General features: G+C 36.0%; 1 non-coding gene across 1 annotated transcript; it reads right to left on the reverse strand.

Moving 5' to 3' along the window:
• Positions 1-34,499: 34,499 nt before the first annotated feature.
• LOC150015044 (U6 spliceosomal RNA) lies at positions 34,500-34,607 on the reverse strand. Its single transcript, XR_016510134.1, has one exon. It is a non-coding gene; the product is annotated as a U6 spliceosomal RNA (small nuclear RNA).
• Between the last annotated feature and the right edge of the window lie 37,482 nt (positions 34,608-72,089).

The raw sequence follows: 72,089 nt of genomic DNA on the forward strand, positions 1-72,089 counted from the left end.
GTTTACACTGTGGGTAACTATAACTAATTGCTAAAAATATAAAATAAATTGAAATCATAATTTTTTTTCCAAAAAATAAAATGCTCTGTAATATCAAGTGTGTTTAGAATTGAAGCCAAGGAAGGCGCCTGCTGCTGCTGAAAATATTTGTTCTTTTAATGAGGTGCCAGATAACTCATCATTTGACTGTGAGTTGGCAGAGGGGAGACAGGGACAATCTTCCTAGTCCATTCTGGCAGGCCTCACTTTGTGGCTGCTGCTTTAGTGAGGGCACCCTAGGATAGACACATTGATTAACATTATGGACTACAGTGTTAATTTCTTTAGAAGTTTCCTTTGATTTGGGGTCATGATGTTCAGTAGACGTCCTCATGGAAAAGCTACAATTATGTGCTACAGAGTACAAAGCTACCTCTATGAACAATAAATGTAGTATACATTCCTTCCTATTGTAAGCCTCCAGTGGGTTCATAATCTTACCAAGGTTAATCATACCCCTAAACTGAATCATGTCAAGGTTGAATAGCTATTAATTTGGCAGGCTCAATAGTTTTAAAGTTTAGCTTTCTCCAACTTAAACAGCTAACCCATTAAAAAAATCCTATTTGTACTATTGAGAATATGAAGAATTTAGAATTGCTGGAAATGCAAATCTTATAATGACATGGGGAATTCTGTAATTTAAAGCTTGACGAATTTGTTTTCTTATTGTTTGGCAAAACCCAGTATCATCTTTGCTTTTTTTTTTCAAATTCAGGTTCAGTTCTTCACTTCAATAAAGCTGAAAAATTTAAAGTTAATTAATTTGCCTTATGTTGGTTGGCATTTTTGTGCAAAGAGTATTTCTGTGTCTGTTCACATATGACTACATGTGTGAATATATGTGCTTTGGTACATCAAGTTATGTGTTCATTTTAATACAGTTTAAAATCTAAAATTTGAAGTTTAACCAGTAGATAAATTAGACACCATAGCAAATGCAAATATACTTGGTCTCAGTATTTGGTAACTTGATTATTCAAACCAAATGAATCAATTAACAAGCTAGACATTGTGATAGGTTGAAATATACATGTTTTCAGTCTCAATGTAATTTCACTCCAGTTTTGGAAACAAAATAAGATCAACCAATTAAAGAGTAATTGAAGACTGCTGTAATCAGAGTTGAGAGAGATGTAGAACCCCATGAGAGAGATGCGGTTTAAGGTGATTTTAAAGAATTTGGATACATGGAGCAGAATGGACAAGCAAAAGAGAGAAGTGGATGCAAACATCTTGAGGGGATATAGCATAAATATTTGCATATGTTTTACAAGTGAAGGCTACAGTCTGCATCTTCAATTGAAACACACATGCACACAAACACACGTTACAGATTTAACAACAACCAAGGGAGTGTGATGTAGTGGGTTATGTGGTGGTTAGGAGCCTTGACACTGGAGTCAGGCAGCCAGGATTTGTGTTCCAATTTTTATTAGCTCTGTGACCTGGGACAAGTCATCTGTAAAAATAGGATGATTACAGTACTACTTGATGGAAATGTGAAAATTGAAAGAGATAAGTACTTAGAATAATAGTGTCTAGAATGTTGTTAGATATCAGTAAATGCTTATTACTATCATTTGACACTATTTGTGAAAGATGTTTATAATTTTGTTACCTTTAATATATTGCTAAAGGCTCCTTGACACTAGACCCCATCTTGTTTTTAATTAATTCATTCATTTAACTTTCAAATTTTGAGCATCCTTATCTATACCATGCGCTAAAGATGAGAGGTTATCTAATGAATATCCAATCTTTTTACATTTTGAATAATCAATATTTGTTAAATTAAGGTAAATAATTATCAGCTGATGAAAGTATATATTGTCTTAAGGGTTAGCCACTCTTTCTTCTTTGGTAGTTATACTTATTACAGACCTTATAAGGATGTAACATAATTTCACTTTTCTGATATATTATCTTCTGTGTATCTGTTTCAGGAAAGGAACCATGCTGTCATATCTGGTGGTCAATGTCATTGTTACAAAACATGCCTTTCTAGTTTCAGTAATATGTGTGAATAGATTTACATCAATTTGATTAATTTTAGTTATTTCATTTGTTTGATATTTCAGTGTTTTAATGGATTTAAGACTGAAATGCTTTTTACTTAATGAAAATCATGGCTGAATTTCTAGGGTGAAGTGTACTAATAGTAGTTGGCACCTACGTAAATTGTTTTGATGTATTACATGGTTAATATTAAAAAGAACATATTATTTTCACTTGTCATTGTAGAAAAATGAAATGTTCCATTTAGAGGTCAAACAGTGGTTCTAGGAGCCACTAATAGAATTAGATACAGCCTCACATGACCCATGATGTCATCTGTAGTCTGATAATCTTCTTTATAACTGTCCTTTTCAGAAGTCAAACAGTATTGTTAAATCTAATCTGTAGGTGTGTTGTTTTTTATTTCAGTTCATCAATTTATAGTTTGATATGGAGAAGCTTTTATAATAGCAATTCCCTAAATTTGCTTCCTTGCCTTTTAAAACCTGGTAAATTCATAGAATCATAGAATTCCAGAGCTGGAAGGGAATAGAAGTTGTCTTCCACAATCTCTTTATTTTATTGGTGAGGAAGCTGAGGCTTGTGGAATTATCTAACTTTCTTAAGACCATAGTAATTAAAACAGACTGGAACTAAGGTCTTCTGTTTGTAACTTTCTACAAATCAGAGACACTCACAATATTCATAGTATATAATATAAGAGCATATGACTTAAACATTTTGACAGGGGCAACCATAAGTGGATTACTGTTTTTAGTTCAGTGACGTTGTTTAAATAGGTTAGGATGTTGTTTTACTGTTAAAGGGGATCACCAAACAAAACATATCCCAAAGCCTTTTTATGCCTTTTAATTAACTAGTAAGTCTGAAAAGTCATGATGCCTCTCGCTCCCTAAGATCAGTTTTTAAAAGGAAATTGTAGATATAGATAAAGACTCTGTTCACTTAAACTCTCTCTCCACTTAGAAATGTGTCTGCATCTGCACCCCTCCTAGTCCTAGTCCATGCTTCTGTCTAAAAGCTATTGTTTATCTGTGCTATAGATCTCAGCCCCTTGCAGTCCATCAGTTATCTTATTGCCTCCAACCTCTCCCTCTATATCAGTTCCTTCCTCTTAACAGATTTATCAAGTCTACTCTTACCCAAAACAACAACAAAATCTTTTATTCATTGTCTGTCACTTTTTCTTCTCTAGATATAGCCCATTGTCTCTTTTCCTACAGAGCTAAATTTCATGATGACCTTGCTAACCTAGGCTACCTCCATTTCATTAGTTCAAATGTACCCCACAGATGGTACTGTGGAATGAAATTATAGTTAGTGGAATAAACACTATAGTGTTGAAAAGTAAATCATATTTTCTGCAACAAACAACTATAAAAAAAAAAAAAAAACTCCTCTTAAGAAATATATAAAATTAGTAGCTTAGACTAGGAGTTAAGTTTCACACAATAATAAAACATTGTATTTAAAATAGACACATGCAGGAGAGCCATCCTACAAAATAAGCTACTTAATATTATTATGACAAAATACAGAATATACTGGTTGCTTAAGTAGCTTAATTTGTTCTATAAAATCCTGCTGATTAGTAAAAAGACCTTAAATAAAAAATATTTTCATTAGTTTCTATGGAGAAAATGTGATTTATGTCATCTTATCCCATGATACTCAAAACCATTTTCATAAATTAAAATGTATACATTGAAAATAAGCTTAGAAGTAGTAATTGGTAACATAATAAATAGTTTGTATATAAAATGTAATGTAATGAAAGCTTATTTACTGCCAAGAAGGAAGAGATGAATTAATGAGGGATGATGCTTGTGGAAGGGGTGTGTGTTCGAGTCATTCTTTGGGAGGACTATTCTTTCTGCGTTATTTTTTCCCCAACCAATCTTTGACCTTTTAGAGGTTCATGGCTATCTTCCACTCAAACTGTTCTTGAAAATAAAGCTGTAGTAGGATTTTAAGATATTTTTGAAATTTATATTGAAATAAAGTTCTTTGAATTGCTAAATAATTTTGAAAAAGAAAAATAGGGTTAGAGGACTTATGCTAACTGATTTCAAGATGGTGTGATATAGGGAAGGCCACTAAAGATCAGTGAAATATAACAGAATCCAAAAATAGTTAATGCATATATGATCAAGTAATTTTTAAACTACATTGCCTAAGTTATTCAGTGAAGGTAAAGGTAGTATTTTTGACTACTAGTACTGGATGTTTTAACATACACGTGGAAAAAGATAAATGAGTTATAACTCCTGTCATATATTTAAATAAAGTCAATATCTCCCTCCGAAAAATATGTTTGCTTTTCCAACTTCTTTTTGATGGCTAATGATAGGAACAGGCTCAAACTCTGGAGCTATCTTTTCAAACTCCTCTCATGCTATTGTCTGTACTATCAAATAGTATTTTATATCCAGGAAGTCCCTAGGTCATAACTCTCAAAATCATCATCATCATCACCAAAGTCGGCAGGGGGGGAGTGGCTCTCTTCACCCTTCACCTACCTCCTAATATGTCATGGAAACACTACTGCCATGATCTGGGGTTCCAGGAAAGTGGCAATGTCACTAACTGAAGCTGAGTACAAGAAAGAACAGAATACTGCTACTAGTGAAACGAGATAGAATGCAAATAAATAAAATAAATAAATAATAAATAAATAAATAAATGAAACCTGACAATACCAAATGATGGTGGGAATTTGCAACTACTGAAATTCTCATATATTGCTGGTTGACATATAAAATATTAAAATTGCTGTGGAAAACTGCTTGGCAGTCTTTAAAATTTTTTAACATACTCTTTGGGTGTATGCAGATATTATACTCTTAGGTAATTCCTAAGAGAAATAAACATGCATAAACACACAAAAACTTATACAAAATATATTTAGCAGTTGTATTCATAATGCCCCAAATGTTAACAACTTAATTGTCTTCATAATGCCCCAAAAGTTAAAAACTTAATTTTCTATCAGCAGGAAAAAGAATAAATAAATTATGATACATTTATAAAATGGAATAGTTATCAGCAATATAAAAAGATGAACTGCTGATAGGCATGACAAAACAGATGGGACTCAGTAATATTAACCTGAACAAAAGAAACTAGACACAAGAGAACATACTGTATGATTACATATATGTGAAGTTCAGAGATACATGTAGTGTTAGAATAGAATCTGAGGCACAGAAACAAGAAACAGACTGGCAGCTGTAAGAGAGGAAAGTGGAGGGTGGAACTTGTTGAGAGAAAGTGAAGGGATTAGACAAAGAACACATATGTATCACTCATAGGTATGAACAATGGTGTGGGGACCTATTGTGTAAAGGAGGACAAAGGCAGAAGTTGGGACAACTGTAATAGTATAAATCAAAAATTAAATTCTTTTTAAAAATTTATTGATTGATTTTAGAGAGAGAGGTAAGTACAGAGAAAGAGAGAGAGAGAGAGAGAGAGAGAGAGAGAGAGAGAGGAAGAGAGGGAGGGAGAGAGAAGAAATAAGAGACAGAGAGAAACACATCAATTTGGTGTTCCCCTTGTTGTTGCATTCATTGGTTGATTCTTGTATGTGCCCTGACCAGGGATTGAACCAGCAACCTTGGTGTAGCAGGATGATCTCTAACCAACTGAGCTATGCAGCCAGGGCAGAAATTCTTATTTAAAAATATTTTTTATTTGTGGCTTAATTGCTTTACTGGAATCTAGAAGGATTTTTTTTTTTTTCATTTTTGAATCTATTAACTTTACTAAGATATATTGTTATGGATCACTTTTCTGGACTGTACTATGTCTTTTCATTCTTCAATGTTCTTTTATTTCTGAAAAATTATTTTAAATTATACTTTTAGATATCTGCCTCTTAATATTAATACCTTTTCCTTTTTTTTTTTTTGGTTTCTTTTTCTAATTCTGTAAAACTCTTATTCCTTCATAATTTACTTTGCTTGCTTTATGTAAGTCTATGCCCTAATGTTTCCAGCATTGTCCTATCTCCTTCCCATTGCTTTCATTTTGGCCTTTACTTCTGTGTTAATTTTACTATGTGCTTTGAATTCTTCACTAAGCTCTGCCAATTTTGTATTCATATTTTATCTTCTTTTGTTGTTTTACAGTAGTCATTCATTTGACAGATATTTATTGTGTCTACTACCATGTATTAGGTACTGTTATCTCAATTGCTGTATCTCTTCTATGATCTTATTTTACAAAGTCACTTCTCTGTCTTCCCTCCACACACACACATACACATGTACACACACACGCGCACACGCGCACACACACACACACACACACACAAATTTAACAGCAATGTGCTTGGTTAAAATTATCTGGTCTCACAATAATATATTTTTAGTAGTGTTCTTTATTTTTCACTTATTTACCCCTCACTTTATCCCTCCCTCTTGGTCTGCCTTCCTTCCTTCCTTTCCTTCCTTCCTTCCTTTGACAGATCTTGTGCTCTTTCATTTTTGATTCTTGTTCATCTGTGAGTGAAATGAATTCTTCTAGGCCAGTTATTTATTGGAGGTTTGTATGAGGGTGGGATCAAGACTTTGTTCCAGGAATAAAAAGAAATTCTCTGTCATTGGGTTGGTTGTATGGATTTATTTTAGACTTTATTTCTCTTCATCTAACCTAAATTGGCTCTGCAGTGTTGTCTTTATTGAATCCCACATGGGATATACTCTATAATCTTTTTAGTATTTAAGGCCTCTACAGATGGCGATTTTGTCCTCTAGCCCCTCAAATCAAGCTTCTACCTCTATCACTTTCTGGAGTCTCTTCTTTTCAAAGCTAGCTAATGACCACCTAATTTCTCAGTCCTTAGCTTGCTTGACCTTTTTATGTTATAAGACCATGTTTATTATATCTTTTCCTTAAAGCTTCTTATACCCTTGGTTTCTATCTCTATTGTGTCCTTATTTTCTTCCTTTGTTTTTGGACAAATCCTTTTAGTCTTCTTATTATCCTTCTTTCAAGATTCTACTTTCTTCAAATCACCTTCTTTTTGCCACAAAAACATATTTTCTGGAGTGCAGAGCTATACATTTTGATCCCCTAATTACAATTCTACAAAAACATCTCCCTTTTCCATTATATATATAAAATAGTTTGTATCTCTTAGCATTACATTTTGGTGTCAAAATGTCCTGTCTCTTATAATCTAATTGTGTTTTCCACTGCTGTTCATCCTGCAGTAACAATTCTTTAGAGCCACACAGACTAGATATAATTCACAAAACATAATGTTGAATGTCTGTGATATTTCTTTCAACTGGATTATTTTTCCAATTATTTTTCCCTGATGAAGTCCATTCATCCTTCAAGACCATGCTCTGGTGTTAATTTATGATCCTCTTATTCATGCTAATCAATCCCTTCAATGTGTTTCTACTCTACATAATGCATAATGCTCATCACTGCCTATTCAACATTGAGTGTCCTAGACTGTGAGTTCTTTGGCAGGCAAACTGGGTGTCTTCTGTGGTTAGCAGTGCCTGGCAAATAGTAGATCTATGCTATTTGTTTTATTTGAGCAAATAAATGCATGTCTCATAACATTAGTCTTTAGTCCATTGCCCCATTTTCTATCTAGTTCTTCAAAACACAACCAGATGATAATGAAACAAAGCTCATTCATGGATAAAAATTGTGGACTATGAAGGTAGTTTTCTCCATATCCAATATTACTTAATATAGTATTAAGCTTAACATTTTTAACAAAGGTAATGGTAGTTGTTTTATTATAATCTAGGCAAAGATAAAAAATAAATTATATATATATTTTTCCCTACCTCACAGCTGTGTTCTTTAATCTGGATTGGCTGTTATTAGGACAGTGACCTATTTATAATGACAATCTGTAAAGACATTTTATTACTCAGATGATGTTGTTTAGCTTTGTGGTAAAAGAGCGAAATAGGTATTGCTTTTTTTTTTTTCATTAATTACTGTTTTATATTGTATCCATGGTTGGATAATAATTAATCAGTTTTTGTTATTTCCTGTAATCTTTCATGAATAGGCTGTAGTCTAAAGGATTTGGGATTAATATCATTTCAGACGTTTTATGATTTCCTCATCTCACGATTTGTGCTTTCGGGATTCTTGTAATGTTTACCTCGTCAGATTCATTTTGACCCCCTGCCCAGATCCCTGGAGAATGTCTTTCCCCAGGAAATCAGTTGTTATGTTCCCTTGGTAATAAGAATGTTCAGGAATAAATAGCTCTAAAGCAGAGTTACATAAGGTTGTGTTATTTCAGTTGTGTTTTTTAAAAGGAAGAAGGGCATCTTTGTGTTGAGGTGAAGAGATAAGACTTAACTGAAATGTTTTGACAGGGTTGTGATTACCAAATCATTTAATGAGAATCTGTTACATATATATAAGACTCTGCCAGGCACCACTCACTATTTTATTTAGTTCTCACAATAATCCTGTTAGATAAAAGGCACTGTGCCTGCTTTTATTAATAAGAGCACAGTCTCACAGAGGTCAAGTAAATTGCTAATGTACCACAATTAGTATGTCATGAGTTGGAATCTTAACCTAGGGTTTTCTGAATCCTCTTTTGGAGAGCTTTTCTTTATAGAACAATGGGCTTGCATTGAATATAGTTTACACTAGAGAATCTACAAATGCCTATGACTACCACATATATTACTGCCTCCTTCATCCTAAAAGCATGCAATGTTTTAGCATGTAAAAAATATTGATTATATATAATTGCAGCCTTATCAGGGATATATACACATACCAGTAATTATTTCTTACCAATAGAAGCACAGGATTATGAGGATCAAATACAGGTTTTTATTGGTAGCTAAAGGTCAGTGAGAGGTGAAGTTTAAGGCAGACTAATTAGGAAGTAGAAAAACAAAGAAAAAGAATGTGATAGTGGGAGTGGTAGAGCTGTTTGAAAAGAAAAGCAGGTAAGAAGATTAAGTACGATTGTGGAAAGCAGACATATTTAAAAAGTAGAATTCAATTAAAAGTAAAATAAAATGTAAATATGTAGATGAAAGTCACAAAGAAAGGACTTTAAAAGATGAAGCCATTTAAAAGCAGTACAGAAAAGAGATAGTTAGAGAACACAGAAGAGAGTTTATAAAGAGAAGCCAGGCTAAAAGAGTACAGGAAAAAGGAAAGGAAGGAAGGGAGGAAATTAGTTTATAAAGGATGAGAGAAAAAGAATTGCATAAACAAGAAAAGAGAATGAGAGAGTGAAAGAGGGAGGGATGAGGAAAGAACAGGAAAGAAAGGACAGAAAGAGGGAGGAATGGAGAGAGGGAGGGAAGACTAACTTTACATAGAAGTCAGTAAACTAGGCAGACTCAAAAGAAAGGGAGAATTATAAGAGAAAATTATATTTGTAATTATATTACAAAGCCAGTAAAGAAAAATAAAAAAAGAAATAGTGAAAGGAGGAAAGACAGAAGAAACAGGCAGAGAAAAAAAGAAATGTTTAAAAGGGATGAGGTTAGAAAAAGTACTAAAATGACAAAAGAAAGACAATGTGAGAGCGAGAAACAGAGGAATTTGAAAAGGAGAAGATGCTAAGAAAATTAAGTACAGTGTATAGGGCAGGAGGCTTAAGAGCAGTTTAAAAGTCAGTTTAAAAACGCATTATCCCTGACCAGTGTGGGTCATTTGGTTGAGCATCATCCTGTAAACCAAAAGACCATAGGTTTGGTTCCCCATCAACGCAGGTGCCTGGATTGTGGGTTCCGTCCATGGGTCCATGGTCAGGCCACGTAGGAGAGGCAACTAATCAATGTTTTTTTCTCACGTTAATGTTTCTCTCCCTTTCTTTCTCCCTCCCCTCATTTAAAATAAAATATATTTACTTACAAATCACTTAAAATAAACCAACTATATATTAACTCATTATATATTAAACCTGTTATATAGTAACATAAATAACAATTGTTAATGCAAAATAAATATATGTTCCAAAACAAGAGCAATAAAATATTTGAAGAGAGGAAAAAAAGAAGATTGGTGAGAGGAAGCTTTGGTTTTTTTGTTTTTGTTTTTGTTTTTGTTTTTTGATAAAAATTTTCAAAATTTTAGCAAAAATTCCTGATAAAATTTTACTTATAAGAGCATGGTTCATATTTATCCTCTCCAGGTAATCCTTTCCTAGTCCTCCCTGGCAGACTTATATAACCTTCCTGAATGCTACAACTGCACTTTGTAAGTGCCTCTATAATGTAACTTGTAGCAACTGTCAATTCCCATTCTACTCCTTAGGCTGTATAATCCCTGGGCTAGAAGGAGTCATGTCTTTTCATCTGTGTGTTCTTGGTGCCTGTGCAGTACATGGCCCTCTGTAGTGCTCAGTAAATGGTTGTACAAATGGATGCATAAATGAATGCTCGACAACATGAGTATATGAATTCACATACTCAATTGCTGGGTATTAAAGTTTTTTGTGTGTTTTATTATGTTCTCTAAATTATAAATAAGCCTTGCAAAAAACAAAACAAAGCAAAACCCTTCCATTTAGAGGCAATAAATGCAGGCACCGAAGTGGAACAAACTGAACCAAATACAGGTGTCTGGAGGTTTATCCCTAGTTATGCCACCTGTTAGGTGAATGACAAGTTGACTTTGTAGGGCTCTTTATTTCATCTGTAAAACAAGAAATTCACATATGGCAATGTTACAAAGATGGTACTTGAATACACTGCTCTGTGGCATTTTGTGGGGGGTAGTATAGGCAGTATTATGTGGTTTTCAAGCTTTTCTTTGTAAGTGGAAGTACCCCTTGTTAAATAAAATCTTTCACAGAACCTCAGAATGTAAAATAGATAAAAATCTAGATTTTTTGTGGCTCCCATGCCCATTTGTCCTCTAATACTTGTTCCTTCTGTTCTCTTACCCCTTATATATCCAGTATTTTAGGTGCTTGTCAACTTCATGTGTGAGTGCATCTTCAAAATATAAGCAAGGAAACAATAATTTCTAAATATAAAGATAATAACCAATAAAAAACATTTTTTCTATGTTCCTTTATGTCCTGTTAGAATGTTACACAGCATTCTGGGATTTACCACTTTAGGTTCAGCCTTCTGCTTTTGAGATTTCTTCTTTTTTATATTTCCATGTAAATATGAATCCCTGACCTTGTAGTAGGTCTGGAACAGACTGGCTCAAAATTCAGTGTCTGCTTCTAAACATACGGAAATCAGTGGCAGATGTAATATCCAGTTAATTCACTTAAACCAGCAAATGTCATGTAGTTAATTCATTTGAAGTCCTGGAAAGATTCCTCACATTTTGGGGTCTTCATCAGAGAAAGTCTATAATGATGTAGTATTATTGGGTTGGCCAGAAAGTTCATTTAGTTTTTTCCATACAATTGCTCTAGTAGTACTCAATTGCTTTTAGCTTCATTTGAAACAATTTTGTTAGATTGTATTGTGACAGCTGTCATGTCAGCATGCATTTAAAAAAACATCAAAATTGGTGAGTTTTTGTACAGTCATCTTAATACTGAAAATGAAAGAAAGATGTAACATTTTTAGCATATTATGCTTTATTATTTCAAAAAAGGTACAAATGCAACTGAAATACAAACAAAAGATTTGTTCAGTGCATGGAGAAGGTGCTGTGACTGATCGAACATGTCAAAAGTGGTTTGCGAAGTTTCTTAGTACTACTCGCATTTTGACCAAATAATTCTTTGCTGTGGGGCTGTCTTATGCATTGGAAGATGTTTAGCAGCACCCTGGCCTCTACCCACTAGAAGCCAATAGGGGGAGATAGCTGACATATTCAAAATATCCACATCAACAATTATTGGTGAAAACGAAAAATGTGTCTTTCATTTTATGGAAAAAATTAAACAGACTTTTTGGCCAAACCAACATTTATATTTCTGAGAAAGGAGCACACAGAAATTTTGTGTGCTTATTTGTTTAAAGCAATAATGAGCTATTATACTTTGTTATTTCAGTCTTCTTTTGAACACAGGGAAAAGTTTAAGTTGATGAGTGTCTGGGATCTTTGAGCCTAAAAAGAAGACTTCAACCAAAGTCTTATTTATCTCCCACATGTCCCGTGAAACATGTTTGAAAAGCATTATATTGGTGGCAATTTTTAAAAGTCTAGGGATATAACACTTATAAATGAATATCAAGGGCCTTTTGTATTAACTTAAAGTAATTTTAGATATTGAATCAAAGACCTAATTTAGAAGAAGAAAATACTTGTGAATTTTTGCTTGAGCATAAGAGGAAGTAATGGAAAATTATTATGCCTCTTTAGCTACATTTTAAATGTACAGTTTTATACTCATAGTCTAAGTTTCAAATTTAATGTAAATTTGTATGAGATCATATACAAGAGTAGCTTTTCATAGGCTCTATATGTTCTGTAAACAATAGAATCTCATCTCTTTTTTGACTTATTATTTAAAAAAACCTGATTCCTTTCTTATCTTGAAATCTCACTTTTATTCCCAATTATCCTCTGTAACTTAGCTCTAACCCATCTTCATTTGCTGCTTGTTGTTTGATAAATAATGCTCATTTGATGCTTCCAAGAAGCAATGAAGGATAATGATTAATAGCAAGAGCACATTGCCTGGGTGTGAATCCAGTTGCTGCCCTTTCCTAGAAGAATGAACTTGGAAGGGTTCTTTACTCTGTCCGTGCTTCAAAATTATCACTTGTAAAATAGAGACAAACTTAGTTTTGAGGATTACATAATATATATATTACAGAATAGTGCATGCCACTAAGCAATTATATCCTTCTATAAGAGTAAGAATATATATCTTGTCCATATTGGTTATTTGTGAGCTGAGCTGATATTCATAGTTTACCAGGCATTCTGGCTCTATATCTTTCCCCCTATTATCTCCTGCCTTTGGATTATCAAGTTTTTGAGTGCATCCAGGAGAGGCATAGAACATATCTATTCCAGTCATATTTATATTATTATTCAAACATTTTTCAATAAATATTTATTATTTGGCACAGAGAATCAAGTACTTTAACAATATTCATTTTGATCTTCTGAGAAGTTCAAAACTATGCATTCTTAGAAATAAATATAGCATTGTGATGTATACTGTGGATAAGAAAAAGTAATGATGTGATAAGACCTTGTGACAAATGCGGTAAGTCAGTAAAGGCTTTTCTGAAGAAATGACATGTAAGCTGAAGGCTGAGGAATGATTTAGCTAGGGAAAAGTGAGAAAGTATTACAGTGCAAGACAAGTCCTGAGGCAAGGAGGCTGTGGGATAAGCCCTAAATGCAGTTTGGCTAAAGATAAATGAGTTAAAGGGGACAGTGATGTGGGATAAGGTAGGGAGGCAGGTGGTAGCCAATATAGGAAGTTGAGACTGAAAGACATGAAAGGACCCTATCTGTAGGCACCTACATGTCATATTTAAGGTTTGGGATTATCCTAAATATAACAGGAAGCCATAAAGAATGAAAAGTAGGAAAGTTATGTAAGGAATTTTGTACTTTTCTAAAAAGATCACTCTGGAAAATAGATAGAGGTGGGAACAGAAGGGCTTTATCTGTTGTTCCTTAGTTATGGCACCTATAAAAGGACTGGAACCTCCTCTGTGAAGCTTCTTCATCATTTTCATCCATAAAGGTAGCCTTCACTCATTTAGTCACCTAATGAACTCATTGTCTATTCTTGTCATAACACTTACCACATGGCACAGTGAGCCTGACACATGCCAAGAGCACATTAAGTATTGTGGAATGAATAATCATTGACTCATCCCCACAAACACTAGATAGTGGGCTTTTTAAGGTCAAGAATTATGTTATATTCATCTTGTATTACCCATAGCATTCCCTGTCATACAGTGAGCTCTCAGTAGTTTTTGTTTCTATTGTTGAGGAACCAAAGAAAGAAGTGGTTAATATCCACAATGGATGGAAATGGGGGTCTTGGATCATGAATGCAATTTTTAATAATATTTATTGGAGTGACATTATTTAATAAGATTGGATAGGCCCAAGTGTACATTTCTATGATACATGTTCTATATATTGCATTGTGTGCCCATCAGTCAAAGTCAGATCATCTTCTGTCACCATATATTTGGCCCCCTTTACCTTTTACTACCCTTCTACCCACTTCCCTCTTATAACCACCATATTGTTGTCTGAGTCTATAGTTTTTGTTTTCTTGTTTGTTCATTTGTTACCCTCAGTTTTATATTCCACATATGAATGAAATCATATGGTTCTTAACTTTTCCTGTCTGACTTATTTTTCTTAGCATGATATTCTCAGGGTCAGTCCATGTTGCCACAAATGGCAGTATTTCATCTCCTTATGCTCACTGCAGCATTATTCATGGTGACCAAGACATGGGAACAACTAAAGTGTCCTTTGATAGATAATTGAATAAAGGAGATGTGCTACATATATCCAACGGATACCACTCAGCCATAAGAAAAGATAAAATAATTTTTGTACTCTCACTGAAAGTTAGCAATGTTAATTGAAATTCCAGAACACCTGTAATAGGTTTGTGACAGTTAATAATAGCTATGAGGGTGGAATTAGACTATCCCAATTTGAGCATGAGCAGATACCCATAAAATCTTAAGTGAATTGAATATCCTTCATCCACACCAACTGTTTATGTTTGTTTGTAGATCTTCTGTGGTTCATTTTAGGAGACAGTGAAAATTCCATTATACTTCCTAAGTCTCTCTTGATCACATTGCCATTTTGGTACAATGATAACTCAAAGATGGAAACCCTCAGAAGTTGAACAAGCTTATCATATCAAATTGTTCATTGGTTTGAATATAGAGCTTGAATATGCTACTGAATATAGAGCTTCTTTATCCTTTCCCAACACTTATGATGGAACCAAAAATGGCTGAAAGATAACATTTTTATGTCACCTTATGGCATTTTAAACTATAAAAGTTTAATCAGTAGTATGTAACATTAAAAAATATTTATTCTTACTGAGAGGGGGAGGGAAGGAGAAAGAGGGAGAGAGAAAGACATTGATGTGTGAGAATATTGATTTGTTCCCTCCCACAGGCACACTCTGACCAGGCACCCGACATGCAGCACAGGCATGTGCCCTGACTGGGAATTGAACTGGTGACCTTTTGCTTCACAGCACAGTGCCCAACCAATTGAACCACACTGGTCAGAGCACCACTAATATTTTAACTCAATTCTTTAAAAGTTTCTGATTTAGACAGTTTTTCCTGGAGAAAAACTCACTGATAAACTCATTAAGGCCTTATTGATTCTAGTAGAAACATGGGAATAGTTTGTCACTTCTTTTCTGTTCTGCTATTAACATTCATCCAAACAAATTGTATACTAATAATTCGTTCTTGTCAACATGTGAATTTATTTCAAGTTTGAAGCTTATTAGTAATTTAGAGGGAATGCATTTTATAGTAGCAATTGGTTTTAAGTGGTTGTTCAGGAGACATGCTTTACTCAGAGCAGCCTTTAACTTAGCCACTTTGCAGTCTGATGACTATTGAAAGAATGCCATTATCTCTTTGTTACTATCATTCTCTTGGGCTGTTGACAGCGCTGTTGTCTGTTGGTTCTTCAGCTCAACAAAGAATGGATTCAGAGCCAAGAACTCTAGAACAAGGGGATGTTTATTTAACATGCAAAGTGAAAATACACTTGAGGAGAAGATTTGAGTGGGCTGCTCAGGGAGCTGCCTTGGCTTTTTAGAAAGAAAGTCACAGAAGCAGAAGAAGTGAGCCATATACTCATTTTGATTAATTGGCATATTAAAGAACACACCTGGAAAGTTGATGAATACTCTATTGAGATTATCCCCTAGGACCTCTCCTAAAATTCCTGCCTATAGAAAACAGACAAAGACCCTTAAGACAAAGTACCCAGCATGTGCACATGCTCTCTGTCTAGAGCACACCACACCTTCTTTCTTCTGGTGTGTATCTTTGTTATTTTTCTCCTAAGCTGTAAGGGTCCCCACAGGGCTCGTAACCAAGGGAGCAGCAGGCAGTGGCAGCTCGTCCCAGGGTAAATGCCTGAACTGTCTCCAAAGGCCCTTCTTTTGCTTCTGTAACTTGTTTTCTGAGTCAACACAGCAGGAAGGGATGATGAGGCACCATAAAGCCAGCAAGAGTGGAAAGAGCTACCAACCCTATATCTGAAGGGTCAAGTGGAGACATTTATTAATGGAACCCAGGGAAACTTGTCACCTTAGAAGAGGGGTGCCTGCAGGGCTGTGACTTAAAAGTAGAGGATGTTAGCCACCGCTACACCATGGCCAGCAGGGAGGGACCATGCTTTCCTCCTGCTCTCTAATCTGTTGCCTTTGTTCCCCACTGGCTGAACACACTCAAGAGCCAAAGGGCTAGTGAGCCATGGGTGCAGTCCCTGGACCAGCTTCCAAGGGCATGGGCAGGATGGTGAAGTTAGAGGTGTGGATCTCAAGTGGCAAACAAGAAATATCCAAAATATAATCTCACCTTCTTTCTTTTTTTGTTTTATATAACAGATCTTAGGTTTTACTTCTGAATATAGAATAATATATTTTTAAATGTAGAACATTTGGAAAGTTGCCTTGTTACTTGAGATCCTGCTTTTCCCAGCCAGGGCATGCTCCCAGCTGAAGGGACATGAATTTGTCCAATGAGCTCTCACACTCAAAGTGTCATAAAACTTAAATTTATTTCCATGGCTAAGACCTCACAAAAATACTCTCTTACCAAAAGACCTCCAAATGTTACTCTAGAACATTTTATCTTGCTCTTTGTCATAAATTTCCTTAGGTTGGGATCTTCTTACATGTGTCGCATCCTTAGTCTATTAAATTTCTTTCCATATTTTTGTACACCATATTATTCTCCATTACCTCCACTAAACAAATTCTACTTATTATTTAAGACTACTTTTTCTTCATTGAGTTTATTGGGGTGGTGTTAGTTAATAAAATTATATAGGTTTCAGGTATACAATTCTATAATACATCATCTGTCTATTGTATTGTGTGTTCACCCTCTAAAGACTGACTGTAAATCTGTGATAAAATATCTGTTATTTGTCTACTTTTGTTAGGTTTCAAGCAGCCTTGAGTTAATGCCCTGAAATTTTGCCTTCTCCTGTCAGGACAGTTGTAGAAGGGCTCAGTAACTGTAAACATGTGTTAAACATTCTTTTCCTTGGCCTGCAGAATCAAAGTCCTGAAAAGCCTGTAGGGTTCTCTCCGTAGAACACTTAAAAGGCAAAGTGTCTCCCTCCCCCACTCTCTTATCTACTCTCAGTTTTGCTGCCAACTCCTGCATAATATAGTCAAATTATGTGGTAGAAATTCAACCCTGGTTTCCTGGGTGATGATACAATGCCACTACTTAGTATTCCTAGTCACATAGCTGCCATTTCATTTTGCTCTTAATCTATATATATCTTCATGTTCCAGAAACAGATTTTTCAAACCAGGCATCTATTAAGAGTTTAAATATACAGAGTGAGAAAACAGGAGCTTCTTGAGCTCAGCAACGATGCAGGACATTTTCTATACCAAGATCTTGAGAAACCACCATATGGATGAATGTTTCTAGGATTCGATGATTGCTATAGTATATCTTTTCCAGTTCAGTTCTGCAAATTCAGAATTCTTCATATTTTCTTGTAGACTATTATATGCCTGAACTTTTAGTTTGGACCTATTTTAATAGCCTGAGTTCTCTTAAACAAGTGACTAGTTTTCCTTTGGAGCTTTGACAATGAGGATATACCCTTAAATTTTGGTAATGTTATAGAGGTTGTTTCTAAAGCAACTTCCAATGCTCTACACAAAACAAATGCTATGAACTGCAGTGTCTCTACCTCAAAATGCCCAGGTCTGTGTGATTGAAACCAGAGATTCCTAGCTTTTTCTAAAACTGGTTGCTAAAATCTGTGATGAATACTTACCTAAATACTTATTCATGTGTGAGGTTTAAACTAACAGTAAAATTGGAATTAAGAATTTTTTGATCCTGTAAATTTTTTGTATTGCTTTACTTTTCTTTCTTTTCCTTTTTTTGGATAAAAGTATCAAGGGGTCATATTTCTTAAGTTCTGGATCTGCCATGTTTAGCTGTTACCTTGGCCAAATTATTTTTCTGATTCTCTGTTCTTTCATTAGAAAAGAAAAATATGAAAATAACCTCACAGACTGTTAAGGAAATCAAATGAAATATTTTATGGAGTAGCATTTTTAAGTATAAAACCCTTACAAATACTTATTATATCTACATTCTTAATAACTGATTATTTGGGAACCAAATTGTTACAATTTTCTCTCCTCCCAAATAGCTTTGCATTTATTTATTGGATTTTTATATTTTGTGAACCTCTTCTCTCACATGTCAGATTGAACTGGCTTGGAAAATTATATTACTTACTCTTGTACATTGTATATATTCAAATGTTAGTCTGGAGAACACAAATTTGTATTTAACTAAGCATACCAAACTGTTCATTTTGTGTGTCTTTTTTTCCCTTGTAGGTCTTGAAAATTGTCAGCAAAGCTACACTGAATAACAGACATTCTAAGAAGGCATATTTTCATTTCTATAATGAAGAAAAGCAGGAGTGTGATGACAGTGACAGCAGATGATGTAAGTTCCAAAAGTCAGAGATTCCGCCCACTTTTTCTCTGCTCAGGAAAGAAGTCACTCCATAATTATATTCATAGGACAGGCAAGGCTAACACCACTGCTTTGTCACTAGGTGTTTCTCGACCCAGACATTGCCAGCACCTGGACCAAGTATTCTTTGAGATAGTACAGACACTGCCCTCTCTGCTGTTTGGAGATGGGCTCGGGTTGAGCTTATGGCTTCCATTCACAAAACCACCAATCCCTGGTGCATGCACACACCCTAACTCTTAGAAACTCCCTTTCCACACTGCCCATACTAGTGGTTCCCTGATGACTTTATTTTCCATATTTTTACCCACATACAACTAAACTTCGAGAGCCACCAATGTTGGGGTCTTGGACAACTGCTCATAAGAAGTTTGTGATGTAACATCTTCTAGGTCTTGGCTACTCAAGTGTTGTCCTTAGAGCAGCATTATTAGCATTACTTGGGGGGTTTACTAGAAATGCAGAGTTTCAGCCAGACCTGATCAGATTGTATTTTAACAAGATCCTAGGGTGCTAGGTATATACATTATGTTTGAGAAGCCCTGCACCAGGTCATCTGAAGAAGTCTGTTGACTCATCATCTTCAGAGCCTTGCACATTGAACAGTTAAGATTAAGTGTCTCCTTCGCTTTCTATTGATTAGTCTCTCACTAATGTGTCTTCAATTATCCAGTCTTTACTCAGTTTATGTTTGTAATTGAGCTAAAAACTATATGTCACTAATCAGATTTGCAGAAGGAAGGGAGGGTCAGAGAAAAACAAAGTAATTTTATTTGTTTTCTGCAATAGCTCATCCCCCCCTTTTTTTTAACTAAGTTCCTCTTTCATAGATATAGGAGGGACTGAGAGGAACTTGAACTTACAAGTTGATGTAAAATGGTGTCTTTTGGGTAAAGGTTCAATCTTTCTGGATTTCTTCCAGTTCTTACTCTTGTTTTTAAATCACGCGGCATTGGCCAAAAGGGCAAACTTAACATTGATTAACATTATAGTAACAGATGTATGGCATTGTCCTTGTCCTATATTATCCTTTTCCACTAGTGCTTACTGTTGTCCAGGTGAGGAACAGCTCATTTCCTCAGATCTTTGGTTGTCAAATCTCTGCCCTCGGTCTAGCGCTGCTTAGGCATGTGACAGGTGAACCAGGTGATGACTGCTCCCAGCACAAGCACCATCTCAGTTCACTATGAGTTTGACCTTCTCCTTCAGTACCTGAGCTCTTTACCTAACCGCCTAGTGGGGGACCTGGTTGTTTAAAAGGCTTGACTCCACTTTCTGATAGCACTTGTCTTTGGGCTGTTCACCCCATGGACCCTTGGTCCCTTTGTCTTGTGCTGCAGCAAACCCCTGGGCAGGCAAGCTGAGGCTAATTCTCAACTTCCTTCTGTATCCATATACGGCTGTGGGAGCTTCTAGGATAGGCAAGTGCAGAGGGACACTTAGGTGTGCTAGGAGGCTCATGTCCTATAAAACACACTTCTTTGCCATTGCTATTTCTACTCTTTTGTGTTGAGGGGCCTTGTTAGTGTTCTATTCTTATTACCTTTCTTTATTTCCCCTTTTCCTGCTCCTTTACCAAAGACCACTTCCCTTAATTCATATTCTACATTCTCAGTTACAACGGTAAAAGCTGTGCTTAGACATCCATGCTCTGCTCAGGATATCTAAAGGGAAGCTTCTGGAATTCAGAAATCCTTTTTCTCTTTTTTAAAATGCTTAGGATTATTCCTGAATACTATTTGTATATGTGTGTTCCAAGATTCTATTTTCCGGAAGAATAAAACCAAGCAATGCATTCTTTCTAAAAGATGGACAAGCATTCTTTCTTATTGCATATTTCTGGTAATAATCCCGATCCTACCTAAGGTAATGGTTGCCATAGTCAAAGAACGGGGAGGTTGCATACAAAAATGTACAAAAAAGAAAAGCACATTCAAAGAATGTTACCCCACCAGAGTGGATAATTATTACTGAGTTTTGCATTGTTCAACATGATAGCCACTAGCCACACATGACTCTTAAGCACTAGTCTGAGTGGAGATTTGCTGTAAGCATAAAACACATCTTGGGCTTTGAATGCATGGCACTACAAATTTAAAGATGTAAAATGTTTTATTATAATTTTTGATATAGATTACATGACAAAGTGATAATATTATAGATATTCTAGGATAAATAAAATCTATTGTTAAAAGTAATTTCACTGTTTCTTTTTTAATGTGGCTACTAGAAAATTTAAAATGACACATTGACTCCCCTTTGTGGCTTGCACTTTGTTCCTAATGGACAGTTATGACCTGGAATGTTTCACTATCCACTTCAACCTCTTGACTATAGTGCAAAATATCATACTAAATGCTACAGACAGTATTCCCTCAAAACCAGAGCAACTTGGCAGACTTTATATTTTACATACCGTACTCTTAAAGTAAGATTTACCCTATGTAAGGGATATTTTATTATATCCTCATTTATTTTAACTCAGCAAATATTTGTTCAGTGATTTAAATATTCACCTGATATTGACTTAACACCTGCTATGTGCCAAACACTGATTAGGCTATCGAGAGTCAGCAAGAAATAACACAGAGTTCTTATTCCTTTGGAGCTTATATTCCAGAGGAGAGGGAAGAAATAAATAAATTATAAAACAATCCCAGCTATGATAAGAACAGTGCAGAAAAAAATGAACTCGGTCAGGGGCAAAGAATGATTGGATGGTGAGAATAGTGTTTATGGGAGGATCACATGAGAAGGTGACGTACAGACAGAGAGGACCACCAGGCAGTGAGGGAGTGAGCCCTGTGAAGATATGGGGAAGAACATTTCTGGTAAAGGGAACAGCATGTGTAAAGGCCTTCACTGTACGCAAGATGCCATGTTTGGCTCTGTGGGGATAACAAATGAATAACAGTGCCTGCCGCCTTCATATACTTATAGCACAAAAATTATTATAATAGGAGACTTAGTATGTTGAATGACAGAAATATTATACATTCAATACTTTGCATTTGAGAACTAAGTTCCAGAGGTGAGGGGTAAATTAGTGCTATTCAAGTACTAAACATAAGCAATTAATGATGACTAAAGGGATTACAGAATTGTTTGGAATAGGGGGGACAGCTGGTTTAGGAAGATGTTGAGAAGGGGAAAATGAGCAAGGAGACAGGAGATATATGTATAAGTAACAAAGAGAGGGGAAAGGAGGAAGGGAGAGGCACACACACACTAAACTACTCTCCTAATCATTGGTGATTGCTTATAATAAAACCACATTTTTTTCAAAGACAAAATTACTTTTATTATTGTCTCATGGAGCATGATGCCATTTAGTCTTGATGAGGGCTCTAAGTGTCATTTAATGCTTCCAATAATTTCCATTTCTAGCTTCAATAAGGTTTGAAAAACCTTGGCCTATTATCCAAATTGAATGGGTGCATACGCACACTAGAAGCCCTTGGAAATACCTGGTTTTATTTTCTCACCATGAGTTTACTCATAAGAATTCAAAAATTAGAGAAAGATTAAAAAACGACTGAAATACACCAAACAATGAACAAAACAAAACAATGAAAGTAACATCAAAGTCTTGACTACTTAGGGACCAATATGCCTCATCTGAACTCTGCAGCAGTCCTAATATTAAGGTGAGTTTTGATATGAAGATAAGACAAAGAATCCCTTTGATGTTCCCCTCCTTCCTCCTTGAAAACTTTTCCTACTGAACTGCAGGATTTCACACTGTTTCTTCTGTGATAACCTTTTGGAATTACACCGGCAAATATTTTGACTTTTAAACAATGATTATCTACAAACATGAGGATAATCTGAAGCTGGGTGTTTTCCATGGAATCATAAAGACATGTTAATTTTGTACAGTGTGATACATTTTAGAATTTATAATTTTCAAAGGTAATATTCAAATTAATATTCCCTTTCCCCAAATCTTTGATCTGATGAGTGATGTAGAGACAGCCAGAGTTGTGCTGGTCACAATAAGAAAATAAGTCTAAGTTAGCAAGTTCAGTAATTGAGAATTGATATAATTAAATTTTGCCTTTGAGAATATTAGTACTGTATAAATTATGAGTATGAATTAGAGAGCTTTAGGTAATTGTGAATACCTCTACATGGTTAATTAGTGTTTGTATAACACTGTTAATATTTCCAGTATTTAACTTGATTTCTAAAAAGCTTTCTTTCCATTATATTCTTTTGTGGTATGTATTTCATGTTAACCAGGGGCTTTTGAAACACATTCCTTTAACTCAAAGAATGACTTTAAATCTGTAAATTCAAGCCTGTTGGCAAGTCAATATGGAGATATTTTATGGTAGGTTAATTGCTACTTTGTTACTTGTCAAATAACATATATCAAATAAGTACCAAGTTGGTTATTTTCTTACTATTAAGACTCAATAATATTTCTATTTTCTAAAAAAGAAAAATATTCAGTTTATTAGGAGACTATGGTTGTTAGTGTTTAACTTAATAACATACCTACTTCTATTCTCTAGTACAGTATTTCTTGCATAGGAGGTAAAGTATTCTTAAGACCTTCCTTTCCAAATAATCAATATTTTATTTACAAGCATATTTGGAGCTAGATTGATTTATAGTTATAGTTTTGAATTTTAGTTTGTTCTTGAGTCTCTTTAGGAAGTCTTTGAACATTCTGTCTTTTTAACTAGTCTGAAAGTTTTTTGAAAAGAAACTTATTTCTCTTAAGTTTTCACCTCAGCCTCTTCCTTCTAACACACATGCACACTGATTACAGTAAATGCTAGGCCTACAGTGAATTTACTATAACAACCAATTACTAAATAGTAAAACACTGAATACATTCAGAATATTTCAAACTCTGGAAAATTCTAGATTGTTTTGTTTTCTTCCTGTTACTGAATTGTGTTTCTGTGGAATCTCAAATAGTATTCTAAATCCATTAGTCAAGCACAAGAAAAATATAATTATATCCCATTTTGGGTGGGGAGTGTGGGGTCCCTGAAAATTGTCAGGCCTGTTCATGCCCAGATTTTTATAATCAAAATATCCTGTGGGTCAGATAAATATAAATTGCTAGAATACCAGTTCTGTGAGAACATCTCCTATGCCTCTTTTTGCTGTTGTATCTTTCTCAAAGAGCACAGTGCAAAACTATAATAAGTGTCCATCAAATATTTGTTGAGTGAACACAGTTAAACCCTTAAACTGGAGTTAATTACTCTTGTATGAACCAAGATAAGTATGGATAGAGGATTGGGGGCAGAGAACATTTGTTTAAACCTGAAGATGTCTAGTCCAGGTTCTCCTAAGTTTATTTTAAAGGGCTAATAGAAAGTATGTTTTTTGATATGCACAGAATGACTTTCAGGTGAGAGACCTTGGCCTGATGGTAGGACTTCTATTATTTCCTGTTAAGAGCAGAGAATGACAATTACATCTCCTAAACTCCCAGTTACTATCAGTGGTCATTTGCAGTGCTATAGCGTTTTCTGTCTTTGAGCTGGTATGAATGGTACAACAGGCAGTAGCTTATGTGGGACCCCCACTCCCAACAGCACCAGGAACCACAGTCACCAGCAGATATATAGGAAGAATAAATAACATATCATAGGTTATATTATAATGCTTTTTAAAAACCTTCTTACAAGAATTTTATTTATGTCAGCACGAGAGCAAGTATTGAACATTGCAGTTCAGCAAACAGTGAATTAATTATACTCTTTTTCTGATCTCTTATAAAATGAGAGTGATAGAAAAAAGAAATCTCAGCCCTGAGAAGACCTTTTATTGGAACAATAATAGCAGTCACTCATAATTTCATAATATTCCATCTTGCTCTACTATTAAAGTATTTTTACTTTAAAACACTAAACTAGAAACTTTATACTACGGCCAGTAAAGATTGTTCCCATGTTGTATGATATCATTGATTTCATATATATATTTATATATATATTTATATATAATGTATATATATATTTTAGTATATTTTATTGATTATGTTGTTACAGTAGTCCCAATTTTTTTCCCTTTTGCTCCCCTCTGCCCAGTACCCCCCTTCCTTCCAGCAGTGCCACCCATCTTAGTTCATGTCCATGGGTCGTGCATATAAGTTCTTTGGCTTCACCCTTTCCTATATTATTCTTAACTTCTCCCAATTTTGTACCAACTGATTATGCTTCTTAATCCCTGCACCATTTCCCTATTTCTCCCCCTCCCCCCTCCCAGCTGATAACCCTTCAAATGGTCCCCGTACCTATGATTCTGTTTCTATTCTGGTTTGCTTAGTTGGATTTTGTTTTTATTTTTTAGATTCAGTTGTTGATAGTTGTGAGTTTGTTGTCATTTTAATGTTCATAATTTTGATCTTCTTTTTCTTAAAGAAGTTCCTTTGACATTTTATATAATAATAGCTTGGTGATGATGAGCTCCTTTAGCTTTACTTTGTCTGGGAAGCACTTTATCTGCTTTTCCATTCTAAATGATAGCTTTGTTGGATAGAGTAATCTTGGTTGTAAGTCCTTGCTTTTCATCACCCTAAATACTTCTTGCCAGTCCCTTCTTGCCTGCAAAATTTCTTTTGAGAAATCAGCTGATAGTCTTATAGACACCCCTTTGTAGGTAACTCTCTGCTTTTCTCTCGCTGCTTTTAAGATTCTTTATCTTTAACCTTTGGCATTTTAATTATGATGTGTCTTGGTGTGGCCCTTTTTGGGTCTAGCTTGTTCGGGATTCTCTGTGCTTTCTGGACTTGTATGTTTATTTCCTTTGTCAAATTTGGGGAGTTTTCCTTCATTATTTTCTCACATAAGTTTTCAATTTCCTGTTCTTCCTCTTCTCCTTCTGGCACCCCTATGGTTCGGATGTTGGCCTGTTTAAAGTTGTCCCAGAGGTTCCTAAGCCTCTCCTCATTTTTTGCAATTTCTGTTTCCTTATTCTGTACTGGTTGACTGTGTTTTTCTTCCTTATGTTCCAAATCATTCATCTGAACCCCAGTTTCCTCCCCTACACCACTGGTTTTGTGAGGATTTTTCTTTCGTTTCATTTAGCATAGCTTTCAATTCTTCCCTTATTTGTCTGCCATACTTAAGCATATTTGTCAAGCCTGTGAGCATCTTTATCACCAGTGTTTTGAACTCTGAATCTGTTAGGTTGGCTATCTCCTTATCTGTTAGGTTGAATATCTCCTCATTGCTTAGTTCTCGCACTGGAATCTTGATCCGTTCCCCATTTTGGGCCATACTGTACTTCTCTGTCTCCTCATCTTGACAGGCTCTTATGTTTGTTTGCCTCTGTGTCTTAGGTAGAGCTGTTGCACCTGTTACATTGTAAGGGGCAGAGCCTTAATTATTCATCAGTAAGGGTGACCTGTTTCACCACATTGTGGTGCTGTATGTGAGGGAGGGGTCTGAGAGGGAACAATGTCTCTTGCTCAGTGCTCACCCCTTTTCCAAGTACTTCTCCCACTTCATATGGGACTGACACCTCTTTATCTGTTGTCCTTGCTGTCGTCCCCAAAGTGGGTGGGTCTGAAGATGTCTAGGACTGTGGGGGCCCTTTTAACAAGTGAACTCTGCTAAGAGACTGGCAGTTTTTTCCTCCACCCCAACCCCCACTGGTTTGCACAGTCAGAAGCAACGAGGCTTGATTTTCCCTGGTGCTGGGACTATGAGCTGCATGGACTGGTGCTGGGAGCGCTCCCCAGGCATCCCTCCTGACTTTTAAAAATGTGTGACTGTGCTTTCTGCTGGCCTTCCGCTGCCGTCACTGCCGCCGCCATCATACCACATCCTCTCTGCCCCGGCTCTGCCCCTCCTACCTGTCTGGATGAGTATTCTTTATATCTTTGTTTGTTGGACTTACATGCAGCTCAGTTTTCTGGAATTTCTGGTTGTCTCTAGTTTAGAGGTAGTTTTATTTCTTATTAGTTGTGGAGGGAGATGCAGTGTGTCTGTGTAGGCCTCCTTCCTGGCTGGAAGTCCCCTAAGTATATTTTTAATCGTAAGTTTTCATTTTAGCAAAGAAAAAAGAAAAAAAGAAAGAAAAATCTTAAAAAGAGAAAGGAGATAAGCCCTTCAAATCACATGCCACAAATGTGAAATATTATCTACAGCCTTAGCGATCACCATGAATATGCAACTGGTATGCTTATTCTAAAAGTTGCGAATTAACCTCCCCTATTTCTTGATTTCTATTAAGCTTTTGACATCAATGTTAGATTCTGACTGTGGGATAATGATTCAGGACTTTATGAGTGACAACGTTATCATTTAGTTTCTTATTTTACTCCATTGTGCATCATTTTTAACATTTGAATTTTCTTTTTTTCTCTCCTTATTTCTTTCCCTGTGGTTTCTCCAGAATGTTAAAGATTATTTTGAATGTAGCTTGAGTAAATCCTACAGTTCTAGTAACACACTTGGGATTGACCTCTGGAGAGGGAGAAGGTGTTGCTCAGGCAACTTACAGTTACCACCACTGTCCCAAAGGCAGAGTGAAAGGGCCAGGACTCCTGATGCTGATGGCATTTGCAGACCAACCACACTTCCTTTGACAACACTTCCAAGCATTGCTATTACAACTGCAAGCCAGGAGTGGTGAGTAACCTAAAAATTAAATGTCATTCGAAGTTTTATTTTCTATTATTACAAATACAATGTCGTGTTATTAAAATATTAGTTATTTGTGGGATAATTAAGGCTATTGACATATAGATAATTTGCTTCCCTTTGGGTATAAGAGGAGGCCTTCTAAACAGTGGAGGTATTTTCTGCCTCTTTAGATAGGAAGAAGCCTATTGAGGAAGAAATGAGATACATTTTCATTAATGGCAAGGGAAAGCAAAATTACTGCCTATGACCTTTTTTAAAATAATGAACTATTTAGTGTGTGTTAATATGTTTTAATTTAGTAGATCAATATTCTATCAGTTCCAGTCAAGATGGGGTTATGGGTAAACATGGTACTCGCATCCTCCCACAAGCACATCAAAATTGCAACTAAACTATAGAGGATGATTCAGAATACCTGAAATCTACCTGAATGGAAGTCCTACAAATTAGAATATAAAGAAGAGGCCACACTGAGACTGGTAGGAGGGGTGGAAACATAGAATAGTTTAATCCCACACCCACATGTGGCTATAAAAATTAGGAAGGATATCTTGGCTGTGGAGGTACCCACTGAGGAGTGGGGGTCCCAGTCCTACACCAGGCCCCTGAATTTAGTGTTTCAGAGCCCAGAAGAGAAGCCACTATAACTTATGACTGTAAAAACCAGCCGGGATTGTGGCTGAGTGAGACAGAGGACTTCTGAGGTCCCAGGCATTTCTCTTAGAAGGCCTGTGCACAGACTTGGATGCACTCCTTCTGAGTTCCAACATTGGGGCAGCAGCTTGAAAGGCTCCAGGAACTTAGGAGAGGAATTGAAATGTCTGGCATTAGAACAAGAGCTGGAGGGGCAGCTTTCTCTGACAGAAGTGCTGGAGGAGGCCATTGTTACTTTTCTGAATCCTTCCTCCATAGAGTCAGAAGGTAGGCACCATATCTGCATCTCAATCAACTTGGCTCACACTGTTCACCAAGCCCTGGGGTTTCCTTGAGACCCTGCCTTGCAACTTGTGAACCCATCCAAGCTGCTTCCAGTGGCTGTTCCATATTAATAGCGTATCTAAGCTCAGGCTTCAGACTTTCCTAAAATATCTCAAACAAGATCATGTGGCTTTGGTGTGCCCAGTGTCTCTTGATAAATGGCCCCAGGCCTGGCACTAGTGGTAGCTGGCCTTGGTTTGAGTTTGACTTCTCCTGGGGACCTCCAAACCCAGCACTAGTAGCAGCCATTTGTAGATCACTTTGTAGCCCATGCCAGGTGACCTCAGGCAGAACACAGGTGGTAGCTGACCTTGGTCTGCACCTCCTGGGATCCTCCAGAGAACCTGGTGGACAGTTTCAGATCACAACAAAGGACCACTCAACCACCTCCACAAGTGACACACTCAAGGGGCAGACTCAGTGGACACTAGAGCCCTGCTGAAGTAAGTCCTGCTCTGTAGGGTAGGCCCTGCATAGCTGATCCTCCAAGGTGGTCTCAGGCAGTATATGCAGCTGATCAGGCTGGGGGTAAATCTCTCCCATTGGTGTATCACAGCAATCAAGGCTCAACTACAACAGGAGGGTGTAGATAGCCTATGGTGGAGGGGGGTTCACCTGGAGTGCCTAGCTTGGGTGAATAGGGAGGCTGTGCCACTGAACTCTACAGAATATCTACTACATTAGGCTACTCTACCAAGCTCAGGAAATGTAGCAGCTCTACCTAATACATAGAAAGAAACACAGGGATGGTGCCAAAATGAGGAGACAAAGAAATATGTCACAAATGAATGAACAGAACAAAGGTTCAGAAAAAAAACTAAGCAAAATGAAGACAAGCAATCTACTAGGTGCACAATATAAAACACTGGTTATAAGGATGCTCAGTGAACTTAGGCAGAGAGTAGACAAACCTAGAGAGTACTTCAAAAGCACAAAAAATGACATGAAAACCATAAAAAAGTCAGAAATTAAGGGTACACTAACTGAAATGAAGAACAATTTAGAGGGAATCAACAGAACAGTAGATGAAGCTGAGAATCAAAGCAGTGATTTGAAATATAACAAAGCAAAAAACCCTAATTAGAGCAGCAAAAAGAAAAAAAGAATACACACAAAAAAATGAGGATACCGTAAGGAGCCTCTCAGACTACTTCAAGTATACCAGCATTCCCATCATGGGGATACTGTAAGGAGAAGTGAGAGAACAAAAAATTAAAAAACTATTTGAAAAAATAATCACAGAAAACTTCCCTAACCTGGTTGAGCAAATAGACATACAAGACCAGAAGGCACAGAGAGTCCCAAACAAGATGAACCCAAAGAGGCCCACACCAAGATGCATCATAATTAAAATGCAAAAGGTTAAAGATGAAGAGAGGGTCTTAAAGCAGCAAGAGAAAAGCTGTTAGATACTTACGAGGGAGCTCCCATAAGACTGTCAGATGAGTTTTCAACAGAATCTTTGCATGTCAAAAAGGATTAGCAAGATATATTCAAAATGATGAAAATCAAGGACCTATAACCAAGATTACTCTACCCAGCAAAGCTATCCTTTAGAATTGAAGGGCAGATAAAAAGTTTTCCAGACAAAAAAAAAAAAAGCTAAAGGTGTTCATCACCACCAAACCAGCATTATATGAAATGTTAAAGGGTTAAGAAGAAGAAGAAGAAGAAGAAGAAGAAGAAGAAGAAGAAGAAGAAGAAGAAGAAGAAGAAGAAGAAGAAGGAGGAGGAGGAGAAGGAGGAGGAGGAGGAGGAGGAGGAGGAGGAGAAGGAGAAGGAGAAGGAGAAGGAGAAGGAGAAGGAGAAGGAGAAGAAGAAGAAGAAGAAGAAGAAGAAGAAGAAGAAGAAGAAGAAGAAGTAGAAGAAAACAGATTCATAGATACAGAGAACATTTTGATGTTTGCCTGCTGGAGGAGGATTGGCGGGATGAATGAAAAAGGTGAAGGGTTTAAAAAGTACAAATTGGTAAGTACAGAATGGTAATGGGGTTGTAAAGTTATAGCATAGAGAATATAGTCAATGATATTATAATAACTATGCATGGTGTCAAATGGGTATGAAATTAATCAGGATGATCACTTAGTAAATTATATGATGTAATCATTTGGGTGTGTGTCTGAAACTAATATATTTTATGTTAACTGTAATAGAAAAATTAAAAAATGATTAAAAATTTTATCAGAGCACCTAAAAAAATATATGACAGAAGATATTTTTATTCCTGTACTTTATATAATAACTATTACTAGTTATTAAAATTATAGTTTCACTTTATTAATACTTATGATTATCTGTAAAATGAAATATCTCATTGTAATTCAAAAGAGAAATCAAAATTGTGTTATGAGAGATGCCTGGACTATCTAGCAGAGTCTGTATTTCTGAAAAAGGCTATTTTAATCTAATATTGAAAAGTTAATCAGGTATGTATAATTTTATTATGGTGATTAATATTGTGCCAGAACACTGCTTCAAATGTGTGTTTTATTATATATTTAATAATAAGCATTTTTTCTCTATGTAATTTTCAAACATTTTCTAAGAATAGACTGCTTACATAACTTGGGGTTTTATCATTGAAATGAAAAATATTTTCTATATGTTTTATATAATTTTAAATAATAATAATAACATGGTGCTTTTAAAACTAATGCTTATTTAGATCATTTTGTAAGGAACAGGACTAAATACATTAAATTATTGTGCAATACCATTCCAGTAAATTATTAAAATCGGTGTTGGTTTAGTATGCCATAACTTTGCCATCTGCTGAGCTCTATCTACAGTGCTGATGGGTAGCCCAATATGTGCTCACTGAATAATGCAAGGCATCTTTTAATTGATAGTTATTAAATACACTAAGTGTTATATAACTGAGATTCCGGGTATCATAGTTATTAGCATGAAATAATACACCAAACAGTCTGTATGTGATTGAGAAGCAGGTTAACACATTTTAAGGAGAACAGGTTAAAAATCTGAGAAGTACTGACTTACATCTTCTATTCACTTGAATTAACATGAGAACAGTCATTGCCAATCATTGAGAATTAAAATGGGCATATTGCACCCATATTGCTTACTCAATCACATAGCTTCTGTGATTAGTCTTGGTTATGTCTCTACATAATTATAGATTTGGAGTCTTAAAGATTTCCACAGATTTATTTTTCAGCATGTCGACAATGGTACCAGTTGGTAAATATATATATGCTTTCCAGATCTTTCTGATTGTCCCTATTACTATCCCTGACACTTTCCCAAAAGCAAATTCTTCACTATCTAGCAACAATAAAAGGTGATTAGTGGCACAGTGGGAGTCTGGGACTCTAATTTTGGCAGGTGTTGGTGCTATATCTGTTAGAATAATACTCCTTGCAAAATTTGAGTTTATTTAATTCAAGGACACTTTGAGAGTTGTGGAATTGTCTCTCCCATAGAAGTATCAAATCCAGACTCTGACTTTTGGGACATGCTTTTTTACCTAAGTTGAATGTATTTATTTGTACAAAGGGAGCAACTGTATTCACCTCATAGGTCATTGTGAGGAATAAATATGGTTATCTCTATAAGGTACCTAGTTTAGTGAAAAGCATATACTAGGCAATCAACAAATGGTAGTTTCTCTCCTCTTGATCATTAGCCAATAAATCCTTCTGAAAATTAGAAACCATGTCTCAAATATCAGTAGCCTCATGCTGGGTGTCAGTAGTTTATAGTGAAAAGGAGAATCTAGACTTTATCCAGAGAATTTATATCATGCAGTCAGTCAACCACATGTGAAAGTCATTCATAATATGTCTGTTTTAATTCTACTACCTGGGTAATTTTAAAGTATAAGAATATTCAGTTATTGGCTATAATCTCTTTCATATTTTATTTCATTGTTTTGTTTTTCTGGTTGTAGTCTGGTAATTGCTGTTGATTTCCTTTCTAGTTAGCTAATCCTCTTTTCGACTATGTTTAATTGCTATTAAATCTATTATGTTAAATTTTAAGTTTTAATTATTGTATTTTTTATTTTTAGAGTTTGTATTTACTTTTTAAATATGCTAGATAATTTTGTATAGTTTTCTTGTATTATTTATTGCTGCATAACAAATAATTTTAAAACTTAGTGGTTTTAAGTAACAAATATTTATTACCTCACATTTTCTATGGATCAGGAATCCAGTTGTGCCTTAGCTAGGTACCCCTGACTGGGTCTCTTATAAGGCTGGAATCAAGTTATTGGCCAGTGATGCAATCATTTTAAAGGTAGACTGTGTGGATGGGATATGCTTCCAAGCTCACTCACATTGTTGTTTACACAGGTTTGAGTCTTTGCTGCTTGTTCACTGGAAAAATCAGCTTCTTGCCACATGGTTTCTTTAAGGACTACTCATTACATGGCAGTTTATTTTCTCCAGAGTAAGGAGGGTGGGAGGAAAAGAGGGAGGAAGGGAGGGGGAGAGAAAGAGAGAGAGAGAGAGAGAGAGAGAGAGAGAGAGAGAGAGAGAGAGAGAGAGAGAGAGAGAGAGAGAGAAGATAAGGTCTTTCTACAACTCAGTCTTGGAAGTGACATCTCATTACTTTTACATGTTCTATTCATTATGTCTAGCCCACACACAAAGGAAAGGGTTGTGCAAGGGCATGAATATTAGGAGGTGAGCATCTTTGGGAACCAATTTAGAGGCTGCCTGCCACATGGTAGATATTTTTAAGGTTTTATCACTTTCTTTACATACAGTGAGAATAATTATTTTATCCCTTTGCTCATTTAAATATCTGAAGTTTGTATAGGTCTGTTTCCTATTATCTGTGTTCTCTGATGGTTCTTGCTCATACCTAAAATTTTTAAATTAAAATATAATATATATATATAGAAAAGTATACATATCTTAAGAGTATAACTTGATAAAAATTTACAATCTGAACACAAACATATAACCAGCACCCAAATGAAGAAACTGAGCTTTACCAGAACCTCAGAAGTCATTTTTATGCCCCTTTCCAGTCACTACCTTCTTCTTACTTCTAACTATATTGTTATTTAAATTATTTAAATTATTCCTAATTACTTAAGTTCTGAATTTGATAAAAGCATCTACTCTAAAACAAATCTTACCCACTTGTGTCTTTTCAGAGAGAATAATTCTACCCATGAGATATTTTTTCACACGGAACTGGCCTCTATTACTGTGCTGTTTTGGCTCTCCTTTAATATGTTTTATCTTTGTTTTACTTTGCTTTAGAGTCTTCATTTTATAATTTTTTTTGGTGGGGGTTATTATTTTTCAGGGCACAAGCAAAATCTATAGGTCCTTCTACTATTAGCTGTATTACCTGAAAATTCACCTAATAATTATTTTAGTATTTAAAAAATGTATTCCCTTTGGTCAACCTACATGAATTCAGGTTTGTCTACAGTAGTCTTAGACCCTAATGGAGAATGAATTCAGGAAATTAAGTCTAGTGCTGCCCACCTAGGCTTTGTACCAGCAGTGTTAAATTAGAACTGTAATAGTGCTATGTAGAATGTGAAGAGCTCAGCTGTTTTGCAAAAGTTGCAAAAATATTGCATGCTAGCAAATGTTATGCAAACACTTTTTTTCCTTTGGGGACTTACCTCCAACAACTCCACCACTTTCTTATGGTGAAGAGTCAAGAAAGATTCCCTTTTGCTCTGGTACAGGGAGAGGAAAAGTAACCATTGTGAAATATGCCCAGACTGTTCTCCAAAAATGTCTTACCATTCAGAGGAAAATACTTTACCAGACCCTATTCTGCCTTGGGAGAAAAAACTTCCTCAACTTCAGCCACCTCTGGCCTATGTTACCTAAGGTTGGGGGTGTGGGAGCTAAGAAAAAGTTTTGACATAGGTCCACTAAAAGTCTGAAGTTTAATTATAAAATTGTGGAGCGCTTCTTCCCAATACCTTACCACCACATCAACAGGGTTTTAGAATAATAAGAGTAGATTAAGTAGTTAAAAGCTGCAAGAAACAGACTTTATGTAAGGAGTAGTTTCTAGGGAAGGCCAAATAAAACAGAGTAGAGCAAATAAAAGAAACTAGAGACATTTAGAACCTCCAGCATCCACAGCTATTGCAAACATTTAACATAGCCAAACCCTATCCAGATTAAGATGAAATTTCACACTAATGGCCATTTACCGTAGTTTCTCTTATCTGATACATTATGTTGGACTTTAAAAAATTATGGAACACTTCATGAATTTGCATGTCATCCTTGCACAGGGGCCATGCTAATCTTCTCTGTACCATTCCAATTTTTAGTATATGTGCTGCCGAAATGAGCACTATGCTGGGATTTTAACAAGAAAATTACAAGGCATGCTAAAAGGCAAGAAAAAAGTAGTATGGAAGAATAAAGCAAGCATCATAATCAAACCCAGATATGTTACAGATGTTGGAATTATCAGAAAAGGGATTTAAAATGATTGATGTATGTAATAAGGGCTATAATGAAAAAAGTAAGCAACAATCAAGAAAAGATGAGTATGCAAAGCAGAGAGATGGAAACTCTAAGTCAAAATTAAAAGGAAATGTTAGAAGTCAAAGCTCTGTAAGAGAAATGAAGAATTACTTTTGAGCTCATTAGTAGACTGGGTAAGCCTGAGGAAAGAATCACTGAGATTGAAATTAGGTGAATAGAAACTTCCCAAACTGAAATGTAAAGAGAAAAAGAAACCCCCCAAACCTAAAGCAAGCAAATGAAAAAATGTCCAAGAACTATGTGACAATTTCAAAAGGTGTAACATGCATATTTAGAATAACACAAGTGAATGAATAGACAATGTGCAGAAGTATATATTGAAGTAATGGCTGATATTTTTCCAAAATTGATTACAGACACTAACCCACAGATTTAGGAAGGTTAGAGAATACCAGTAAGTATAAATACCAAAACATCTATACTAAGGCATATCATATTCAAACTACAGAAAAATCAAAACAAAGATAAAGTCATGAAAGAAGCCAAAGAGTAAAAACCATATGTAGAGGAGCAAGGATAAGAATTACAGCAAAGTTCTTCTTAGAAATCATGAAACGAAGAAGGGAAAATTATATAGGGCATAAACTTGGATCTATATAAAAATAAGAGTGTAAGAGAAAAAAATGAGGATAAAATAACATTAATTTTATTAACTAATCCTTCTTTACTGTATAAAATATAACTGATTAAAGTTATTATAGTAGCAATATACAAAATGTGGACAAGTGAAATAAATGACAGCAACGCCATAATGGACAGGAGGGAGCAGTAGGAGCTATTCCATTTTAAAGCATCTGTACTACACAGTAAGGCAGATTTAGAATAATTAATAATACATATTTAAAAGTCTGGAGAAACCACTAATATTTTTATAAAGCATAATTAATATGCTAAGAGCGGAGAAAGTGGAGTTATATAAAATGCTCAATTAACACCAGAGAAAGCAGAAAAAGAGGGTAGGACAAAGAATAAGAGCAATGTATATATCATGGATATTAACCCAACTATATCAATAACTACTTTAAATATGAATACCAGTGATCTAAATACACTAATTATAAGACAGAGATTGTCAAAGTGAATAAACAAAATAAGACCCAACTATTGAGTACATGTCATTCACAAGAAACTCACTTTGAATATAAAGATTTAGATTTGTTAGAAGCAAAGCAATGGAGAAAGATGATATACTATGCTGATATTAATAAAAAAGCTAGTGTAGTCACATTAAGTTTCATTAAAGCAGACTTCAAGTGAAGCAGAATTATCAGGGATAGAGAGGGCCATTGATTAGAAGACATAGCAATTATTATTGTGTATGTACCTAACAATGGAACATCAAAATACATGAGGCAAACCTAATAGGTCTGCAAGGAGAAATAGACAAATACACTATTATAGCTGTAGACTTCAATACTCTCCTTTCAGTAATTGATAGACCAAGTAGGCAGAAAATTATTACTGATATGTTTGACCTGAGCAGCACTACCAGTCGACTTGATTTTATTAAATATTTTTTAGAACACTCCTCAAGCTTGCATTGAGTATTCACCAAGACACAACTATTCTGGGCTATACCACACACCTAACAAATTAAAAAGAATAAAAATCATACAAAGTATATTCTCAGACCACAGTGCAATTAAGCAAGAAATCAATAACAGAAAGATAGCTGGAAAATCCTAACTGCTTGGAGATTAAACAACCAAATTCTAAATAACATATGGGTCAAAGAGAAATCTCAAAAGAGAACTAAAAATATTTTGAACTGAGTGAAAATAAAAGTATAATTTATTGCAATTTATGATATACAGGAAAATTAGTGCTTAGAAGGCAATTTATAGCATTATAATATATAGTTGACAAGAATGAAGAAGCTAAAATCAGTAAGAAAATTAGATAGAAAAGGAACAATTTAACACTAAAGTATGCAGAATAAATTAATAATAAAAATTAGATTAGAAATCAGTGCAACTGAAAACAGAAAAACAATAGATAAAACAATGGAATCTATATGGTTCTCTGGAAGGATCAATACATTAATAAACTCTGGTCGGTCTAACCAATAAAATGAATAAAAAACACAGATTACCACCTTCAGAAGTAAAAGAGACATGAACACTATTGATCTAATGAAGATTAAAATCATAATAAAAGAATACTGTAAGCAAATTTATGCACACATATTTGAAAATTTAGATAAAATGAACTGATTCCTTGAAAGATGCAAAGTACCAAAACTCACAGAGGAGAGATAAATAATACAAATATGCCTATTTCTATTAGAGACATAGAATAGAAAATTAATAACTTACCAAAAAAGATAGCTCCAGGCTTAGATGGTTTCATTGATGAAATTTACCAAACATTTAAGGAAGAAATGATACCAATTCTCTACAATCTATTCCAGAATATTGAAGTAGTCAGTAATGAGACCATTATTATCATAACACACAAATCAGACAAAGACTTTACAAGAAAGGAAAACTCCAGACCAATATCTCTGATGAACATAGGTACAAAAATCCTCCAAAGAATTAGCAAATAAAATTCAACAATATATAAAAAGGATTATATACCCTAGCCTAGTGGAATTTATTCCAGATTTGCAAAGCTGGTTCAACACTTGAAAGTCAGCCAGTGCAATCTGCTACACCAACAGACTGAAGAACAATTGTATAATCCTATGAATTGATGCAGAAAAAGTACTTGGCAGTATCCAATACTCATTTATGACAAAAACTCATCACACTAGAAATAAAGGGGAACTTCCTCAACTTGAAGACTTCTATAAAAAGCTTATTGTAACATCTCAATAATCAGAAACTGGGTACTTCCTGTATAAGATCAGGACTAAAGTAAGGCTGTCCAGTCTGACTAAACTTATTCAACATTATACTGGAAGTCCTAACTAGTGCACTAAGACAAGAAAAGGAAATAAAAGGTATACAGTTTAGAAAGGAAGAAATAAAACACTTTTTGTTTGCAAATGACATGATTATGCACAAAATCCCAAGGAATTGTCAAAAATAAAAACAAAAATACTTCTGCAACTAATAAATGAGTTTAGCAAGGTTGCAGATTACAAGTTAATATATAAAACTGATTGCTTTCCTACACACTAGAAATGAACAATTGCAATTTGAAATAGTAATAACAAATACTATTTACAGTAGCATAAAAACAAAAAGAAATATTTAGATATATCTAAAAATATGTACAGGACATATAGGCATAAAGTTATAAAATTCTGATTAGAAATCAAAGAAGGTCTGAATAAATAGGCATATTTTGATTACAGATGAAAAGATTCAAAAATTTTAGGATACATTTTTTCCAACTTCACTTATAGATTTAATGCAATTTCAATAAAATTTCCAGCAAACTATTTTGTGCGTATGGACAAACTGATCCTAAACTGTGTATGAAAGGCAAAAGATCTAGAATAGTCAACATAATACTAAAGAAGAAAGTTGGTAAACTCGCACTATATGACTTCAAAACATTATAAAGCTATAGTAATCAATATAGCATTATATTAGCAAAGAATAGATGCACAGATCAATGGTACAGAATAGAGAGCCCAGAATTAGACCCATAAATATTGTCAATACTCTTTGACAAAGGAGCAAAAGCAATTCAGTGGAGAAAGGACAGTCTTTTCAATGAATTGTGCTGGAACAATTAGGCATCCATATGCAAGAAAAAAAATGAAAAACTAGACATGGCCTTACACCTTTCATAAAAACTAACTTAAAATGAATCATGGACCAAAATGTAAAATGAAAAACTATACAACTCTTAGAAGATAAAATATAGGAGAAAAACTAGGTGGCTTGGGATTGGGCCATAAGTTTTTTAATACAACATCAAAGCATGATCATTGAAAGAAAAAATTGGTAAGTGCGACTTCAGTAAATTAAAAAACATCTGTTCTACTGCTCTGTGAAGAGAATGAAAACAAGGCACAGACTAAGAGAAAATATTTGCAAAACACATATTTGCTAATGAATTTGTATCCAAAATATACAAGAAATTTAAATTTTTTAATAATAAGAAAACAAGCAATCCAAGTAGAAAATGGACCTGAAATTTGAATAGACAACTAACCAAAGAAAATACACAGATGGAAAACAAGTATTTGAAATGATGTTCAAATTATTTGCCATTAGAGAATTGCCAATTAAAACAATAATGAGATATCACTACACACTTATTAAAATGGCTAAAATAAAAAAAATTCTGACAATACCAATTGCTGACAAGAATGTAGATCACCAAGAACTCTCACTCATTGCTGGTGGGAATGCAAAATGGCACAGACTCTTTGGAAGACATTTTGGCAGATTCTTACAAGGCTAAACAGTGTCACAGTGTGATGTGGTGATCAAGTTCCTAGTTATTTACTCAACTGATTTTACAATTTATACTCATACAAAAACCCGCACAAAAATGTTTATATAGGTTTATTTTAAAAGCCACCAAAAAACTGAATGCAATCAAGATCCCTTTAATAGGTGAATTGATAAATTATGGTGTATCCATACAATGGAATATTATTCAATGATAAGAAGAAATAAGCAATCAAACCACAAAAAATTCATATTGCTAAATGAAACAATTCAGTATGAAAAGGCAACAGACTATATGATTCCAATTATATGATATTCTAGGAAACAACAGCAACACTAGAGAGATACATTAAAAGATAAATGGTTGCCGAAGAGTCAGGGGAGAGTGTTAAAAAAAAGGAGGGGGGATGAACCTTCAACACTCTTAAGATTTTAGTGAGAAAAATAGATGTAAGCAAGTTAATATAATTCAATGTGTGTAGTTTTAGAATAAGAATACAGGTGAGGCGCATTTAATTCTCCCTGCTTCCTCGAAGGGAGAAGCAACAGTGACCTTGAAGCTGAGTAAGCATCTATCTGCTGGACAGAAATGGAAATAACATTTCAGGCAGAGGAAATAGCATGAACAACACCATGACTGCTTGAGACAAAGTAACATATTGAAAGAATGGAAGTGTTCATTAGGGTATGTAGAGTATGAGTGGAGATAGGGCTTGAATAAATGGTAGGAAATCTGAATTTTAAAAAGTTGAACAGGGGTTAGAACATGAAGGGTATTGAAGTTTTGGCTTTATCCAAATTAATATATGGAAGCTATTGAAGTTTTCTATACATCTGTATTTTACTAAGAAAATAAGGTAATAAGAGACAATGTAGGGGTTGTTTGAAAAGAGAAAGGTTTGAAGATTTGGAAATCCAGAGAGGAGACAGTCAGATAGATAGTAAATGCTGAGGGATTTGAGCAGGAACATAGACATGGGAATGAAAAGGAGGAGTAAAATGTGAACACCATCAGGGGTTGATGGATGGGACTTGGTGTCCGGTTGTTGTGGATTAGGAGCAAGGAGACGCAATGAATACATAGAAGTTTCTAATGGGATCTACTGGTTAAATAGTAATGCCCCCAAAATGGGGTGAGGGTTGAGGATTAGAAATGAAGTGAAAGATGGTGGGTTTAGTTTTGAATAGGATGAGTTTAAAGTACTAAGTGAACATTGGAAGCAGTTAAAAACAGGTGTCTGTATCATAGTTTGGAGATCATACAAGTGGCAATGAAGCAATGAAATGAGTGAGATTGCCCAGACCAAATGTACAGAGATTAATTAATATCAATTTTTATCTTGAACTAAGGATATAGCCCTAAAGAATAATAATACCATGGGGCCAAATAAGGGGGAAGGAACCAGGGAGAAGGCAGGAAATAACCAGTCTGAGAAGTAGCAGAACCAAAATAGAGAATTATCACAAAAGGGAAAATTAGGCCATATGGAAGGTTTAATGATGAAAGATGGACATTGCACAGAGTATAATAAGATGAGGACTGAGAAAAGGCCTTTGGATAATTCAACTTAGTGAACAATGGTAATACTTGTGAAAGTCTTAGTAGTTATGGAATCAGTATGCACTGCATTTGGATGGAACTAGAGAGAATTATGCTTAGTGAAATAAGCCAGGCAAAGAAAGAAAAATACCATATGATATCACCTAATACAGGAAACTAAAGAACAACATAAACAAATGAACTAAATAGGACAAGGAGCAGAATAGCAGTCAATAGGGGGGAGGGGGGAGGGAGGGAAGGGGGATAAGTAAGGGAAGGGTTTAGTCAAGGAACGTGTATAAATGACTCATAGACATGGACAATGGGGAGGGATATGATTGTGGGAGAAGGGGTGGGCTGGGTTGGGGGGAGCAATGGGGGAAAAATGGGACAACTGTAATTGAAAAACCAAAAAATAAAAAGAAATAAAAAAATAAAAAAGAATGAACTGGGAGGCAGAGGGAGAGGGGGAAATGCACAGCAATGCATTCATAATGAATGCTCTAGTTCTGTTGGGTAAGCACACATGTTCTTTTGTGTACTGACTGTTATATTACAAGTAATACTAGAGGGCAAAATGAAACCTTTAGAAAGTGTAAATTAGAGCCTAGGAACAAAATATGGCAATAAAGTAGTACTTTTTAAGATTTTCGTTTGTGAAAGGAAAGAATGAAAATGGAAGTTAATGGGGTGGACAAGATTAAGAAGTGTTACAGTGTGGAGACTCACGTATGCTAAACAGAAGGAACTAGTGGGTGGGAGGAGATTGAAGATAAAAAAGGTCAGTAATTGATGCAGAATAGAGTAGGGGGAGCACAAAGGAAAAGATGAACTTCAGACAAGATTAAAAATATCTTCTTTTGAGATATGTAAATCCAAGGCAGAATGAATATATTGGAAACGACAAAAAGAGAAATAGGAGATCCTCATCTTCAAAGGTGGAAATTGGTAGTAATCAAAGAGTCTAGTACATGGAATCACCTCTAAAACCTACTGAAAAACAGATCGCTGGACCTAAATCCTAGAGTTGAGAGTCTGGGATAGCGCCTGAGAATATGTAGTTCTCACAAGATTTTAGGTGATATACTTATAGAACCCACCAGGGGACTACATTTTGAGAACACTGGCCTCAATTCTCTCAGTCAAGTAGGAGGTTAGGTCAGCTGCTGAGAATAAGGCGGTTGGGCCCTCTGCTTTCCTTCCAGTGAAAGGCATATATTGTCCAGATCACCAAGCATGACTTTTTGTCTGGGGGCATTTTTTCTATGCCAAGCCAACCAACCTGTTGTGTGGTTGAACTTACCACTGTCAGGTAACGGCACTGCTTTGAGAATGCTCACATCTTAATGATACAATAGAACAATCCTCAGATGCGTTTTCAGTTTAGGAAGAGACATGGAGATAAAGAAGGCAGGGGAGTCTTGTTTCAGCATTTTCCTAATAGTGCACTTCTTCATAAGAAACAGTACTGGCTTCTCTTTTGTTATTTCCTGAAAGAAAACTATAAATATCAATTTGCTTGTCTCCCATTTCCATCTTCCTGAGGGCGGCGCCTTGCTTCTCTAAATGTTTCAGTTGTGAACATGATGATTCTATTTGGGCATCTATTAACATAGGTGTGACGTCCTTAGTGTTCACTGTCGCAGCTATCACCTCTGTTGGGGACAGTGGTGCCAATTTTCCTGATGCTTTCTGCAAGGCTGGAAGCAATTTCAATGGTTCTCATTAGCACAAAGAGGGAAAGTGGTCAGTCCGCTGAGATGGTGGTTCAGAAAACGAGATGTGCTTTATTGCTCCACAGTCTGTCACAAGTTTATGCTCTGATGAGGTTTTCAATAAAAATATTTTATACTTTTGGGCTGCTGCTCAACTACAAATCCTAAAGCCCTGTTTAAAGATCAAAATATCCACAGATGCTGTGCTCAAATGTCATCGATTCAATAAAAGCTGGTGTCAGGATGGGGAATTGATGACACTTACATCTGTTCAGCATTTACCAGACTTTTGTTTTTATCACCCACTTAAATCTTCTGACTACAGAAATTACATTTCTGATTTGTACGTCAAGCACTGCAACCTACAAGTCAGCAATTCACAAAGCGCCACCCTAACCCTGCTCCCCCCCCCCCAAATCCCCATCTCAGGTATGTGAAATAATGGACAATGGCTGTTTAAAATCATGCAACAGCCCCTCCACACCTCATTGCTTATATATTCTGGGACCAATCAGGTCAAAATTACATTAGAATATTGGAAGTACAGATTTTATACAGAAAGTGCTTAAGAGAGGACCTAGCCTATATAATTCTAACAATAGATGTAATACTTTACAATGTAGATAATATTCTTACTATACTATTTTATAGTACATAATGTCTTTTCTATCTCCTATTTTATCTAAATTAAACTCTGCAATAATCTTGTGAGGTGGGCATTATTCCTTAAGGTAAAGTAAAAACAAACAAAAATGACTTTCACGAAAGTATAATTATTGGTGTATAGGGTTTTATAATAAAGACTCCATTTTAAAAAATTGAGGTATAATTGATACATTGTTTCAAGTATTCAATGTAATGGTTCAGTATTTGTATACACTATAAAATGACCACAGTGAGTCTAGATAACATCTATCCTCCTACATTGTTACAGAATATTTTTTGTGTGTGATGAGAGCATTTACCAGTTACTCTTTCAACAACTTCCAAATATGTGCTACAGTATTATTAACTAGAGTCATCATGCTGTACATTTTATCTCCTAGACTTATTTATTTTAAACTGGAAGTTTTAACCTCTTGACTCTCTTCACTATGTTGCCCACTCCCCCTTCTACCTCACACATTTCCTTTACCGATTCTTCTATCGATGGACGCTTAGGTTGTTTTTGTATCTTGATTCTTGTAAAGAATGCTGCAGTGAACATGGGGTGCATACACCTCTTTGAGTTAGTGTTTTTGTTTTCTTTCGATAAATCCCCAGAAATGGAGTTCCTGGATCATATGGTAGTTCTATTTTTAAATTAAAGAAAATATTTGAGGAAACTCCATACCACAGTGCACAAGGGTTCCCTTTGTTTTGCATCTTTGCCAACACTTGTTATTTCTTGTCTTTTTGATAATAACCATTCTATCAGGTATGAGGTGATACCGCATTGAGGTTTTGATTTTCACTTCTCTGATGCTTAGTGATATTTAGCACCCTTTCATGTACCTGTTGACTACCTGTATGTGTTCTTTGGAAAAATGTCTACTCATCGTCTGCCAATTTTTGAATTGGATTATTTTTTGCTATTGGATTGTATGATTTCTTATATATTTTGAACATTAACTTCTTCTCAGATATGTGATCTGTGAATATTTTCTCTCATTCAGTAGGTTTCAACTCTTTATTATTTTTTTCCCTTATACGTAGGTCACAGGAAACCTTTCATGAGTTCATAGGTAGGAAATGACAGAGGAGCATTGCTGCAACAGTGACAAATTAACATGAGGGTTCGGGACATATATTTGTGCAGCTCCCTGGACCCACTCCTATTTGATCCCAGATGTATCACATCTGTGTTATGGTGGGTTGCTGCTGAGGTCACCTAACTTTATGACTTGTTGGATATGTTAATATAAATGGTATGCTGATAATTGCCTCTGAAAAATGCCACCTTGGGTTTGTAGCATCTTTCAAGTTCTGTGGTGTTAATATTCCCATAATAGCTGCATACAAGCTGCCAGATTGATGTCACAGAATATGGACTTGGGAAGAAATGTGCTCATAGGAACTGTTTCTTGCATATCACTGTACTCAGCTAGTGCTGGGCAGTTTTGGCCACAGGGTCACTTGATGTCACTTGAGGTCCCATGGTTTGGTTTGATATCCAGGATCCACTGGGGCCCAAAGACATGTCAGGAGTTATTAACAATAGCTTATACTTCTCTGCTGCAGATGTCATAGCTTCTCTCTAGTACCCTAGGAGTGTGCACTGTACATAATATATTTTGCTACCACAAATAACTCCAGTATCATTGGTGACTTGGATCAAGCCACAATTCTGGACCATGTGTGGACATTTTTCCAAACCCTGGGCTCCACTCTGCAATTTCTACATAATCTGAAAACTGTGCCAAACAGTGCTTTCAAGTGTGTTATATGTTGTGTCTCAAACCCAAAGAAGCCAATAAAGCACTGTGGTTCTCTTTTAGTACTGGAGATGCAAGGTGTTAACTCATCCTTTACTTTGGAGTGAATATCTCAGGATGCCCAGAACCTTGGACCCCTAGAAACTTTGCTCATGTGCCAGGCTCCTAAATCTTTCTGGATTTTGTCTCCTTTTGGAGTACATGTGACTTTCTAAGGCATCCAGAATATATGCCACTTCCTGCTCATCAGGTATGATTAATATGACATCATCAATATGGTGGACCATGTGATGATCTGCAGAACCTCCAGGTGACTGAAGGCTCTTCTGACAATGTACGACAGAGAGCAAGACTATGAATGTGCACTGTTATCTGTCCCTGTGAATAGGAACTTCTGATTCTTCTTTCTGATGAGAATGAGAAATAAAACATTTGTCAGTTCAATAATAACATACCAGGTAGTCAAGACTATATGAACATGCTCTGGTAAATATATCACACCTGGTGCACTAGCTGCAATTGAAGTGACTACTGGGTTAACTTGTGCAGTTCATTGTAATCATCTGGGATCCCTAGATTTTTCAGGGGCCAGGCTACTATATTAAAGAGGGTTCTATTGCGGACCACCACTCCTTTATCTTTTAAGGTTTTGAGAGCAGCATTAATTTTTGCCATCCCTTTGAGATGTGGTGGTGGGTTGTATTTTATCTCCCCAGATGTATATTGAAGTCTTAATCTCTTATAACCTGTGAATGTGACCTTTTTTGGAAATAGGGTCATTGAAGATGTAATTAATTAAGTTGTACTCATATTGGAGTAAGGTAGTCCCTTATAAGGAGAGGGAAATTTAGACATAGATACAGACATAGAGAAAAAGCAGTTTGAGGTGAAACAAAGGGCAGATACTGGAGTTGTGCTGCCATAAGCCAAGGACTTCCTGGGAGTTGTTAGAGCTGGAAGAGACCAGGAAGAATCCTTCCTTAGAGGCTCCGGAGGGAGTACAACCCTGCTAAGACCTTGTTTTCAGACTTCTATATTTCAGACCTGTGAGAGAATAAATTCCTGCTGTTTAAAGCCACACAGTTTGTGGTACCCTTTTACAACAGCCCTGGGAAATTAATATAGATGTGATAAAAGTATTTTAAAAAATTTATTATCTTCATGGAGGGCAGTGGAGGCACGTTCAGGCTCCTCTTCTTGTCTTCCCTACAAGAGGTCTAATTTTACAATTCAACAAACAAAGTTAGGATTCTGCCAATTGCAAAGTATATTCATTCCAGCTGTACATCTGGAAACCAGAGAAATGACCACAAACATGTTTAGGACTCAGTTTATTAGCTGACTTCTGCATACCTCTACTCTTGATAAGGCTGGGATGGAATCTTTGGCTTTCAGCATCAGTCTGTACTCAATAGTTCCAAAAGATCTGAGTAATCCACAGAGCTAGCTGTGGCGTTGCAGGACCTTCCTTTAGTTGATGTGTTCTGGGTCAGAGAACTGGGCCTATGACCATAGCTGTTCTCTGGGGGTGGCTGATTTCAAACTTTTCCTCACCAGTTCTGATCTCCATTGTGTGTATGTGTGCACATGTGTCCTTTCTGGCTGCCGTCTATCTTGCCCCTGGGAATACAATGTCCTCTGAGCCATTTCCATAATTTTTTTTGTGGGTCAGACCTTGCTAAGTTATTTGGAACTTGCTATAGATTATAATAATTCTATCCTCTCTCCTTCTAATGGGAGTGGTGTCCGCTCCATTTCTAATGAGCTGCCTCCTGACCTCTCAAATCCTATCATTCCTCTTACTTTTAGCAAACACAGTACTGTAACATTATGTCCCATTGTCATTTCCAGCCTATTGAGTGATGTGGTGTCTCCCTAACCTATTACATCTATAAAGGAGTATCTTCTGGGCCTTCTGAGGAGCAAGGTCAGCCACAGGATTTTCTGTCTTGTAAAGTGAACTGTGTGCTTGCTTCTCTGAGCTTTGTTTGCTTCTCCTCCATACTTTGCTGCAGCAATTCTAGTGTCTCTCTTTTGGTTAATATGGGTCTTTGCTTTTTTTCAAAGCTTTTAAGGACCATTCCAACAGCCATCAGGGACCTTGCTGGGGGTGTGAAATCCTGTATCACTGGAAAGTACCACTATATTGCAAAACTCCCCAATCTATCTTTACATCCTGTCCCCTCTTGATCTAGCCCCATTAGGAACTCCTAGTTTCTGAGGGTAATATATAATCCAAGTCCTGAAGCTTTGTAAGCATATGCTTTCTCTTTTGCTTTAACTGGTCCAGCATTTTCTGAGTCAGGTTATGGTGAGATTTGAGCCTAGAGAGGAGATGAGACAAATCCTGAGAAGGACAAGAAATGTCTTATAAGGCACTTGCCTCATTTGAGGCCTCTGTAGAACTTCAGGGTGTGTGTGTGTGTGTGTGTGTGTGTTTGTGTGTGTGGCTCTATCTTCTAATAAAGACTTGGTTGTTTCTTCAGGCCCATAAGATTCATGATGACCTCAGGATTTGAGGTTCTTAACTGTGCCTACCTAGATATCCCCTTCCAAGACCCAGGGCCCCACTCCTTCCTTATCATGGCCATGAATGTGTGTAGGACATTTGCCTAGGCTGAACTTCTGCCTTTTCTGAAGTTCTGCTAACAGTTAAATCCTGTCCCGATTTTGCTATGCCTGCCATGCAGCCACAGGAGCAGAAGTTCTCTTTGAATGCTGCCAAGGAGTCTCTCTTACTCTCACACTCTGTTTTAAATTGTTAATTCACAGACCTGAGCATGTCATTTTCTCCCTTCAGTTAATGTGCCTAGCAACAGCTAAGCAATTCCCAGCTCTTACAGATATTATTTCTTCATACTTCTGCATATCCAGGATGTTATTCTGGCTATTTCATCTCCTTTGACCTATACCTTAGGTGGGAGCTAGAAAAATGTTCTAGAATTTCAAGCACTATCCATACTTGGCCTGTTACCAGTGATGGAGTTCTTATTGGTATCCAGACAGAAAATGATCTAACTCCAGAATTCCCATCTTTAGGTTCTGCTTCCCAGGAGCACTTTGACTTCAACTGTCTTAGATTGGGTTCCTCAGAACAAAATTTAGATAGGGATCCTTGTTTAAGGATATATGTGCTCTCAGGAGAAGGGACGTGAGGAAAACAGAAAAGTGTAGGGGAAAATATGAAGCAAGAATGTGGTCTCAGTAGAGACTAGCTTCAGTCTTGTTCCTCAAGAAACTCTAGAGCAGGGATCCCCAGCTTCTGGGCCATGGACTGGTACAAGCACAGCAGGAGGTAAACAGGGGGCCAGTGAATGAAGATTCCCTGGCATTAATGCCGGAGCTCCGCCTCTTGTGCCCCACCCCAACCATGGAAAAACCGTCTTCCATGAAACTTGTCCCTCGTACCAAAAATGTTGGGGACCGCTGCTCTAGAGCACAAACAACAAGACAGAGCTAGTCTCACATGGAGGGAAGGAGGTCAACCTTTTGTGTTCCATGCCAGTGGGTCGATGGCTGAGTTTACCTTGGTGGGGGTGGGGGGACAGGTGTAGCCTCCCAAGCAAGGTGCTCATATTTGGGTCAAGGCAATGCTCTGCATTGTTATCTTCAATAATCACAGCAAGTGAGTGGGGGTAAAGCAGCCAGAGGAGGGGATCTGGATGGATACCAACAGCATCTGGTGCAACAATGTCAAGCTATTATGAACTGTAATAATCAGCAAACTGAGTTATTTCCTATCCTAAGTAAAAATATATTTTTAAAAACTGTTTGGAAATCTACTTCAGGCTTGGGTAGGAGGGTTATGTTTATCTCCCACCTCCATTTTCTTTTTCTTTTTTTTTTTTTTGGTGGAATTACATTCAGTCCCACTGGCCATAAATCCCAAATGCCCAATTCATCATTTTTGACAGGGGACCCTGTTGTAAATGAGGTCTCTCCTCTGGTCTGCTGCCAGCTCTTAAGAGTCCTGAAATTGAGAATGTTATTTCCCACTGTGACCTTTGGTTAATTTCACCAATTTTTATCTCTCTTTCTTACCTTTACTTTCACTCTATAATAGTTGGGGTGAGAGATTATGAGAACAAGTCCTTTCCGGTACATTGTCCCATTCAGAATGGCATGACATAATGTGAAAATAGTGTGCCTTTTTGCTTTCCATGTGCAAATGGAAATGCTCCTATACTAATACACACTGTTCCTGGGAAGGGGACAGAAAGTAAAAAAAAGGAAGATGGAAAGGATGACCCAAGAATAATATAGAAGTGGTTAGAGTAAGATTTCAAATTTTTTCAGTTGAATTTGGAAATTTGCCAGCAAAAATGTGTAACTTCAGCTCAGGGCTTCAGTGTTCTCGAAGGGTCTGGAAATAAGTCACTGTTTCCCAAATTGATGAAAAGCACTTTACAGTGAGGACCATCCTGTTCTTTATTTTCAAAGCTCTGGGCATACTGCAGGATGAGCAGTCTGTGCCACATAAACACTTGAAAAATGGTGAAGCTGGCTCAAGTGCTTTGAAAATTGTGAAAAGTCACGTAAAAGTAAGGTATTATGAACTTCTCCAGACTCTGCACTAAAGTTGTCTTTCACCTTACGTTTCATTCCCCCCATACATACATAAATCCCTTGTCCTCGCCTGAGTTTCTTCCTCCCACTTGCTACAGAATCCCTTTTACATTTTCTCCTTAGCTGTCAGAATTCCAGCCATAATTTTCAGCATGGTTTGACTTCACTGTGAGAAAGCAAATCCTGATGCTCCAAGGTTTGGCCACAAAAGGTGAATCTCTCTGTGAGGAAAACAATGGCAGAAACCTGTGGCTTCATCCTTGTCCAGAGGTTTTCCTTTCTCAAGGGAACCCCTTTTTTTAGGACAGAATTCTCGAAGTGTGGTCTCTAAGCCAGAGTATTAGCATCACCAGAAAACTTGTTCAAATGAAAATTATTGACTTCACTCCTGATTTATTAAGTTAGAAACTGTTGGTGTGGGGGCTGAAATCTGTGTTTTAATAAACCTTCCAGGTGATTCTAAAGTTTGAGACTCATTTTTCCAGGTATGCTCAAGTTTGAGGGCACTTCTTGCTGATCACCTTTGATAACATCCTGCTGGCCTCAAGGAGTGCCCCCACATTCAGCACTCAAGCCAAATAACTCTTAGTGGCACATGTGGAATATTTAACTTCCCTAATGGCTTGTCCGTAATAATAGGAAAATAATTTTTTAGAGAAAAGTGTAATTAGATACAATGGTTTAGAAAATACAGAAATATATTAATTACAGTGGCTAAAAGCACCAGTCTTTTAGTCAGACAAAGTAGGCTTTGAATCTAGCTTGTCACTTAATCATGTTGATATTAAGGCTCTGTATCTGTTCAATGATGATAATACTACCTACCTTTTAAAGCTGTTGTGGAAATTAAGTGAGATGGTGAAAGTCAAGCAATTAGCAAAGTGCTTGACTCATAGAAGGTGTTCAATAAATAATAATAAGTTGTAGTTCAGTCATCATCAGTTCCTATGGCTTGCAGTGGGCCTCAGGGACTTGCTCTCAGGCCACCTCCACAGGATGTGGAACATTTTTCAGCTTTGGAATTCAGGAGCACCCCTAAGCATGTCTCAGTCCTTGGAGACTGAGTCAAAGGAGATGTAGGAATTCTCTCTTCCATGTCTGGCTCCCACAGTCCAACTTCTAGTTTACTATCTCAAGACCCTTCAGTTATCTAGGCTATTGTTCTTTGGAGAACATCAGGCCGCCACCCAACATTTACAGGGCTTGGAGCCAGAGTACAAATTGGAGGCCCACACAACATATATTTATATTTATAATTTACAGAGCAAGCTAAAAAATGTGTTGTCTTCGGTGTAGGCAGAATAATTTAGCCCCCACATTATCTGGGACCTGTGGATATGTTACCTTACGTGATAAATGGATTTTGCAGGTGTGATTAAAATAAAGACCTTGAGGTGGGGAGGTTATCCTGGAAAATCCAGTCAAATAACATCACAAGAATGTTTATAAAAGGGAGGCAGGGGAGTCAGAGAAGGACATGTGGCAACAAGCAAAAGTTGGAGTGGTTAGGGGCCATGAGTGAGGAATGCTGTGTGAAGATGGAAAAAGCAAGGAAATAGATTCTCCCCTAGAACCTTCAGAGAGAATGCAGCCCTGTTGACCCATTTGGGACTTCAGAACTTCAGAATTGTTTGGTATTACGTTTGTTTTGTTTTAAGCCACCGAGTTTGTGGTAATTTTTTTGAAGCAGCATTAAGAAACTAGTAACTCCTACCGTCATAATAATAAAAATTATTAAAATATGTACATGTACTTTTATAAGATTGCAAGTTAACAAAATATCAGTGATGTTAAATTTAATGATTATTTTGCATAGTGAATCATCTGTGAATGATCCAGTGAAATTTAAGTGAATAATATAATGCAGATCAAATTCATTAATTATTTTTATTCTATTCCATTTATTTTGTTGCCTTCATTTTAGCATAATTATGAGTTACATTGCCAGGATAACTAGTTTTTGATAAGCAATATTGCCAAATTAGACCATCTGTCTTGAGTTATTATAATTCCTAGACAATATTTTTTATTAATTACAGTTGGAGAATTTTGGCTCCTCTAAGTCAGTGGCAACTGGATTATCATTGAAACTCTTAAAGAATACTTAGATTTAAAAATAAAGTATTAAGTTATCTATCATGTTTGCACATTTTAAGGGGATCACATATGATAAATTGTCATAATCTCAGGAAAAACCCCAAATATTTACTTTAAGAAAGTAGATTACTGTTATATATAGATGTGATTTGCTACATCTATAAAGCAATATCTAGATGCATGGAGTTTTATTTACTTTCTAAAATTTATTTGATACTCAAATATTAAAAGAAAACATAAAAATACAAGTTTGATGCTTAGCTTGTTCAAACATCTAAGTTGAAACCATACCAAGACCTAGAATGGCCAAAATATAATCTCAATTTTATTTGTACACAAATCTACTCCTTCATGATTATGTAAATGTCTTCATTCACTCTTTCTAATTTCTTTATATTTTATTGGAGGTCATTATGTTGCATAATTTTATATGCAGTATATTTTAATTTCAAATTTTTTCCAAAAATTTACAAATGCTTTTTATTCTTTAAAAAAATGAAGTAGCCAAATGTATATCTGTTTGTGTTTTTGTATGCTTTTGCTAAGTTGTTAATAGCAAGCAACTGTTCATGCCAAAATATTACAGATTATTTTAAATTCAAGATTCATTACATTTTACAGGAAACACCGTGATTTGTTCCTACTTGATGATATTCTGTAGTTTTGCTTATTTCTTCTTATGCATGCATCATGTTTAAATAAAATTTTATGGCTTTAAGAGCATTTAGTTGGCATTCCCATTATGTGCTGTTTTAAGGGCAAACAATAAATATTGGTATTTTATTAAGTTGTCTCATTTGGGAAGGCCTGTAAAATATTTCATGTAATATTTAAATTGTTTCATGTAATATCATAATTAACAGCCCAGTTGTGACTGTATCTTTTAGTAACAAATTCAAACCATGAGCTGTACATGACACAAAGAATGCTAATGGAAATATAGGAAAAATTCTGTCTTGAAAACCTTTCTCTTGCCAACTATTTAGCAACAGTATTTTAGACATATCCTCAATAATATTTTAAATTATTTAAATAAAGTAGAAAATATTTAATATTTTTGAAATTTTAATTCTTATTCAATATTTTATAAAAATAAAATTATTCAAATTCTAGTGTCCAATATGTATCTAGTTACCAATGTAAAGGTTATCTACATCACAGTTCAGGCATTTTTCATCTAGATTTACAGATATACAAATTTATTGGTAATATAGATTGTGCAATATTACAGAGTGTTCCCTTGTTTCCATGTGCAGCTGTTGAAATACTGCATGGTTTTGTGAATTCCTTTAGAACCATGAGCAGGAACATAGAAAGATGTAAGAAAATGGAAGCTTGGCATTGCTGGAAAATGATATATTATTATAAGAACATCTATTGCATTTATTCTATGTGAGAGGATATTGTTAAATAACTTGTATTTTCTTTTACTACATAGAAGCCATGTCTGTCTCCATATCAGCTGCAGCACAGACCATAAACCTGTAGCTATTATGACACAATGACTTTATATTTGGAGGATTGGAACAAGAGATGCAAAGAATTGCTTCTCCAGAGCACGGAGAAGTTATAAAATACTCTTTAAAGTCAAGCATGGTACTGGAGGGACATCCACCCTTTTAGGGGATAGTTCATTCTCTACTCACAGACATGTTTCTTCTTCCTAGTGCTTGGGAAAAAATGACAACTACAAAGGCATAATCCAGTACAATAATGTAATGAACCAAGTGGCTTGTGTGTGCACACTAACACACATACACACACAGGCAGACACACACACACACACAACTGAAGAATTTAAGTTGCTCAAGCTTGTATTAATAGCAGTGAGACTTGGGATTCAAACCCAGGTCTGCACACACAGTTTGTTCTAATACTCTAGCCGGTTTCTTTCAAAGTAGAGTTTTGAACTTCCTTCTCGCATTTAATTGTCTAACATCTTAATCATACCCTTTGTCATGCAAAACCACCTTTTATTTCTTTGGGGAAGGCCTCCTGGTTCCCTTTTGAACTTTGTAAATATAATTCTCTTGCAAGGAACACGGCTATTAGTCATCTATTGGATTAGAAGCTAAGTCTCCTATGATTTCTGAGTTAGTTCCTTGAGGACAGAGACTGTGTCTTACTCATTTCTGCATATTTGAGACCTAATAGAATGCCTGGAATATATTAGGAGATAAGTAGTAATTTTTAATTAAATTAAATGGAATAATAACATGTCATTGATTAAGAAAAAGAAGTCCACCATTCAGCAAATGCCATTAGTATGGATATAATATTCAGAAATCACTTAAATGCCTTTAGATTCCAGACTGATTAGCCACTGGGATATATTAAGAGAAATCTGAGAAAATTCCACATTTTTTCCAGTACTTTATTTAAATATAGGTTGTTTTATACTGTCAGCAAATTCTTCCTGATATTTAAGCTGAAGCAGGACCTTCTAAAAGATAGGCTGCAGCCCTGGGAGAGCTGCTGGGATTGCCACAGTTTTATTATTTTGACTCGGGTATATTTAAGGTTTGAGAATGCGTTAACTCAGCACATTTTAAAGAGCAATATTTTTAGTGTCTTGGGTGAATAGTCCTGTTTTAATTCAGGAAACAAAAGTGTAGGTTAACCAACAGTGAGAGCACCTCACTATTTTCTCTCCGAAGCCTTTCCTCCAGCCATTATCCTTTTCAAGCAAAATCAATCCTTCCTGCCTCCATGTTCTCAAAGCCTCTATTTAAAACACGTGCATTCAAAGCATTAAATTACATATAAACTCTATTTTAGATGAAGAAATAGAAAAAGGAACAGCAATTGTAGTTCCTTGAGCTTCTGAGCATTCTCTCTTTGTGGTCTTCTCCAGTGACTTTCTGGTGACATAGCAGACTCTCCAACAACATTTGTGAAATACCTGAATTATAAAGTAGATAAAATGAGGTAAAACTACTTTTGTTTCTGTTGCTGTGACTGTTATTTATACATGTTTGCTGATACATGGGTGCAAGATTTTCTCTAAGAAATACTCGTTGGTGACATGGCTGACTTGGAGGGTGTACACACTTTGAACCTGATCAGGAAACACCACAGTACTTTTCAAAGTGGTTGAAAATGTACACTCCTAACAGCATTGTTTGAAAGTGTCTATTTGTATATTCACTCTCTGACCCTTAATATTGTCAGACTTCATAATTTTTTGCCAGTCTAGTGGGTATGTGTTGGTATCTCACTGAGGCTTGAATTTGTGTTAATGAAGTTGAGCAATTTCTCAAATGTTTGTTTGCCATTTTTTTAAGACTTCATTTTTTTTCTTGCTTGACCTATAACTAATAGAGAAAGGTATGTTGCTTTCATTCATTCTGATGGTAATATTATTTTTGGTAGTTCTATCTAATTTTGATTAATAATTAGGAGGTTTTTTATTACCATGGTATAATTTTAGAACTTTTATATATATAACTGATGTAATGAACTTTCTCTCACTATATTATGACTCACTTTAATGCTGATAATGCTATTGCCTTTAACTCTATTTTGTCTGAATATATATATTCTATTTTATATATATTCTGTTTTGTTTGAATATATATACATAAATAGACACAAAATATATATAATTTTTTTTGTCTAGCATGTATTTGTCTAGGGGGACTTTGTCCATGTATTTACTTTTAAAATTACATTTCCATATGTTATAGGTGTGTCTCTTTTAAAATACATATATTTGTACCTTCTATTTTTTGGTTTTCATGGTGTTCAGAAGATTGCTCTCTCATATGACTGCCTACCCTTCTTAGATAATCTTTTTGTTCCCACTGCTTTTATATTTTAATTAATGTTTTTATTCTGAGATAATTATAGATTCATATGTAGTCAAATACTCACCCTTTACCTAGTACTGTATACTCTACCTAGTTCCCCCCAATGGTAACATCTTGCAAAACTCTCATGCACTGTTGCTCTCCTTTGTAATTTTATTCTTCATTTCTTTAAACATTTCAGACCTAGTAATTCTATATTCTGTATTGGACAGCCCAACCTCTGTAGCTCTTGGAATTCTCTGACTTTTACACACTGCTTACTTTAATGTGTTTTGTTACATTTTGTGTGCTTATTACTTAATCATATTTATGTGGGAATCCTCCCAGCTTAAATTGATGTGGCTTCCTTCTAGAGAGGATCTGTTTTGTGGGGAACCAGGGGTGTATTTGACCCAGGACCATCTTAAGACCCTAAAGGCTTAACTTAATATAGGAGTCACAGGCTTAATTCCTTCTTCTCCGTATCCTTTGATAGTGCTGTTGTTGTTGTTGGCTCCCAGAGCAACTCTGTGTTTCCTCAACTCTCTGCTCAATTCAGTGGCTGCCCCCTCCCCACCAAATGTTTGTTTTTGGAGGGTAGGCTGGGGTATGTGAGCATACAATATATCTCCAATTGGGTTCTATCAGCAATTTAGCTGCTTTGTATCGCAAAGTCAGTATAGCCCTTAGTTTATTGTATTACTGGAAGCAGAAGTTCTGGTAAGAAGGTGCCAGTGGCTATTAATCTTGGGGTTGAGTAGTGAATAAAATTGTATTGTCTCTGTAATGTTATGTCTTGAAGTAGTGCCATTGTCCCCTCTCAACTCCTTTCCAGAACTGAAGCACTCATTTCCCCAGCTGTAGGTGCAACACTGCTATCTTTCTACTTGCCCTGTCTGCAGGGGACACCCATGGTCAAGGGTCCTCCTGCATCCATCCAATGACTATGACATCTGTCCAGGTGTACCCAACTCAGGACAACACTGCAGGACCATCCTAACTCAGAGCTCTCTATGTAGTTGTTGTGATCTTTATTGTGATCATATAACAGTTCAGTTGTTCTGAGAATCCTGCTTCCATCACTTCCTCACAGGTATTAATGATTTTATGGGCAAACCCTAATAAACTTCCTGTGTGCAAATCTGTTTCAGACTCTGTTTTCCTGGAGTTACTTGAGAAAAACACACTCATTTTCAAAAATATTTTAAGCTAATATGACCCTAAAAAGTACATACTTTAGTACTGGGAGCCACTTAGAAATAATCTAGTTTTACAATATTCCAAAATGAAAAACTAAGAACCCCCAGAGTTGAAATAATTCACAAAATGTCACTAAACAAAGGGGACTGAACTCTGTGACCTTTATTCTGTAGGTCCTGTTACTTAAGTAATCTATGGTTCTGTGCATTTGAAATCAAGACACTTAAACAGCCCTTAGTGCTATCCCTCTTTGCTTCCATGCTGTGTCTTTTTGTTCTTTCCTTGGATACTTGTAACAAGTTTCTTCAGATAGTTTTGAGCTGTGGCCATAAAACAGAGTATGGGAAAGATAGCCAAAGATACTATAACAAAAAATAAAAGGCATATATGTTGCTTGTTTGTTTCCTGTAACAGCCTTACAACTACTGAACATGAGGATAAATGCAGGGCCAGCATGATGGACATGTGCCTGGTACACAAGATCCCACAATCAGAAGGGCACAGCTCTTGATTTAATGCTTGGTTGCGCCTTGAAATTCATAATTGTTTTTTTAACCTGGCCCCACATTTTCATTTTCCAATGGATCTCACAAATACTGTAGCTTGTCCTGGGTAGATAGTTTTATGTAGAAGGAGGAACATGGCCTTTGGAAGTCTGAAAGATGTGGGATTGAATCATGCCTTTTCTATGTTTTATGGCCTCAGGCAAGATTTTTAAACCCTTTGAACCATTTTTCTCATTAAGAAAATATTGGAAAAAAAGAAGGAGATATTAATGACAGGGCCTATAAGAGTTTGAAATTTGCTAGATAAAAGAATAATTAATAAATACCACTATAGTAGTTACCATGTGAAAAAATCAGAATTAGTGAGGTTAAGCCATTGGACTCTGGAATCAGATTACCTGGGTTTATATCTGAGCTTTGTGATTTCCCAATGGTGATACCTTGAATAAGTTTCTTAAGCATTCTTTGTGTGCCATCTAAAAGTCACAGAATTGGTGTGACTGTCAAATGAATAAATTGTAATTTCTCAGCAAGGTGCCCAGTTTTTAGTATTCATTTAAGTGTTTACTGTAATTGGTTTTAGGAAATATACCCAAACTCTTCTAAAACAGGCAGGCTAAGGAAGAAAATAATGAAAAAGATCCTTTATAGAGAAAAGGTTGGGAATTCCTGTGAACAACACTTATGCTCCTGGCACCTAGTTGGAGTACAATGACCCCTTCAGTAAAACTTACTTCGTTAGTCATCCAAAGGTGATGAAATGTGTAGGATAAGCTCTACAAGAGAAGTGAAAATTCTTGCATAATTTTTCAGGGTGACCCCAAGGTACAGTGCAGTGAATAATCAAACAAAAGCAAAACAAGACCCATTTTTGAAAAGGCAAGTGAGTAAGATACACAGGTGTGAGGCCCTGTGAAATGAGTCACTTAGTTTTGTGGGGGAAAAAAAAAAGATGATCTGGAGAAAATTGTTGCAGTGGTATGGAATCTATGCCACAATGCCACCTAAGCCCTAGCCCTACACACCCTTTCAGTTAAATAAACCCAGCCAACCACTACCAACCAAAGTATACATGCATATTTGATGATGTATAGATCTTGAAAAGTTGGTGACTTATAAAAGGCTATGGTATGTTTTCCTCAGGTGTAAATGGAGCTGTATAAACTAGAAAGGATGGTAAACCAATGTGGTAATTTATATTAAAATGCCTTTTACTTATGGACTTGCATGTAATTAAAAGTAAACAGCCTCTTAAAAAATTTTTTTTGAAATATTAAAATTTGTAATCATGTATCACAGCAGTTCTCAACCTGTGGATCACGACCCCTTTGGGGGTCGAAGGACTCTTTCACAGGGGTCATCTAAGAGCATCGGAAAACACATATATAATTACATATTGTTTTTGTGATTAATCACTATGCTTTAATTATGTTCAATTTGTAACAACGAAACTACATCCTGCATATCAGGTATTTACATTACGATTCATAACAGTAGCAAAATTACAGTTATGAAGTAGCAACGAAAATAATTTTATGGTTGGGGTTACCACAACATGAGGAACTGTATTAAAGGGTCGCAACATTAGGAAAGTTGAGAACCACTGATGTATCATGAAGTATTATGGGATATATTTAAATAATTTAAAATGTGAGTCCATTTTATCCCTCCTAGATAAGCAGAAATAAGACATTTTTATTTTCCAACACAAGGGGGCAACATTGTTACACTGTTCATCTCCTGTAGTACCAACACCACTATGCTTTGTGTGGGTTTAAATATACAGCGCACCTCTTTCAAATGAATGATCTTTTGGTAATTGCACAAAGGTAGACCTAGGCTATATATCACCCATATGACATTCACTTTCATGCTAGTTTTGAAAATAGTACTCTCTGATTAGCATTCATACAAAGTTTTTACATTTTATATTTGCTGCATCGTTGCTGATTCTATAACAAACACCAGATTCTGGAAAGAAGACTAGTTACTATTGCGTTTTGTAGCATATATGTATGGTAATTTTCTAGAAATCTGAATTTATTTAAATGAAATTTTCAGTCAAATTGCTGGAAAGTAGATATCGTGCCAGGAGATAAACCTGTTTGACATGAAGCATGAGTAACTCACAGAGCAGGGGAGCGTCCTGTCCCATGTGACAGAGGGAGAGTCAAAGGGGTGCCAGTATTCTGTTAGGTCCCTGCAAATGAGCAGATGTGGAGATGGGGGTGGCAGCGCAATAGGAATAGTAACAATAGTAAGAACCACCACCATGTTTTGGTTGCTCTTTATATCATAGATCCTTTATTTGCTTACCTATGTTATTCTTAATATAATACTCTAATAAAGTAGATATTATTACTCTCATTTTTATAGGGGAGGGTGCAGAAGCTTGGTTTGATTAAGTGAATCACCCTCAGTTCCTGAAACTCATAAGTGGGCAGCACTGAGTGCTAAATCCTGTCATTCCCCACTACTTCACAATGCCTTTCATCCCCAGGAAAAGGGATTGAATTTAGTGACTCAACAGAAAAAAGTAATTTGACTTGGTATTTAAACTTCTTCATTCTTACCCCACCCAGTTCATAGGATTTAATCTAGGCTATTGTGATGGTTCATTTTATGTGTCAACTTGACTGGGCTCAGGGATGCGCAGAAAGCTGGTACAACATTATTCTGGGTGTGTCTGTGAGGGTGTTTCTGGACTAACTCAAGATCTGAATTAGTATACTGAGTAAAGAAGATCATGTCTATCAAGGTGGGTGGGCATCATTTAATCCTTTGAAGGCCTATCTAAACCAACAATGTGGATGAAGGGCAAATTTGCTGTCTATTTAAGCTGGGACAATTCCTCCTGCCCTTGGGCATAAACACTTCTGGTTCTCAGGCCTTTGGGCTCAGATTGAATTACACCACCAGCTTTCCTGGTTCTCCAACTTACATTCAGCAAGTGTGGGACTCTTTGGCCTCCACAATGAAGCGAACCAATGCCTATAAGAAATCAACCTCTCCTTCTCTCTCTCTCCCCCTCTCCCTCTCCCTCTTTCTGTGTGTTCTGTTTCTCTAGAAAAAAAAAATCCCTTATACAGTCACCTTAAGGAAGATACAAAATGCTATATAAAGTCTAAATTTGATTATTGCATATATTCATTTTAGCTCTTTACATCTGAGCAATCATTTAATGTCTTATGACTGAGAGTCTGAATCTCAACGGGAGAACTGTGGGGAGATCCCAGAAGACTTCAGTCCCTTTGAAAGCTGGGCTGCACTGTACTAGTGAATCACTGACTGAGAAAGGAGGCTGCATTTTTGTGAGGAGCCCAAGGCACAGCAAAGATGGTAGGTCAGCTTCTTTAGTATCTGCCCTTGGTGGCTATGGTAGACTCTATTCACCTCAATCTTTGAGAAGGAGAATCTGGGGCAAGAGCAAATTGCCAAAGTACGTTTTTCATGATTGCTAATGGTTGAAATCCTTGAGCTGGCACTCTTTATTCCTGACCCAGGACTATATATTTTCAGCTTAATCCACTTTAGGAATCAGAAAGGCCTGAGTTTTAGTCATAGCTTTGCCTTTTCCTGGCTCTTGGCTTGGGGAATCTTCCCGCATCTCATAGTTCTCATCTGTGAAGGAAACATAAGAATAATACTGATTTCACACACACACATACACACACACACACACACACACACACACACACACACACACATCCATTACATAAATAATGGCCATTTTAAAAATCTACCCAACTTTGTGACAAGGCCACCAAATCTTTACCGGAGCCATCTGCCATTCTAAGCAGTACCCACTGAGGCCACTGGGTGTCTCTAGAAAGCTTGAAGTGTAAGGGTAAGGAAAAAGATGCTTGTGAACAATGCCTTATAAACTGTCAAACTTTGTAGAAACATAAGATAATAATGGCTCCCTTCTTTGAACTTAACTTCCACTTGATACATGACTATACTTTTGTACTTATCAATAATCATTTATTGAGCACTTACCATATACAAAGGAAACATAGTTATTTTACAATGTGCACTGTTCTAGGCACTGGATATTCATCAGTGAACAAAACAAACAAATCTGTTTTCCTTGGAGCTTGTATATATTTGTAATGGTGACAGTAAACACACACACACACACACACACACACACACACAATGTTTGGCAATCATATCGAGAAAAATTAAAACTTGGTAAAGGACTAGAGAATACTGGTGCCTGCTACTTTAGATAGCATTTGACTCTCTTCTTTGAGAGGATGAGAACTGAGCTAAGGGTTGGATTAAATAAAGGAACAATCCATGTATCCATGCAGGACAAGTGAGCTCTAGGCAGAGAGAACAGAAGCTGGGAGACCTTGAAAAGGAAGAGGATGCTTGCTTTATTTGAGAAATAGTGAGGAGACCCAGGTGAACCATGCATATCGACGGGCTTCCTATATAATTCATTGTCTCTTTGGGAGACAATATATATTATAATATAAATATTATAATTTTACAGCTACTCTATTATAGGAGTATTCATTTATACTATAATAAGAATAATGATAATAATTAGTACCTATTGAGTACTTGCTATTTGCTAAATTAGTCCTTAAAACCCAACCAAGTAAATATAATTATCCCCTGTTATTCAGAGACTCTAAATAGCCTTACAAAGTAACATTTCTGGTAAGTCGATGAGGCAACACCTCATCTTGTTTGAAATTGCAGGCTGCAGAGTAACTCAGTGAGAAGACAGATGAATGAAATTAGACAATGATGTGAAAGCGGTTATGGGAAGGTACCCAGAGGGGATGACATGTGATTTTTTTCTATGAAGGATGAGGATGAGGTCCTGAATGAAGAAGGTGGGAATGTGGATGAGGAGAGAATATATATTTGTAGAAGCAAAAGCATTGAGGTTTGGTAGCACATGGTTAAGGCAGGAAATAGCAAAGGGTTAAGTGTGGCTGAAGTATTGATAACACTAAGTGTAACAGATATGTTTTGTGCCTATAAGTAAGTGCCAGGGAGGGTCTGCTACTGTGATACAGGACACCCTCCAGCCATGACTGATTGGGCAGAAATGAAGCCCTGGCCCACATGCAGCAGATTCTATTGTCTTTCTAGGAACATTTGAGTTGTGTGGCTTGGCTGAAATAGATGAGTTGGCATATCAGATTCTTTCTTTCAACATTTTGAAGCAAGAATATGCAGACTTTTGCTTGTCCATGGAGGGGCCTCGAATAGGGAAGTTATCCAAATTTGGCCTCAAGAAGTTATTTGAGACCATGTACAAACTGATTTAGAAGCTACAGAAAGAGAAAAATGGAGCAAGTGTAGAGATGAGCAAAATAATCATGAGTTCCCCGAGAAAAAGAAACAGAAATAGCAGTCCTTCAGATTCTACCCCATTTACAGTTCCTAACTCTTTAGGTCTCATGAGGCAGGTCTATTTTTTATCATGGATCCCAGAGGTCTCTGTATCATAAATTTAGGGGGAATCATATAATTTGTTATCCAAACTGAAAAATGTTTGAGAGTAAAAGTGGGTGCTATTAATCATTGCAGGCGTGAGCTGGAAGAGTACTGGGAAAAGAGGTGTATACAGTGGTGGACCAGAAAGTGTTTAACACCTGCCTCTCCAGAAAGCAACAACAGCCATAGACCACGATTTGATCTGCAGTGTTTGCCGATTTCCATGGTGCAAATACTCCCAACATGGCTGACTCCAAACTCCCAGTGCAATTATCAATGGGGTTGAAAAATCCCCGAAACTTTAACGAGTCAGTTTTCTCAAGCTGTGACAAGTCAGCCTAGCACACCAGTGGGTTCATACTGCCCTATCTAGAATACTCTCTTCCCCAGGTTCCCTTGTCTTTATTTTTACATATGTTTTTTGAGTGTATTTGAACCTTGCAACTCCAAAAGGATTGTTTAGAACAGTATTCCGTTTGGACCTGAACCCGTAGGCAGTGGGGAGTCTCCTTCCAAGTCTCTGGCCCTTGAAGGGAGAGACTGTCTGTATGTTCCCTTCCCTCCCCCGCTTGCCCAGCACAGTGAGGAATATGCAGGAGCTGTCAGTAAATGCCTGCTGAATTAGTGCTTTGGGTGACACTCATTGGGTCCCCTAGGAAAGGTTACTCGGCTCTGAATTATAATGTGCCTGGCAGCTCTGGGAAAGCACCTTTGTGAGAGAGCAGCAAACACAGCTCCTCAGAGGGTTTCTGAGACCAGGACCCTGACATTCTCACCTAGATCTGATGGCTGTCAACTCACCATCCCCAGTCAAATGCTAACCTTCCATAAGCAGAAAATGAAGTTGATTAATTCAATTTGGGATGGTCTTCCCTGATAGCACATGGGCTCTAATTGCCTGATCAGTGCTTGTCCTTCACATGGTCCTGCTGGCCTGAGGCAAGTGCTGTCACACTTACTCTCATTGTTCATTTTTCAAATAACACAATATTTGCCTTCCAAAAAGCAGACTCTTTTGTCCTGATTTAGAAATAACCAGTTACCCAAGCTTATTAGTTGAGCCTGGATTGTACAAATGCATTCTTATCTGGAATCTAGATTTTTATTTTCTTTTCCTCATTTTTATTCTTATTTCTGCTGGTATATATCTTTATATAATTTCAGAGATCGGTGAAATAGCAGAGGAGTTCAATTTCTAAAAGATTTTCTAAAGCAATTGTCCTTGTTTCTGAGAAGTGATAAGACCAGAAGACACTTCCTTTGAAAATCCTAAATGTGTTTTTATTAAGTGATTGATATTGCACTTTTGCTGGGAGAAAATTTATTCTGTCAGACATGTGTGTGCACACACATTCTTTTTTTAGCAGTTTTAAACTGAAATGGAGTCATATGAAATAGTTCTATATTTGTACTGCAATAGTTCCTTTTAAGTGAATCGTTTAAATAGTTGTTTATTTACAAAAGTCTTATCAGCTTATGTGCCAAGCCATAAAATAGTTAAATAATTAAAAAATTCCCAAGCTAATTATTTCAAAGCACTGTAAAAATTAAGGTACACATTCACACCTGTAACTAAAGACTCTAAGTCAGCTTTTAGTAGACATGCATTTGAATCAAAAAGGTCAAGGGTCACTCTTTTTGGTACTTTGAGTTATAGCAATGTAATTAACTTGTATAAACCACAATGTGAAAATCAATTCACCAAAGAATTCTATGTGCTTACAATGTGTTCATTAATGTCCTTGAAAATGTAAAATAATGATAACAGTAGTCTAAATAATAGGTGGTTCATAAAAGACAATATAGAAACAATGCCAAAGCATTGTTTAAAATTCTGAAGAGTAAAAATTCTGCATATCTAAAAAATAAGTATAATTTAATCTGCAGCCAGATAATAGATTGTTATTAAACTATTTAAAGCTATGTTGTAGAAAAACACTTGCTGTGGTGGCAAGATATTCAGAATACATTGCTAAGTGTTAAAAACAAGCTATATATGATACAAAGACGGTCAAATATATGGTTTTGGAAGAATATTTGGCTTTGGGTCATGCACACACAATACAATATGCAGATAAGGTGTCAGAGAATTGTATACTTGAAACCTATATAATTTTAATAACCAATGTTACCCCAAAAAATTTAATTAAAAACAACACTTTATGTTAACATATTTACCTGTGTGTAAATGTGTGTGTGTGTGTGTGTGTGTGTGTGTGTTAGATATAAGACTAGAAAAACATTTACCAACAGTTAATTATACTTGGGTAGAATGATTAAAGTCACATTGCTTTCTTTTGTATTTACATTGTCTGTTGTGCTCCATTTTACTGCCTTGAACATGCTTGACTATTTTAGTTAAAAGAATAGTTATTCTCAATAACCTTGTTGAATTTTGAAGGGGATAGAATCATACACAGTTAACTCTAAGGTGAGGCATATGTATATGCTCAATTTATGGAGCAGGAGCATGTGAGTAATTCATTAAATCCCTGCCCTTTTATTCCGGGTTAGGTTTTAGCAAGGTGCACAGTGGTAACCTAGAGGAATGAGAACACCTTGGGTAACATGAATTGATGCCTTCTTAAAGAGCTAAGATATCTCATCCCCCAACAGAGCAAGGAGAACAAAGCTTCCACTGTACTATTAATTAGAATTCAGCTTTGTATAGTCTCTGGTTACACACTTCAGTGAAATTGGTGCAGGATCCTATTCTCAAAGGGTTACAAAGCACATATTGTTGTCAAAGTCAATCTAGTATGGAAAGATGGCATCTATGGAATAAAAATTAAATGCATTTTATATGGAGCAAACCAGATTAGACATTACCATAGGTCTAAATGTTAAATGATCTTGAACATTTCCAGGAATCTTATCAGCCTTTTTACTTAAAAATAAAAGTCTTAATTTCTCATAAATTTAAAGCTTATCTGATAGAAAAAATTAACTGGAATATTAACTTTGTCAGCCATTATGGTTCCAAATTAATGACTCAAGGTAACCATCAATGTATTTCTATAAAGCAAATATCTTATTCACCTTCTCCCTAAGTGCTTGGCACAGTGCCTGACATGTAATATGCACTCACCAAAAGTATGCATACTTGATAGAATGGGAAAGGTGCTTACCTAGAAGTCTCCAATCTGCATTTTCTGTTGACTAGAAGGCAGTGATGGAAACAATAATGGACAGAGAGACCTCTGACTTGAGTTTTAATCGTAGTTCTTCTGTTAACTCAATGTGTGGCTTCTCGTTGTAGCTCCATTTACACATTTGTTAAAAAGGGGATTAGATTAGATTAACTCCAGAAGTTTCATGTGTGTGTGTGTGTGTGTGTGTGTGTGTGTTTTCCCATTCTCCTCCCTATTGCTGAAGCTCATGTATTCATTACTGTTTTCCACAGATGATTACTGAATGTCTTCTCTTTAATAAGGCATTGTGTATGTCATACAGAATAGGTCTGCAAACAAAGCACACATAATCCATGGCCTCAGGGTTTTTTCCTCTAATGAGAGAGCTGTGTGCCCTCTTACTTGACTGATTACATTTTTAAAATTTTAATTATTGCTTAAAGTGCAATCTTATACTAATGGGAAGTTTTTCTTAATTGGGGGAATTATTTGTCATCATAGAATTCTCTTTGATGAGATAAATGAATTCAGAAATACTAAACTCAAAATTTGTATTTCTTATTATTGTTTGAACGGACCAAATGATGACAAATTTAGTGTTTTCTAGCTTTTTAGTAACAGAGTCGGTAGACTTCACATTACAGTAAGATATGTGTTTAAAATATGTGTACCAGAGTAAACTAAAAATTTAAAAAATGTTTCAGTGACATATAATGAAGACTTATTATCATGTAATTATGACCCAACATATACTTTTCTTTTACTAGAAATTATTCCCTTTTAAAGTACATTTTACTGATTATGCTAGTACAGTTGTCCTGATTTTTCCCTCTTAGTCCCCCTCTACTTACTACTCACTTCCCTCTAGCAATCCCACCCTTCAGTTCATGTCCACAGGTCATGCATGTAAGTTTTTTGGCTTCCATTTCCTATGCTATCCTTAACATCCCCCTGTCTATTTGTTCCTACCAATTATGCTTCTTAATCTCTGCACCTTTCCTACCTTTCCCTTCCCAGCTGAAAACCCTCCAAATGATCTCCATATCTATGATTTGGTTCCTGTTCTGATTGTTTGCTTAGTTTTTTTTTTTTTTTTTTTTTTAGATTCATTTGTTGATAGTTATTAATTTGTTGCCATTTTAATGTTCATGGTTTTGATCTTCTTTATCTTAAATAAATTTCTTTAGCATTTCATGTAATACTGGCTTGGTGATGATGAACGCCTTTAGTTTTATCTTGTCTGGGAAGCACTTTGTCTGCCTTTCCATTCTAAATGATAGCTTTGCTGGATAGTAGTCTGGGTTGTAGATCCTTGCTTTTCATCACTTTGAATACTTCTTGCCAGTCCCTTCTTTCCTGCAAAGTTTCTTTTGAGAAGTCAGTTGAGAGTCTTGTGGGAACTCCTTTGTAGGTAACACTTCTTTTCTCTTGCTGCTTTGGAGAGTCTCTCTTTACCTTTAACTGTTGGCATTTTAATTATGATGTGTCTTGGTGTGGTCCTCTTTGGGTCAACATTTTTTGAACTCTCTGTGCTTCTTGGACTTGCATGTCTATTTCCTTCACCAGATTGGGTAAGTTTTCTTTCATTATTTTTTAAGATGAGTTTTCAATTTCTCACTCTATCTCTTCTCCTTCTGGCATCCCTATGATTCTAATGTTGGCATGTTTGGAGATGTCCCAGATGTTCCTAAGCTTGTGCTTGTTTTTTTGAATTATTGTTTTTCATTTTGTTCTGGTTGAGTGTTTATTTCTTCCTACGTCCCAAATCATTGATTTGAATTCCGGCTTCCTTCCCGTCACTGTTTTTTTCCCTGTGAATTTTCCTTTATTTCACTTTTCATAACCTGCATTTCTTCCTTTATGCTTTTGCCATACTCAGTGAGTTCTCTGAGCATCCTGATCACCATTGTTTTGAACTCTGCATCTGATAGGTTTTTCTTTTTTTTTTTTTATCTCCCTTACATTTAATTCTTTTTCTATAGTTTTGTTCTGTTCTTTCATTAGGGCCATATGTCTTTGTCTTCTCAATTTGGTAGCCTTCTTGTATTTGTTTATGTGTATCAGGGAGAGCTGCTTTTACTCCTGTCTTAGTAGCATGGCCTTAATAGCAAAGGTACCTGTAAATTGTGTGAGGCAGACCCTTAGGTAACTGCCAGGGTCAGGCAATCCATTTTACTGCTTTGTGGCTCTGTGGTGGGGGCATACTCAGAGAGGGAACAATGCCAGTGCCTGGCTTCTGGAGGTTTGCCTGGCATTTGTCCCATTTCCAGTCACTTTCCTGACTTTCCCACATGACTGGTGTTCTTCTACCTGCTGCCCTGGTGGTAAAACCAAAAGTGGGTGGTTTGCATACTTTCTAAGTCTGTGCAGGCTATTTAAACAGAGAAATTCTGGCAGTTTCTTCTGCACCTCAACCCCCATTGGTTTTTACAGTCAGAGGTAACAGGGATGTATCTTTCTGGTATTAGACCCCTGGGCTGTGTGGTCTAGCCTGGAGCTGCCATTGCTCACTCCCAATGTATCCCTCCAGATTTTTATCCACCATATGTGAATGTGGGACCATCCATCTTGCCACTGTTCCTGCTGCCATCTCTCCATGCCACACCACCTCTCCGCCTGTCTCCATGACTTAGCCCCTTCTACACATATGGATTAATGTGGCTTCCTTAAATCCTTGATTGTTCGACTTCCATGCAGCTTGATTTTCTGATGGTTCTGGGTGTTATAAGTTTTGAGGTCTGGTTGTAATTCTTTTTATGGTTACACAAGGAGGGGAAGCATGTCTACCTATGCCTCTATCTTGACTGGAAGTTATAAGATTATTTTTAATGCAATGTATAACCAAAGCCACATTTTGGGATAGCATAAGTCTTTTTTATTATTTTGATATAGTGTACATACTAAAACATTCTATCTAATTTTACCTAACAAACATCCTACTTTTTCAGAGTAAGTCAGCATAAGCTGGTTATGCTTCTGTGTCAAAGAATTACAAACTCTCAGAGAGTTAAAGCACTATAGATTTTTTTCGAATTGCACATTATCTTGGATATGCATGAGCCACATTTATCATCCTCTGGGACCAGGGCTAATAGCAACCACTATCTAAAACATTTTCATAAGAAGTTCAAGAAGACAAAGAGAACTTGGGCAATGCATTATTTGGTTACATCCAGTTATAAATCATTGGTCAGAATTAGTCACATGGTTCACTCCTTCCATCTGCCAAGGAAGAAGACAGCTGGGATATTTGATGAGTAACACAAATTACTACCATACACAGCATGATAGACATGTTTGTAGGCATAAGCTCTCTTTAATTTGCTAGGGAATTGATTAATTGTTGGCTATCCTAGTAATTCGTTTAGTTGAGAAACCTTTTTAAAAATATATCAAAATGTTATTTTTCTTAAAAATATCTTCTGCATTATGTTATATATTGCTAAAATTTTATTAAAATCTTCAAATTTATTACATTTGCAATGATATATGTCTCTACACTCTTGCCCATGTATATTAATCAGTTTATCACTATGACTTTCAAAAACATTAAAAAAGAAGTAAGTTTAGGTTATAGTAGAGGCTTTGTTTCTTTAATTCTTTTTCCCTTTCTGTTTTCATTAGACTCTTTCAGAGTTTTGCTTTGAATTACCGGTACTATTTTAGTAATAGTCTTTGACAGTACCCTAAGAATGCTTACTAATTCCCCATTCTAATGTAGTTCTGAGCCAGAGCAGATAGGAATTACAGAGAGAACCATTTTAGACTCAGAAGAGTTCTAAATATCAATCTCAAAGGTTCATTTTATTATTCAGCACTCTTAGTTAAAATAGTAAACAATGTGTAAAGGTTTTTTTATTTTTTATTTTATATCTTTCAACTGAAGCATCATATACACACACATATTTTTTTAACTTACTTATTCAACAAATCTTTATTGTACTCCTACTCTAGTGAAACTCAAAGTGATTTAATTATATGGATATTACTACAAATTTATGAAGAGTTACAGGTAATTTTTAAGTAAGTTATGCTGTAAGGTCCATAAAAGTTCTGTTCTTTTATATGACGCTGGCAATACAAGAATTAACAATGGAACATACACTTTGAAATCCATGTCTAGTGGGGGGTGGGTAGACTATGTTCTTTCCTATGATGCTTTCCTGTGATTATTGCTTGGAGGTGCTGGTATACGTTGTGTTAAATATTCTAGGATCCTTACCTAATTCACTTTATTAGCCAAAAGTGACCATGTGTTTTACACTTTCATAGAAACTTAAAATATAAAGATCTTGAAGACATGAGCATATTCTCATGGAGTTTACAGGCAGCTGGAAAAAATAGATATGTTAATGTATAATTAACAAGTATGTAATATAATAAGTTTTATGGTAAAGGTACCTATAGAGTACAATGGAAATACCAAGAGGTTGTGGAAAACTAATCTGGAGGTGTCAGTGAGATCTTCCAAGAGTGGGCGATCAGATGACATATCCTGGGGTCTTAAATGGAATTCACTGTGGGGGAGAGAAGAGAGAAGAACATTGCAAGCATAACAAGGAGCATGAGTGATTAGATGCATGGAAGTGTAAAAACATGCAGCTAGAGGGCTGTGTACATGGTTACAGGGAATGTTTGAAGACTATTGGCAGGTGATGAGGCTGAAAGGAAGCCCCAGGCCAGACAGAACAGGGATGTGGCTTGGGTTTGCCTCAGAAGAATATATTACTTCCTTGGATAAAAAAAAAAAAGAGCAACATTAACTAAAAGGATTGAAATTTATCTTGTCTATTCTTGGGATTTTTGAAACTTACACATTAAGAGAGTGACATGGTCAGGTGGGTATATTCAGAAATGTAAGAAATTGTAGTGAGGAACAGAGATGGAGAAACTAGGAATAGTGAGACCTGGAGGCATAGAGAACTTAAATTTTGGCTTTGTCTGCTTAATTCTCTGATGACTAGATTCTAGGCAATTCAGATAAGTGACTAATTCTTGTACTTTAATTTATAATATTATGACTGTGTTCTTAGGAAATGGCAGCTGGTCCCCTAATAACTCGATTGCTTTTTCTACGTAAAACATTTCCATTAAAATTTTTTTCAAGTATCTATGCACTTGTTAGAAAGCAGCAGACATGTTAATAGCAGTCATTGCCTTCCTTAGCTATGACAATCTTCGTGGTACTAAGTACTTGTTTAGGCTTCTATTAATATGTATACTGGGGAGAATTCTAAGGGAATCATTTCATGAAGAACCTATGTGACTTAAATGCAGAACTCATCAGTGAGAAAGGAAAGTGTTGATGGCACACATAGCCATCAGCAGAATTTGAATTATGATACATAGTTGAAGTGAAATGAAGTGCTGAACATACTTATTTCAACTATTTCAGAAGTAAAATATTATAGTCACTGACAATGTTCAGAGACGATGCTGTTATCAGCAGTTTCAGCTGTTTTTGACAAATCAAGAATAAAAATGAGGAAGAATGATTAGTGCCAAAATGGTTAACTTGAAATAATAGTTTAAAAAATGCTTAAGCAGATGTTTTGCTATATTTCTTAGCTATAACAGTATATTGTAATCTGAGAGATTTTTGAAATGACCATCATTGTCAATAATGAAACAAAGTAGGTCATAATCTTTTCTTCTTCTTGACCTTAAATGCCATGTCTTATGTCTTATGAATATAAAAGCCATTATCTCTGTTACCAAAAAACATCCCCTGTTGTTGCTTCTCTCTGTCATGAGGTCATGTTATTCTTCCCATCCAGACTGCATTCAGAAACCTTTGTTAAAATGTTAATATTGTGCACTTGTTGGATCCTCTGTTTTTTTTTTTTTTAACAGCTAAATTTGATTTTGAAGTTTCTAAGCATTTAGGATTCTTGCCCATTCACATACAGGTGTGTTTTGATTAATACACTTTGTGCTCAGATTGCCAATTGCTTTACAAATCAATTTGGCATTTATTGGTGGTCAGTCTCCCAAAAGGCTAGGAGATTATTTCTTCAAATTGCCTGCTGTGTGTATGTGTGCATGCAGTTCTCTACAATACCATTTCTTGCTATATTACACAGAAGACTTTTCTGTCATTAGGATCGTGCATTTATCAGAGGTCTTGAGTTCTCAAGAGGTCCGTATTTTGAGTCTTAGGGTTATTTTTTTCTATGATATTTTATAGATCTAAAGTATTTGAGAAGAAGTGCGGTAAAGCTGAACATTTCCTTGAAGAAGGATCAATTTGTAATATTGTAGATCAATCTTTCTGGGATAAAAGTAGCTTTGGCCAAAGAATTATGTTCTTTATTTGGTGCATGTTGAATCAGATGAGACAGAAACACCTGAAAGTCTGTGCTACTTACCAAAAAGTAGTGGAAGTGGAGGAAAAAGAATAGGAATTACAACCTATTCCATATAGTCTGACTTACTGTTTCTGCATGACTATTTGTGGACAGTATTTTCAATTTTTTCCTGTAGTTAGATGCAATTACACTTGACTAATTAGTCTTCT

Source organism: Furipterus horrens, unplaced genomic scaffold (assembly GCF_987537825.1).
Source record: "Furipterus horrens unplaced genomic scaffold, mFurHor1.1.pri manual_scaffold_3, whole genome shotgun sequence".
In the NCBI taxonomy this organism is placed as follows: domain Eukaryota; kingdom Metazoa; phylum Chordata; class Mammalia; order Chiroptera; family Furipteridae; genus Furipterus; species Furipterus horrens.